The sequence below is a fragment of the Vigna umbellata genome, chromosome 8, assembly GCF_029865625.1.
Source record: "Vigna umbellata cultivar VRB3 chromosome 8, Vumbellata_1.0, whole genome shotgun sequence".
NCBI lineage: Eukaryota > Viridiplantae > Streptophyta > Magnoliopsida > Fabales > Fabaceae > Vigna > Vigna umbellata.
In genome coordinates this window covers 44,797,376-44,867,898 of record NC_142172.1, presented here as the reverse complement: position 1 = coordinate 44,867,898, position 70,523 = coordinate 44,797,376, and the positions used below count along the sequence as shown (strand labels likewise).

The window sequence follows — 70,523 nt, the reverse complement described above, 5'->3', positions numbered from 1 at the left end:
ACATCTATATAATGCACGATGATAATAGGGTTTTGGATTCGTAACCGGTTATTACTTTCTACAAAAGCCACCAAAGCTTTGCATATCACATGCATTAATTCTTGTGGTATGCATTTGCATTATTTACGCCTTCTTTTAGGTTCCTCTAGTTGCTTCCTAGTGTTTCAATAATGAGTATAGATCACCAACTCCTTTCACTGAAAAGATAATAAAAAATAAAAAACCTCATCAATACTAGGAAGCTTCGTTAATTCTAGTTTCCATGTTGGAACAGATAATTTCAGATCGATTGATTAATATTATTTTTAACCAAACATTGACCATTTGGCTATTGTATGAAAATTTAATATTAGTGACGGGTGGCTCAACTTTCATGGCTGCTAAGCCTGTCTCTATTACTCAATCCATTTTTGTTACATAAAAATAAAATAATCAAACTTAAAATCTAAGCATACGATGGACCGCACTGGTAGAGCACCAGATCAACATTCCATTTGATCTTATCCTAATTCATAGGAAACACAACTTAATATATATATTACTTTTTTACTTTCAATAATTAGTCTCTATAGAAGATTTTTAGTTAATTACCTTCAAAAAGATTGTTTTCATTGATAATTTATTTTATCTATAAACACTATAAAAGAAAATTACATAACACAATATATCAAGATAAAATGATCGTTGGTAAATTTTATAAACAAATTGTACAATTTGTCGATAAATGTCTGATATAAATATCATTAAGTAGTTACTGATAAATTTAGGTCATCAGAACATTTATTCATAAAACACGCTATTGAGTCTCATTCTTCTTATTCTTAAATTTCATTTCTTCCTTGTTGTCGTTACACCACCACTATCACCTCTTCCTTTTATTTGTCTTCGTTTCTTCTTTTTCTAAATGTGACAACCACAGTTACAGAAGTCCTTCACCTTCATATCACTAGCGCACCCCCTTTTCTGTATCACCATCAACCCCTCAGTGCATCACCTTATCCTCCTCTTCCTATTCTTCTCTTTTTTGCTATTTTTTTAACTCATATTTTCTTAACATACAAAAAACACTTGTATATTAAACGAAAATTTTGTTGTCCAAATATATAATGGATTTATTGAGGTAAAATGATTGTAAATAATTGTAATGATATGTTACAAACAAAAATATCGTCAACAATAAATAATGTAATTCATTGATGGATTATATTGATGACTTTAATCATCGATTATGGTAATGATAATTTATCGAAAAAAACGTCTATTAATAATATAAATTGTTATTTATCAATTAATAATGTTGATGACTTAAGTAATTAATAACTATAATCATAAGTTATTAACCAAAATATCCATTTGTAAATTAAATTGTAAAATTTATTCCTAAATTTGAGCTTACAAACGAATTGGCTGTTGTCGATAATAATTTGTCACTAATTAAAAATTTGTTTATAATAAACATTTTAAATTTGAGAACATATGCACGGATCTAGTGGAGTCCATGATATATATATATATATATATATATATATATATATATATATATATATATATATATATATATATATATATATATATATATATATATATATATATATATATTAACTTTATAGAAATTAATATTTTTAGTAATTTTTTTTGAGTCAACTTTTTATCTATCAATAAAAACAAAATTTTGATTGCATCTTACTTTCTAAAAGTTGAAAAAAAAAGTCTACTCAAGAGTCAAATTGTATAGTGTATGTTTTGAAGAATAGAATTGATTAATTTCTATTAGTTGAGCTATATAAAATGAAATATATTAAAACTTGTTTTTTTATTTTATTTTATACATTAATATTTTGTTATTTATTAGCAATAATATTTATGTATTTAAATAAAATTATGGTAATTATAAAATATAATCATCATAAGACCAATTATAATTTATTGATCATACAGTATCAGGAAATTGTATTTTGTTTTAAATGAGTTCTATGATAATTGTTATGTATATTTAGCAGTTCAATTTAAGAGCTGGCGTCGGTGACAAATATATATATATATATATATATATATATATATATATATATATATATATATATATATATATATATATATATATATATATATATATATATATATATATATATATATATATATCGAAATATCTTTAAAAACTAATTCAGGTAATTGTTTTTAAATGTGATGTCAAAACAATATATATTTTAAATTTATGTTCTTAAGTTATGATATGAGGTTTTACAAGATTTGTAATATTTCTAATTTTTCTTTACAATTTTAAGAAATAATTTCATTATTGTAAGATAATGCTTTCACTTTTAATGTTAAAATATTTATACAATATATTAAATTTTAAATATATTATCATTTCAATATGTTCTGAATTTTTTTTTTACTAAACTTATGTCTTTAATTAAAGATTCAGGTATATTGAATCATATTAACGCAACTATGTTCTTTAGGACTAAAACCAAAAGTAATAGTTAAATTATTATTTATATTTATTCTATCAATAATTAAATAATACAGATTAGGCTTCTTCTGTATCTTTTCTCTGGCTATTTAAATTGTCTCGCAGTCGTCTAATAGTACCTAGCTAGTACTTCTATTATTTGACCATCGTCACGTGCATAACACCTTTTAAATAGCTAAGATTAAGAATCATTATCCATATTTTGAATTTATATTCATTTGTTGCTCTCAATTTATAAATAAAGTGGACTGAATTGATATTTAAAATGAAAAATATTTTAACAATTCCAATATTATATATGTGTGTGTGTGTATATATATATATATATATATATATATATATATATATATATATATATTTGAATTTATTTATAAAATTGTGTTGTATTGGTGAAATTTATTTATGATTTTATGATTTATGAATTATTATACCACGTCTTACAATACACTTATCGAAGTAGAAAAAAAATGCAGGCGGGATTTAGATGGAAGTGCATGTACACGTGCAGACATGTGTTTAAATAGTACGTAACATTGGAAGTTTGGATAAACGCTGAGGGATTTGAATGTTTTAAATAAAAGAAAGATACGTTATATATAAAAAGTATGAAAGCAATTTTAAAAGGCAAAAGAAGATAAATTGAAGAACTTGATGATTTATGGAAACTATATATAAAGAATATTATAATGAATTTTTAAATAGTTACGCGTTGAAGCCTGTCCTTTTGAATGCAAAGATTGTAAGGCAAACTCAATGCACACGTGCCCACATGCTTATGTAAATCCTGGCAGTGGAAAGTTTTGGAAAGGAGAAAAGGATTGAGAATGTGATTGCATGTGGATACATAAAATCATAGTCAACTGCACTATGCCCCAAAACATTTTCGGTCTCTCCATTGATGCACTTGTATATAAAGCTTGTAAATTAATTAAATAGTACTAATTTCTTTTATGTGTTTTAATTTTTTGATATGTAAAAAATATAATGTTTAATTTGAATGAAAAAGGTGTGTACAGAGGAAATAGAGATGCAGAGTATTTTGATTGTGAAGAGGGTAATTTGGGTCTGGTAAGAGGGTACACTTACACAGTGCTTTGCTGTCTAGCATGTGAAAGAGGTGTGGCTCACCCAACTGGCACTTACTCATTTGCATACAAAGCCGAACGAGAGAGGAGAGTGAGGACAAAAGGAGTCTGCCATTTATTTCACTCTCATTCTCTATGCTCTTTTCAACCTCATATCCACTCTTGTTCTTTCAGTACAACTTGGTGTCTCTCCCTCTGTGGACATTGCTCCCCAAACCAAAACCACATTTCCATTCCCTTAATAGCCTCTGCAACACTTTGATAATTTCTTTCATTCTTTTCTTCCTTTTGGCACTACACCAACTCTTTCATCATAAATTGGAAAAACAAAATTAAAGATAGAAAGATGAACACGTTTGGTTCAGAACTTGGAAGTAGTGGGTGTGAGTCTGGTTGGACTCTATACCTGGAGCAATCTTTCCTTAACCAGAATGCTTCTTCACATCAGGGTGGAACTGAGGGGTTCTTTGAAGAGGAACACAAGGACAAAAGATTCAAAGGTGAAGATTCTGGGGAGGAGGATTTGTCCATGCTTTCTGATGCTTCTTCTGGACCTCCTCTTTTTCCACACTACGACTCTTACTTCAAAGAAGATGTCAATGGTTGCTTCTATTCAGCTTCCAAGGCAGTCAAGCTGGCCAAGAGTGGTAAAAAGAAGCAGAAAGTTAAGGAAAATCAACACCTTGAGGATCAACATCTCACTTTTCTTCATGACACTGCTAGCTCTCCTGTCTTTGACTTTTCCACTGTATGCTTCGTCTTTTGAGCTTGCATGTTATTTCTTCCTTTCAATGTGTTTTCTCACTCATGATTCTTGAAAAAATTTGCAGGACAATGTTACAAGGGGCAACCAACAAACGTCTGTAGGGAGTGTGGTTGATTATTCACAAGGTTTTTCTGCAACTTATTTTATGGTACTTGACTTTGCACCGTTTTTATTTCACCATTTTACACTTCTTCAAAAGACTACAACCATTTATATTCTTTCAGGGAAGATCGTCATTCCAAGAAGAACACTTCGGTTTCCTACAATCAGAAAATGAAGTTGAAGGCAGCAAGTAAGTTTCTTCTTTTGTGTACATGAAGAAAACAGATTTCTAATTTTTGGTTATGATTGAGATCTTTTTAATATGCATTCCTTGTTTGACAGATGGTATGGAGGGAAAAGAATGGGAATAAGGTGAATATATATATATATATATATATATATATATATATATATATATATATATATATGTCGGTTCTGCTAATGGCTGTCTCTGCAATGGATGGAGAATCGCGGTGTTGAAAGGGACCCTGTACCTTTCTCTTATTTTTTCCTTTTGTAGCCGTTAATGTAGTGGGAAACAACATGAAAAGACATGTTTGATTTATTTTTTGTTTGCTTTTTAGCTTTATAAATCTTATTTTGTTGTGAATGAATGATGATTACATTTGCAAGGCAGGCTGTTCATATTTTGTTTCCATGAAGCCCGACGCTCAATATAAATGCAGCACTAACAACATTCAATTGGTTCAAATATTCAATTATAAATGCAATATTTTGCTTTATTAAGAGGAACAGATATTATATCTAAATTCGCTTCAGGGTGAAGCCGGAGAGCAATAATCTTTAATTTAAAATACAAAATGTTAACACGAACTCAGTAATCTCATTTGCTTCAGAAACAAACAAAAAAGAAACTTTTCACTCGTGAAAGGAGTGAGGAAGAAACCAAAACGAGTTTAATTCAACCGGATAAAGCATTTTTTTAAGTAATGAAGCAAAAGGATCATTCAGATTTAGGTTACGTGATACTTTTGTGAGGTAGGTAGGATCAGGTTTCATTTACATTTGATTAAGCAGAATCTTTATATTGGTAATTATTGTAGCCATGATTAAAGAATGATGAAAAAGAGACAGGGACTTTAAGAGTGTTAGGAGGAGGGATGGGTTTTAAGGTTGATGTTGGAATATTTGGCATGTCTATCTCAAAATCTCTTTCAAGCTCTGGAGATCCTGCCTGTGATCTTCTTGACCCAAAGTAACATGCCCCCATTTTGTTTAATTTGTCAACTTTATTTTCCCTTGGAAGGATCATCTTTTACAATATGATATTTGATGTTGGTTTGTGTGGTCTTGTTCCCTCCAACTCTGTCTGCTTGGAAACTGTCATATATAGGACTTTATGTCATCCACAATTCTGCCTTTCACTTTTTATTCCTTTACTTATTCCTAATCAGTTCTTATTAAAATAAAGGGCCAAAATATCTTGCATGAATCCAAAAAGCTTCAACAAAGCTAAAGAAGATACCAACACAATCTAGGATCACAAAATTATAATATTTTCTTTTCTTTCTATGTAATTTTTTTTTTCAACTCATTTTTTTAAAGAGTAATTTGGCTCACACACTACTGATATGACCTATCCAGTTTTAAATAATAACTACTAAATAACAGAGTAATTTTTTGAAGTTAGACAATGGTAGTGTTGATAATGAAAAGTTAAACATGCAGGAGAAATGAAATTGTAGAGAGAGATAAAATAATTAAAAAAAAAGTGAAGATATTTTTTGGCTTGTTGCATTAGATATAAAGGGATAAGAACGAAAAAGGTTGTGGGGGGAAACATTTGTGTTCTTCCAACCACCGCCCAAACCAAACCCCGCTGTCATTGGAAGAGGGTAAGGAGGGTGCTTCGTTGCTTCCAACAAGTTTATTGTCTCATCCCATATTTATTTGATGATGGCCGATTTAGTTTGGATGTTTCCATTTCTCTGGACAATGTCAGTACTCTTGAAGATTGAAAGCTATGTGCCAAGGACATGATAATTTATTGTATAGTCTGAAACTATACCTGATTTCTCACAAATTTCTATGTAATATGCAATTAACTTTTTGATTTATAAAACACTAATAGCATTCAATTATGTATCCCATAAAACTAAGCTAAATCACAGATTTTTTTTTTGTCTTCTACCTGTATTAGTTTCTTTCTCCCATGACTTGAATTACATACAAACTGCGAATATTGCATCACTGCATAATTCTATTTCATGGTTTGAAGCAAAGCGTATACTGTTACTGGTATTCTATTTTATTATGCAGTAAAAGTGAAGTGTAATAGCTTTTTTTTGCCCATTTAGAGAACAACATTGAAAAAGTTTAGCAGGAAAAATTACCTTTTAGTCAAAACCCACACTTCAAATACCAAAGGAATTTTATTTTCTTCCTTGAAAGTAAAGGTGAAGTGTAGACTCTTATTTTGGTAACTGGTACTAAATTTTCACTGTTCAATCTGGCCTTCACAAATAGGACACAGGACTCTCATATTAACCTTGAGGACAAGATCATCTAACCAACTTGTTCCATTGGATAACTATTTGACTGATCATGAAATTTGAAATTTGATCCCTCACAGTGTTACTACAGACAAAACATTGAAGGAAGGTACCCCTTTGTACAGGTGAAGCCGGCTAGATATTTGACTTCAAATTATAACTTGGAAGCATTGGTAAAAGAAATTAATTCTTAGAAGCAAAGTTCATGATAAGAGTTTTAAAATTAAATCTGGCTTTAACTACAAACTGCAAGCATAGAATGCATGTGGAATTTGGATTGGTGAACCTAAAAGTAATGTTTGACCATACTACCAAATCATTCCGTAGTTTAGTCACAGACTTCTTTTTGAGGGAAGACTTTAAGGCCTTGGCCTGCCAATAACATTTCTTGTGCTTTGAACAAGTAATGGCAATGCAGTGAAATGCTTATCTTATTATTATGCTACAGTTAATTGGTTCTCCTGTTCAGTGACGCAACTTGCAAGAACAAAATTGCCAGCATATCCAAATACCCCACAAGATAAAACCAAATCAAAAGAAATCCCACAAAGCTAGAATTGTGGGAGACAATGAAGAATGTGATGCCAACCAATGTCAAAGTAAACTAATTAATTGAATCACCTGAAAAGGTTGTACTCAGAGGATTTCAAGGACACAGTAAATCACAGTGTACAGGGTTCCTAAATGGATCTCTAGTGTACAATTCCATAGGTAGAGCTACGGTCTACAAAAGCAAATTCTGTGTCATCTGAACAACCATTGAAAAGTAAAACAAGAAAACCTTTCACTTGTTTTTTTGAAGCCAATCAAGGATACCCTTTTCTGTATCTGAAACTTCCCCCCCATCCCTTCTCTTCAGTGTTCCTTCCATCAGTTCGAAGTAATCCTTGTAATTTCGCTTGTAATAACTATCCAGCCTCTGCACACAATGTCATACAAAATTAAACACACACCATATTCATGTATTGTACACTAAAAGACAAATGCATGAGTGGGGGAACTCAGCTAGTGATAAGTTTACCTCTTTGTCATTTTTCTCCTTGTTTTCCTCTGATTTCTTCTGATATTCTGGTGATAATTTCATAAAAAAATTATGATGTTAGCAAGACTGATACAAGTTGTGATAACAGAAGAAGAGTAAAGAGAAAAGAGAAAAGTGTACTTTGAAGAAGCTGAGTCCTAGAGTCAGGTATTTGGGTGGTGGCAATTAGAGTGGATAAGACAAGGCCTCTTCTTCCCAATTCCAATTTGGTGCTTAAGGTTGGATTGGATGTGTGTGCTGCTTTTGCTTGTGTTCTATGAACTGCTTGCAAATTAGATGAAGCATACTTGTTTAGTGTAACGGTTAGTGCCATCAATATGCTTTGCCCAATTGAACTCATTGGATATTTTTATTTGTCTTCAATGTCTCTTGTTAAGCAACCAAGAATCTAAGAGTTATCCAAATGGATAATGAGATGAGGCAGACCAAGACGTGTGGACTAGCTTTTGTAGGGACTAACTCATTAAAAAACCAAGAGAAAAATCTAATGTCGTCATGTTGTGAAAATCTTATACCTAATTCGACAAATCATAAATCATAGAATATTTTAAGTTACAATCATTTTTACTTCTATTATTTTTTAAACTAAGGAGTTGACGTATATGTTTGAAAATAAAATTAAGAAATACACAAGTAACATTGTTTTTTATTTTATGATTTTAAAATTTTTAATATTTAAATTAATAAAACTATGGTGGTTTTAATAAGTTTTATATGTTAATTAAATAAAATTTAATTAACATATAAATATATTTAGTTATGTGTTTGTATTTTTTTAAGGGAAGTCGAAATAAATATATTATAGTTTCTTAGTTTTTTTTTAGTGTAGACTTTTTTTTATAGTAAGTTTATTTGACTATTTATATTTTAGAGAACACTTTAAGGAGAGTTTTAAGAGGTTTTGGTGATTTTATTTTAGGTTGACGTGATTTTTTAAACAAAGAGTAATTCTTTAGAGTTTAGATGAAGATCATATCAGTGTTTGTATTTTCTTTGTAAAAGTTTTTCATGTTTAATCTATATCTAATTAAATTTACATTATATTTTACATTTTTTTTAAATTTTACTTAAGATTTTATTTTAAAATGTATAAATTACCTTCTTTTAAATATCTCGATATTATGAAAACAACTAAGTTTTTTTTAAACTAATGTTTGATGATAACATACCAAATAACAGATCAAATTTTTGGTTACAGATCAGGGTAGGATATACACTATCTATACATGACCCTGTTGCCATTAGACGTAAATGTAAATATCTCTATAAAAAAATAATTTTGTTGAAAGAGCAATTAAATATAACTTTTAATATTATCTTATAAAGATTGGAATGATCTTAAAAGACTGAATATGTTATTTTTCAATTAAAATTCTTTTCTTCTACACTGACATGTCTTCAGCTATTTAGAATACTTTATTCATAAGATATAATATTTAAAATCAAACATAAAAACCAAATTAAATGTCATAACTTTTATGTTCAACACACAAATCTATTAACAGCTAAACTTGCAAACTAAGTAAATTTATTGATATGACTATCCATTATAGAACTACTTAAGATAATTATCACTGTAATATTATTTACTGAAAAGTTAAAATAATTACTAAATATAGTTACGGAGAATTTAAAATGCTACAATTTCATTCTTATATTGATATTTTACTATTTTAATAGCTGTTTCTTTTTAACTTTATCTTTTATACTTGTTTTTAAATATTTATTTTCTCTTTCATATTTATCTTTAAAACCTTAAATGGGTAATTAATAATAAGAGACATGTTTTTTCAAGAGAAATGAACCTCTTAGATGAATCATGACGCTCCAGAGACTAGTCTTTTTCGGCTATAAAACATGCTAAGTTCAGACAAAAATAAGGATATCCACACAAAGAAAATTAATGAATTAAAATGAATTACTTTGTTATAATATTGTTGGCCACACATCACAAGTGATAGCTGAGCAATGAGGTTTGAAAGAACAGCAAAAGTCAATAATTACGTTGAATTACCTTATAAACATACAATATTATGCCCTATGATGCATAAATGAGGAGTGGTATTGATCCGGAATACCAAATAGGACATTTAACTTTAAATTTAAATAATATAGCAAACACAAACTTGATGAAATGAGAAATCGAGAGAGAATGGGATAAAAATCTTTAGATATAATTAAAACATGACATTTCAGAAGGTGGCAAGAGAAATGATCTAATTATACCCCAAGTCAAGTCACTAATAAATTCACGTGTTATCCATTATAGAAAATACATTTGTGCAGAATTACCCGATTTGTCTTCAAATTATTCCCTTGCCACAGTTGGATTAATGAATAGAGATGGCCACAGTGAATTCTATCAAATAGAGAAGGAAAAGTTCTACAAAATCTTTACAGCTTTATATCTGTTGCCATAAATTAATCTAAAAGACAAATAAAACAAAATATATATTCTGTTTCTAAAACATAATCATGCCTGACCAACCTACACTGAGGAATCAACTGACCGAAGTTTGCAGCGAGTCAGACCATAACATCACAGTTGCCAAAAGTGATATCGTGGCAGTTTCAACTCGAAGACGATGAGGTCCAAGACTAACAGCTGTAGCACCTGCTTCCATCATCATATTTGTTTCTTTCTCGGTGAAATCTGGAGAACCCCATGGCAACATAAACTAGCGTCAGTTCGATTGAGAAAAAAACAGGTATATATATTCATTTCCTCCAAAAAAACACAGCAATTAATAGGCAAGCACACATGGTTAACAGTGTCATTTTACCCTGATGATGAGAGGGAGAATTCACCTCAGGCTCACAGCCAACCTCAATTTATTATCTAATTATTTGAACTTCCCATCATTTCTAGACATTTGGTGAAACAAAAAGGTGAAATTGAACTGCAATAAACATATACTAACCGCCTTCTGGTCCAATAATTATTAAGCCACTGGTTTCCTTTTCCAATGACGTCAATGCACTAAGAACAGGAGTTGCTTTCGCCGTCGCAACAAGAGCTAGCTTTGATTGTGCAATCTAAGGGAGAGAAAATAGACCGAGCTAATTAATGACATCAGCATAATAAGTTCAGTAATTCTATTATGTAATCATGTATATCAATTAAATAGCCAACAAATAAGACATGGATCAAATCCCTTGTTTAACTCGGAATTTACAGGAAGGAAAAAGGAAAGCACGAAGAAAGAAGAGCATAGACATCCAGAATTACAAACAAATCACTGATTAAAGGAGGTTATCACAATGTACTGGTTAAAATTCTTCTCAAGGAATTGAAATTCATGCATAAATTTCAGTCTAGGTAGTACGAAATGGAGAGCTCACAAGGTGCAAAAGGTCATTAATCTCTATAGTATCTTTCAGAACCATTTCATGCAGTCGTTGACCTGCAAAAGAGGCAAAAATGCAAGGTTAACCAACAAAAGCAAAATACAGTGCCGTCTTAGACCCAAGTTTAAAATTCACTTCAGTCAGAATGAATCAAAGAAAATTCCGACGGGAGTATAATAATTGTATAATCTCAAATGAAAGTAAAAATATAGTTACATTGTTTGGATGCTGCTAAAATGACACGTTCCAATCTGTCCACCCGATTTTCTGATATCGATGGAGAACGTTCAGTCAATAGAGGAGTTACACTACTGGCTCCAAGTTCCTATCGCATTTAAACATGAATAAAAGAAAAGAACCACAACACATTGTAAGTCTAACCAGATAAAATCTCAAGATATCACTGAAACGTACTGTGCACTTTTCTACAAGCCAGTCTGCACGACCACCCTTTAGCGTACCTAGACAGATATCGTTCTCAATGAGTGAAAATTTGGTTGTAAGAACTAAATAGTACAAAACATGCAGCAATTATTCAGTAGTTGTAGTTTGGTAAAAGACTACAAGAACTTGCCAAAACCAGCAAACACGTGCAATTGTGTATTTTGTGGAGGTATTGATATCAAATCACTCGATGCAACAAAATCAAGCCCACTGCGATCAATGTCCTGTATGCATCCTTCTACAAGACCTCCTTTTCCATTGAACAGCTGTACCCTTGAACAGCATAATTAGGATCATCAACAAAAATCTTCTTCAGATCAGATTGTAACTGTAGTGCTAAAAAAATGAGCAAGAACTATCTCTTCCTTTGCATCCCTTGAATTAGTACCAAAGAAAATTGTGTCTAAATAAACGATGCAGGCTAGCAAAATATTTTCCATAAATCATTCAAAATAAACTATCAAAGCAACTCCGTTCTCATCCACCTTTTTCAGTACTAATAAATTATTAAGAGACACTACCCTACAAGATTTGTGCAGACAAGACGTTCGACATTCATCTACCGTGATTTACTAATGCCTTTATACCTCTTCCTAATTGACATCGGAAATTACAATTACTATCATATAAAAATTTAAGGAAAAAAAAAAGATAAAATGAATCGGGTTTCTCTCATAAGGAAAAAAAAACTAACGTAATTTGTATGAATAAATTAGATTTAATTCAAGAAAGAAAGCGAAATTAATATCAAACTTCAAGGAATGGCCTATCTAATTAACGAGCAATCATCAATCAGAATTACCTATCGTTGGTGCTTAACCTCAGTACTTTTGTCATATGCCAAAATTCATCACCTTGCACGCGTATAACACTACCCTGCATTTTCCCAGGTAAAACTAAATAAAACAATAAACATATCTTTAATTAAAAAGATGGTATGTAATTTGAAAAATAGCTTCCTTTGTATCCAAGCGATAATCTTTCACTGAAAAGAAAACAAGAAGTAAAGCAGAAAAGAGAGAAAATACCAGAAAGATGAACAGAAAAAAAAAACGAACACTTGAACACTGCATTCTTATTCTCTCACGGAAATAGAGAGCAAAAAAGGAGTATATAAACAATAAGAAAAGAAACAGAAACAAAACAGAAAAGAAAACAGAAAAAGGCGCTGAGCTGAAAAGAAGAAGGCTGAGCGAAAACGTAGTGATCAAAACTGTTTGAAAAGAACGGAAGATTTTATCATTAATCAAACTATATAAGGCACAGTGAATAGAACTACAGTTTAGAAGGGGAACATTGAAAAAAGAAATGTCAGCAAGCCGTTAAAATGGCCTTTTCCAAACACAAATAATGAACTTTGCCTAAGCCTTAGCTCCATGAAGCTAAGTGCTGCTTATAAATTACACCCGACAAAGATAGTGACAAACGAGGGGTTGCTAACTGGAACTGGTTACAAATTGAAATTACAAACAGTGGAATCGATAAGGACTCGCGCAGTAAACATGACTGTAGTAATATGAAAGAGTCATAAAAAAAGCCGAGAGAAAGAAGAAGAAAATGAATACCTTGAAAGGAGGAAGAATTTCGGAGTAGAAGCGAGGAAGGCCACCACGTGACTGGTCTCCATAATCGGAGGAGGAAGAGAATGTCATTGCACGCACCGTCAGGTTTCGGAGCCATGACCGATTCACGAAGCGAGGGGTTACGCCTCCTAGGGTTTGCAACATTTCTCTACGGCACCCACTTCAATTTCAATTGTGATTCTTCTTGTCTTCACCGGCGGTTGTTTTGCATTTGCAGGGTGAGAAAGAAAAGGTTTATGGCGGGAAAACCCACCACGGCCCATAGGTTAGGCCCATCTAAAATTCTAGTCTAGAAACAATTGCTTCCTGCACACCCATAATTTACTACGAATGAGATCGTCATTGAACATGTTAATAATGGCGTTTCTTAACAAACTAATTTCAGTCCAATTATTAATAATTATATTTCACCTTAAATTGTTTAGTTTAATAATTATACAGTACAAATGATATCAACTATTAAGTAATTCAAAAAAATTTCTAAAAACTAAAAAGGTAAATGAACAAATTGCTTCTTCAATGTGAGTACTAACAATTTAACGTTTGAAATAATGAAAAATTTAATAAACTAAATTCTTCTCTAACATTATAACCCAATAAAAACGAGACTACCTTGTTTGTATTATGTAAAAGCAGCAAAGTTATTTCATCATTTCATTAAGTACGGATATAACATGAAGAGTCACAATATTTGTTTTATCTGATTAATCAAATAGATTAATGCTGAATTATAATAATATATGCAGAAATCCAGTTTGAGGCTTGGTTTTCTTAACTGGTACAAAAAGTCCGTGCATGCTTTTGAATGGAAGACAATGTAAATTATGATCTTATTCATTGAAAGTAGTGATGAAAAATAAATTAGCATTGGGTAATAATCCGTTCTCACTGGATAGGTATTAATTAGGAATCGAAGGGTGAGGTTAGAAGAAAAACGAGTGAGTTAAGTAATACATAAAAAGAAATCCACAAAGTTTTAAGATTGAAAATAGTATTAAACATATTTATTATATTTGAGTTGGCTCATAATTTGAAATTCATTAGATCCACCTTTAAAACCTTTATTCTTATAGTTTAAATAACTTTTTTTGCTACGATGTCTCTACTGATGTGAATACAAAATTCAATTTCATAAAATTAAATTAGTTTTATATTTATATCTTTTTTACTTTCTGTCATATAAAAAATATTACTTTTATTTCTGAGAATTCAATAACGTAAATCCTTAATTTAGTAACAAAAATAAATATACCTATTTGTATACTTTCTTGTTTCTAGCATAAAATTTATATAAATTATAATAACATTAAAAAATATGTCATTTTGATATTATTTTTATTAGTTGTTATCGTTCGTATTTGTGATAAAAAAGTATTTCATCAAAATTTAGAAGAGTATAAAAATGAATATTAATATATCCATTATTGAGAGAAAAGGAATAAAACAGAGATATCATAAACAAAAATAAAAATAAAGATAAAGATACGTATGAACTTTTACGGGATTGGGTTACTATTTCATTAATCCTCAGCGTTGAACGTTATAATCTTGAAACATAATAAATTTGCAATCTAGTTATGGTTTGTAAGAAGTGACAATGATGTTGAAATTAAAGAAAGAGAAAAATGTTAATGTTTGATTTACGCTGGCTTTATGGATTATTGTAGAGTTTGACTTCCCTTTTAAGGTAAACATAAAAATGATGAGAATAATTAGCACTGGTAATCCTAGGTGTCGAAGTCAAAGATTGTAGTAATTGTAACTAACTTTTTTTTCGAAATAGAGTGTGGTAGACCAGATGGAAGTATAAATCAACGGAGAAGCTTCTATAGTTAGGTGATGGATCTACATTTCTAAGCCTATTAATCCACTCAGAATAAAATTTCTTTAAATTTGATGATAGTGGTTTGGAGTCAGCCGAAGGACACAGCATCAATAGCATGTCAAAATCATGCTTGTAGGCCAACTTATCTACATTGGTCAACAATGCACTAACTGGCCTATGATGATAAACTCCATGGTAAATATGTTAAACAATCACTCCATACTATATATTTACCATCCTACAGATAATATCTCTGTTTTTAAAACAAAAAATGAACGGACACGATGACAGATAAGATAAACATTTTTGCCTCTTGGATTTTTCTGTAATGATGTGCTCTGTGTGTGGGCATGTAGCTGCAAAGTCCACTGCTAGTTGTTGTTTGGAACATGATATGTTTTATATGATTAAAGGCCACTGGGAATCTCTTCCTAATCGAAACCTTGTCAACAATACCTATATTGTTTTAAAAATTTTAAGTTAAAGATAATATCAATTTTTTTTATGAAGATTGAATTCAGTAAATTTTATTTTAAGAACTAGTAACTGAGTGAAAGATTAATTTTAGTAATTCTTTTTTTTTTTTTGTGATAATATTAACAGTAGGTTAAGTCAGACTGGAAATGGATTCCGTACATTCAAACATTCCCGTAAGCACGAGTTTAAACTATTGGATATACATATATATGGTTTACATTTTTGGACATACATTTATAAAATAAACTATATAAGACATTTAATCTCAATGAATGGTTATGATTAATTGAATGTGTGTGAATGCATCAATACCCTGGCAATAGGAATATCTTGACAGAGGATAGCACTTGATGACCTAAAGGCTAAAGCATAGCTAGCGTGATCACGATGACTGATTATGAATGCCATTTTTGCCAATCTGCTAGTTATGAAGGCAGTGGTAGAAAAGATGGACCTTTTACATTGGGGAGATGGGGTTTGAATTTGGAGATTTTTTCTCAAGGAAAACTCGTGGAAACTTCTCTTTTCTTAGAAATGATATTAGTGGAAAAAAAAAAAATCTATCTTGAAGGTAAAATATTTTACTCTGGCTTAATTTACCCAACCCACCAAAGAGTTTCATTTGGTAGACTTTGAAGCAAAAGGAAAGTGTGTTCCTTTTCATATTTATGTGTTGTGTTTTTAACAGTTTTTCTACTTAAAAATTGAAATCAATTTATGGCTTAAATGTTTGTCTAAATCATTAAATTCATAATCCACAACAAATTATTGTTGCGGTGCCAGCCAACCAATACCGTGAGCCAATCAAACCAGACTTAAAGGGTTTAGCTTTACAAAATTTTATTTATTTATTTACCACACGAAACAGGGTATGCAAATAGCAATAAAAAATGAGCGTCGGGTAGAGACGAGTATGGCTGAGACAGCTTTTTCACAATGTTTAAGATAAATTAATTTTGAAGTATTTGATTTTTGTTCGATCCTTCGCGAGGAACTTCATGAATCTTATCAGAATAATAATCACGACGTAGTCATTTAGCCAACATGGTTCAACTAAAGCAAGAATATTTTGGGTGGCAGTGGCATCGTATCTTTTGTCCCAAACAAGTTTCATTATCCTTTAACAGTGTATATATATATATATATATATATATATATATATATATATATATATATATATATATATATTATAAACATTGATTATAAGCAAAGAAACGTCAAAGCTATAATCGTGAAGGATCTGTGATTTGAAGCTTTTCTCTTTTGTCCATCCCTAATGCACATGTTATTATTCACTTTGGGAACCAAAGTGCCTTTCGGTCCATTGTGTTGGTTATTTCCCAAACAAGTTGAACACTTTACAGCTGATGCAGAGCTTCATCATGCAAGCTTCCATTGTCTTTGATATGACCAATCAAATTGCGACCATGCCACTAGGCACCCACCACCACCTCCTCCAAAAAAAAAACATACTTTTCGGATGTCCGAACCCAGTTTCAAAAAAATTATGGATGAATAAAAATAAGGGTAATATCCAAATTTATATCAATCAAAATCGACATCCACATATATGCATCGGTTTACAATATGAAACAAAAAGGAATACTTCTTTTAATACAGATTATAAGAAACTCCTATCAGCAGCTGCAGGAAAAGAAAACTAAGTGTTTCAAAAGTGGATTATATATATGTATGTATGTGAAAAGTATTGCTTATGCATAATTACAATGATAAGCGAGGGAGTTATATATAGCTTGCATCTGATATGAGAAACAGGTATGAATCTCATGGTTTGTGGTTCTGTGTGTAGATATAATCCGTGTGAGCCACGAGTGTTCTTCTCATCAAGCAATCTTCTTCTGAAATACCATCACAACTTTCCTCCACGTCTAACTTCTCCTCTTCCAAAGCCTTAAAGCACATACGAGAAGAAGATTATTAACAACTGAATAACACGTATGATGTATGTAACTGTTCATATGATATGAACTAAGAAAATTAACTCACCACATGTTGAGTTTTGGTTGAAGTGAAAGAGGAAGAAGCAGGGCCAAGTCTTCCAGCATATGTGGAGGTTAAGAAGAGGAATAACACTGCAAGGCAAATGGTGGCACTAATGACCTTAGACGACATTTTCATTCTCTGCTTTCTAAGAAAACCTACCAACTAGCAATTACTGTGTGTATCTTATATATGTTGATCATGCTCCTAGAATATGACTCTATGATGAATTTATATAGATGGTAGGTGTAGGGGCAGTAATGGAACTTTACTCTTTGGATTGTTAACAGTAGAGTCCCGTGTTCGCGTGTGTACATATAACTAACTATGCAGAACTTTTATAAAGAGAATATGAAAGATGTATAAAATTCTTACTAAAATTTAATGCGTAAGAAACTGTTACAAAATCACTACCTTATTGTGGTGGGGACTGTTCTCACTATTTTTTGCATTTAAAATACTTTTAGAATGTTCTTTCACGAAAGAATCTCTTTTGACTTTTGAAAGATGAATAATGTTTATGCTACGACCATTCAAGATCAGTGTGGAAGGTGTGTCTGAGACGGATAGTTGATTAGAGTTGGACATCTAGTGATCATGGTATGTCATCAAAAACTAAGATTTTAAGTTTTCTTATAAATATATATAATGAGATTTGACAGAGGTTATGAACGTGTGGTTTTGACAAATTGCACGAAGCCTGACAAGGAATGGTGGCGGATTTTTTAAAAATAAATATTGACTGAAAATTAACATAAAATAAGGTGAAATTTATGGGAGAACACTACTATATATGTGATATTGAAGATAGTTTTTCGTAACAGATGTTACTTTCATCTTTAATAGTACCATATAACTTAAGATGTTAAATAAATGCATAAAATAATATATTGAACACATTGTTGTAGTGTTGTTTATGTATTATAACATATAATTGAATAATTATATCAGATTAACAAGACTTTGTACTTCAAAATATTTGAAAAAACATAATGCAAATAATCAGCGGCAACAATTGAACGTATGCCGGCCTTGGAGTATTTAAATTGGTAGAAAAAAGAATTTCCAACATCATGTATGGTTATTTTCACTCGAAAGTGCAAATGTATATTCAAGCATAAAATATGACGTTGCTATGCTATGATTCGTTTCAATATCAGCACTAGAGAATAAGCTTTTAAAGCAATTTTGTTTTATAAAGAAAGTCCTTATAGATTTATTTCAAATTTTATTTAAATTGTGGTATAATTATCTGTATAAAATTCATTTGATAGCAGGAAATATATTTTACTCACCATCTTAATGACAACCACTTTTAAGAAAGTTAAAAGATAATAACTAGTATTGGATTTTTCTTTGTTCAACCATTGTAATATTCAAGAAAAATGACTTTCAATGTGAACCAAAGCATTTGGTGGCCCTTGGAATTTAAGTTGTTAAGAATTTGTCAAAATGACATTTCAATATAGAGAAAAATACGTTCCTCTATAAATTAGATCGACATTATTTCTCTTCCAAATTTCCTTCCAGAAAAAGTTGATTAAAATATTAATAACTTTTTATAATTATTTGGCTTTTTAGTTAATGGGCGACGTTTATATTTAAAAAAATAAATTTTGAAACTTTACTCTTTCCAGACACAAGTAGGACCGACTGCAAAAATAAGGCATCTATAGTGATTGGTGAAATGGTCCCAGTAATTGAGATGATGGACTTTTTTCTCATGCGTGTTATGCATAGCTTCATGTTTTTACTTAATCCTTTTTTTTTCTTCCAATATAAAGCTTTAAAATATCAATGGCCGTGACATCAACATGATAAACCAATTCGTGACAAAACAATCATGATGTGCATCCACATGTAATGCAAAATTGATTACAGTGATTTTTAAAGTTGCACATGAAATAATATTTGGCATGTCTAATGGGGAACATTAGCAGCTACAAGCAATTAGAGTGCACCCAGTGGCACTACTGGATGACGTAAAAGTACCAAAAGAAAAGTTAGAATCAAAAGCATGAAATTTGAAAATGGAAGAAGCTTTTCATTTATTATTCAGCTTTTGCATTTCTAGAGATGATCTAGCTCAGCATCTACCTTTCCATATTCACGAGTTTCTTCTTAACAGGATTGTCATTTTTGTATTTATGAATGTTGTTGGCGTGTGTTTACCTTTGCAACAGATGCATGTATCGTAGTGACTTTTACAAACCTGAAATTTATGAATTCCAGATTGATAAATCTGTTATACAGAGTTTTATATAAGCTCTGTTTTTCCTCTTTCTGTAATAATAAGTTCCATCCCTTTGCCTTTCGATGCCGGTATAATGTCTATATTTAAACCAATTTTTATTAGAATTAAGAAAGAACTCGTTCTAACTTTATCTCAAACTCAAAAGTTAGGTTCATGTACTTTCCCATGTAGTTAAGGTTTGGACACTAGCGATTAGGCCATTCTTAGACCTTACTAGAATTGAGAATAAACCTAACTCATTGCACAAGAGGATTGGAAAAGTCATACGTAATAAATGGTATTTTGCTCATATACCAAGTTATGATAGTTCGGTGTAGGATGTTAACATTACCAGCTTTGAACTTGAACCAACCAAGCTTTTAAGTGAACCTGTACCAAATATAAATATAATTGGACATCTGAGACAGATTTTCACATAGATTAAGCAACTGAGGTGGTCTACAATGTCAGAACCCACAAGTCACAATCCAGTGGCGTCCAATGCTAAAACTCAGAAAATTCTGCAATAGCCCAAAACTTCTCCATTTCTCTTTTATTAAAGGCTTGATGGTACTAAAGAGCGGAGATGGGGGGACCGGATTATTAAGTGCATAAAGGGATAGATTCAGAATTGTGCTGCGCAAGTCTTCCACATTAATGAGCTGGTTTCGCTTGTCCACACATAAGAGGCAAGTAATGCATATATTCCACTTTTGACTTGGTGTATGTGACTAGTTAGTGATTAATGTTGTTGTGAACTTAAAATTTCAACATGCAAGAGAAAAAGATAGAAATGAACCAAGTTGTGACTGTTTCCGAACTCTTTCAATCTGGGTGAAGCACCTCAGTGCTTGTGCCTATGACACCAAATTGTTAAGTTCTGGTTTAGTTGTCATGATGAGATCGTATTCAAATCAGGGGGGGAAAGGGGAGAAATTGATTGGAATGACGTTTATTTAAAGAATTGAAGATAGGACCTTAATTGTAACTTCACACTCATTTTATTTCGAATATGTTTGTCATGATAGACGCCAAAAAATGACTTGAGGGAATAAGTTCTTACCAGCAAAGTTATTGAAAAAAGGGGGGAAAGATGAAAAAGAGAAACGGATGGAAGGGTGGGAAGAAAGGAATCAAAAAAAGGCGCAGAAAGGAATAGCGCAGCTGTTGTGTGGCCCTACCAAGAGCGAAAATACTTGGAAATCTTTATTATTCATTACCATTTTTTCTGTTTGAAATACTAACTTCATTCTTCATACTGTGCCTTGGTCATTAAAAAATGGTAGGCTAGAAGCTATTTGTGGAAGAATTCTTCGGTACTAACGGCGAAAAAGGCACTTTGAACCATAATCTGATACAATACGTTTATCGCACTCTCTATAATCTATATTTTCGTGCCAAAGAAGTTACAGTAAATTCCTTTACCAAATAAACTTTATCTCGAAAAGTTAATTCAGTAATAATTATAGTAGGGAAAAACAGCATAAATGAAAGGGTAGTGCCTAGTGTCAACTTCACTAATGATAGATAAAACAACGCAAGTCAAATAAGCGGTGCTTGGTTACCTGATTAAGAGAATGATTTCTCGATTATGGCAATTTCGGAATTTCCAATAGCTCGCGGTGCTAAGCATTTCCCTATGTGCCGACTTCTGATCACAGGCCAGAATGCAGATCAACTGTAAATGATAATGGTTTAAATGTAGAATCAGCTGCAAACCATTAGCACAAAACCTCGTAGAAATCTTAGGCCATGTCATAAATTTTTTGTGAATGTAGGTCCATAATGAGTTTTGGACACACCTATTTGTGGTTATGAATCAGGTTCAGCCTAGGAAAGAGAAACAATAATTGTTACAGGAAATCAGTGACATAACACCATCGCAACATAACCAAGCCCGATTCGTTCCAGTCTGCACTCAAAACATTTGTCTAAGATTCAGCGTTAAACTACAATGATATTATTACATATGGACCAAAATGAAATCACACAAGTGCCAATAACCCTCCTAATTGAAGCTAACTCAGATATGGACCAAAATGAAATCACACAAGTGCCAAAAAGATTATTCAATTAGTGATTTTTGTGATACACAAAATTTGAATATGATTTTGTGAAAACTGGACATGAGAATGTTTCATTTATCAATCAAAGCAAGTTGCAACAATTGGGATCCTCACGTGAGAACTTAACCTTTCATTCTTGTAGCAAAATCTACAGTGCAGAACATTAGAACACTAGTAAGTTCTCTTGAAAATTTGTTTTTGAACCTTTTTTTGGAAAAATAATACATATTGAGCTAAACAAGAGGTAATCACAGGAGATTGAACAGAATAATATGGCTACCATCTATCCACACCATCTCCAAATTCCCCATCTTCAAGATCTCCATGATCACCTTCTCTGCGGTGGTCTCTCTTGTGTTTTTTGTGGCGTCCTTCATCTGATTCATGGCCAGATGCACGCTGCTCCACCAAAGGAAAAAATGCAACCAAAAGGCAGAAGACAATCAGTTAACATTAAATTATAGAAATTATTAATATCTTTAAGACAGAGAAGTCGTAAATCTACATACGCGCTTTGACTTCTTTCGGTCACTACCATGACCGTGAGATTTCTTAGTCTTCTCTTTATCCATTTCGTGCTCGGGACTATGACGCTGCTTCCTTTGTTTTCTACTATCATCTTCAGACCTTTTGTTTTCTTTGGATGATTGGATTTCAGATAACTCCATACTGTCACTGTCTGCTTTATCCTTCTTGTGTGCCTCATCTTTCCCTCTTTCACGCCCTCCATCTTTCTCCCGTCTTTGCTTCCCTTTCCTTCTCTCTCTTTCCTCCCTGTCTTTTTCCTTCTTCATCTGCAGAAGAAATAGTATAAGCCACTCAGTGACTCCTCTATTGAAAGATTTTATGAATAAAGAAATTCATATCAGTTTAGGATATTGATATCCAGATTTTGATACTACTCCATGCCTGACTAAAAAATATATTCACAATCAATATAATGAAAAACTACAGAGGATTTGAAAATAATTTATAAACTCAAATTACTATGATATGCACTTTATATTCATTTGGAAAATTCACTCGTTTTCTTTCTTAATGGTAGAAAGTTATAGTAACAAGAGTGTATTAAAAGGAAGTCATCTACACCTTAAAAGAAAAAGACAGAACAGCAAAACTTAAACATAAGAACATACTTTCGTCTTTAATAATACTTCATTTAGCAAGATGTCCAGATAAAAGTAGAACAACACAGATAAATCGGAAAACTCTAGCATACATCACAATTCACGATAACAATTTATGATAACTGATATTCCTAGCTATTGAACTATGCAACAATCAATGAGCCGACTGGATTATCCACAACAAATTTGCACTCCTTTCTTTATTCTACCCTATAATTGTGAGGGATTTGCAACACATATAAACATGTTATTATTCACACGTAAAAGAAAATGAATGACCCATACAATTCTCAAACACATGCAATGAGCAAAAATTATACCCTTTCCTCCTTCCGTATCCGCTCACTTTCCTTTGCCTCTTCTTTAAGTTGTGCAATGTACTCCTCAAATACTTCCTTGCAAAGGCTTTCATCTCCAATAGACCTAATAACATGCAAAATAAAGTACAAATAAGAGCTTGAATGTTTTATAGGTTAATTCTAAGAAGAAAATCCCAAAGAACAATGCAAAGCAGAGAAGCTCAAACATGTTACTGCAAATCACATAATGCCTTCTACACTTTACCTAAGATATATACAGTTGTTCAAGACATTCATCATTATATAAGATAACCAAACCATATCCAGATCCAATAAAAGAACTCTATATAAAATGTATTTTAACTGGAATATTCTCTGTCCATATTCAAAATTTGGTTGGATATCCACATTTATCCAAGAAACATTTTAGCAATGATCCTCTGATTCTTTTTCTCAAGAAAAAAAATCCCCTGATCCTCAAGAAACAAAGATCTATTGCTAAGAGGTATTCCATCAAATATGTTGTAAATAGCACATCATTAAGATAAAAATATTCTCAATTTATGTAGGAAATTCCACACCAATTAGAAATATGATTAAATTATAATATATCAGTGGATGCAAACTCGATCTCAAGGTTTAGGCTTTAAGTCTACTTGTTAGGTTGGTATCACAACTTCTTTAGCAAGGTTTGTTAAATCTATTTCAGCACCTACAAATATTTAGTCACACATTCAAGATATTTAAGCCTTAGCATGATAAGGTGTGATAGAGATCTCACACTGATCAGTGAAATAGACAAATTATAGTAAGAAGTGAATGCAAATGACACCTTAAAAATCAGTTTTGTGAAGTCGAGTTTGAACTTTAAGTCCACTTTCTAAGAATCTCCTTAGTACTTAAAAATATATTCAGAATCTTCCTATTCATTCCAGCATATTTTTATTTCTTATTTTAAAGGATTTGATTACTACAAATAGAGATGATAAGAATGTAATTGGTGTGATTGTGATGGATACAATAATTATTTATTTCCTTACATAGTTCAAGTAAATGCTGCTTCACAGTTTCTCGTCATCGCTGGAGTTGGTTTTGGGCATTTGGCAATGGGAGGCACCAAACTGGGTGGAGTCAGTTCTCAGGATTGGAGGGTGGAGTGAATCCAATTCACCCCAAATGGATACAGGTTTGGGTTCAGGTTCTGAAGTGGTTAAGTTCAATAATCAAGTGGTGCTAAATGCTCCAGAAATATAGCCAGATATCCAAAGAGGTTTCAGATGCTTTGGATTAAACACAAAAATCCGCTTGTAACTGGATTTTAAAATCCAAAACCACTTCTGGAAATAAATTTAGGACGAATTTTAAAAACTTGTCCACACTGATGGATTCATTTTGAATTAATCAAACCATGCAGTTCCCTGATCATATTAATACTCAAAATAAATAATCCAAATAGTTTACTAAAAAGTTTCAATACTTTAATTAAAGAAAGCATAGTAGTCTATGTGTCTGAACCACTTAAATGACACATCACATGAATCAAAACAGCCTATTATTCAAAATAAAAAAAGTTATTCCAAAGTACAATAACAATGTGAATATCAAAAGAAAAGGACACTGGCCCGTCCTCAATCTGGATCATTTCTTAAATTCGAAAAAAAAGGACCAGATCTAGGCACTGGTTAGATATGCAAAAGAAAGAAGGCTTGAATTCTCCAGGAAAACAAAGCCAAATACCTACGGTGGAATTTGTCAACCGAACATGTCATATTTCCCCCTTGAGGGCAGCACCAGACACTATTTGACTGCAATCCCAGTCAGCACTGCCGCAAGAGAAAGATAGAATTGTATGGCAGGATAGTAGGGAATAGAGGTGGCGATACAATGCTGCAGCACAATGGTGCCACAATTTTCTCGCACTTGATTATTATAAATTTAATATGGAAAAATAGGATATCAATCAAAAGTAATAAAGCGCTAGAACAGCACCATACAAATATTTGGATGCTCTGATAGTGTCTTTGGATAGAGAATTTTAAGAGGGTAATTCATTTTTATAAAGAATCTGAAATGTCTTATGACAAAAAAACATGTTATTTGGGTAAGGAATTTCAAAAGAAAATAAAATTCTAGAATTTTATTACTAATTGGGTCACTTAAAATTAGAGAATTTCAAATTCCACCTAAAAGATAAGAATTTGGAATTCTTCATTGCTCTTTGTATTCTCTCCTTAGCCTCCCCTACATTGTTGGGATGACTATCTTTAAAATGATGTTGATGAGTTATTTTTTATTAAAATTGTTAGGATTATTTTTGTTGATGTAGACAATTGTTATTTCTCGCTCGATGATAACCCGTGTCATCTTGGCCATTGTAGGGGAGGCTATTCTTTTTTACAGATGAGAACTAGATTTTTTCAATTGACTTCAATTGTGATTATCTTTTTGTTAATGTCTATCATGATTATTTTTTTAAGGACACTAATGTTACTCGTTATCAATAGTCTGTTAGGACTTTTCTCTAATGTCGAATGGAAAACTTTGGGCCAACATTAACTAGGATTATTTTTGGTCATCTAAGGGAATTTTTCATCCAACATGGATTGAGAAGTCAATGAAAAAACCAACGTCACAAAAAATAACACCAGTCAATGCCAACATAAACAATTGTGATCGAAATTAATTATAAACAATTTCGGCCAACGTCAACAGTAAAAAAAAGGCTTTGTCAATATCAATTATATTGATGAATTTTGACCAAAAAATAACATGAACCAAGTTTGACTAAAAAAAGTCAATATTGATATTTTTTAATTAACAATGGTTTGATATTTAAATAATTTTTGCATTTGGTGGTAATTAAAATACTTTGTCCAAATTAGAAAATTAAAAATCATAAAATTTGAATTGCCTTATCTAAAGAAAACATTTAAAAAATGAAACAATTTAAAATGAGATCAGTTCAAATTCAATGTACTTGAATGTCTTGGAAAAGGTGAAATTTTCTATCCAAAAATACAATGCAAAGGTTAATTAAAAACTAACACTTGAGATTTAGCAAGTTTGTTATACATATGTGTATTTTACATCACAAAATCAACTGTTGAATTTTCCACGCAATTGTTATTGTTATAACTATACATTTCACACTTTACAAGAGCCAAATCCACCACGGCCAATTAATAAGGCTTATCAGTTTATACACCAGCTTGTATTTTTCCTAATACATTGAACATGTATTTTACTAGAATGGGCATCCACAGCAACCCTAACATCAAGAATATATAGCATCAGATGCCATATAAGAAATGGAGTGTGGTTAACTCAACAGAAAAATCTACCTGAATAGAAAGAGAATTGTCCAAGCTGACAAATATAAAAATGATCCTAATTGATCAGAGACTTAACACTGTTAAAAACATCACTGGCTTTGTTCAAGCCTACATTTCCCAGTAATGGCTCCATTCCTGCTTTATGAAGAATGGCATGGATTCTTCATTTTGTTCTTCTTTCCTCATATTGGCTTTACTCTAGCATGCCTTGCCACAAGTTTGATTTACTTCATCCTACTTTTTCACGCTCACTTCCCTCTACTTTTCACTCTTGATCATCAACTTATCTTTGTGATCTGCTCATTATCCCCTAACCTATTCCCAACCTGGCATACGATCCTATCAATGACTGCAGCTATTATCTCCCACCCCGAATGTCAGTTAAATGGATGCCAGAGTTTTGATCGCTTCATTTGACCATGTTTTCATACCCTAGTAACTAAATGTCAGTATTTGGGTTTAACACAGACAATCCCGTAATTGGACAATGAAATGTTGGGGAAATGAACATCCTCATTTATAATTTATTGTTTTTCCTATGCCTATATCATTGGTTGTAATTTCGAATTACATGTATTTACCATTGTACAACCTTATGACTATAAATAAGGATAGCTTTTTTTTCTAATAAGTTCGAAATAATACTCAAATATTCATATGCAAATTAAATCCTTGCAATTAAAACACCATGGAATAGACTCCACTAAATGAGATTTAATTTCTTTTTTCCAAATATATACTCATTTATTTTAAACAATTAAAACCATCCTTAATTAAATAAAGCCTTATTGCTCCACTTTCACCCATAAAACAATTTATTCATGATGTTTAAATTTATCATTGATCCAGACCTGAACTCCTGGCTATCTTCAACAAGTGGTATTGAGTCCTCCCAATTTGAAGACACAGTAATGTCCTGTAGTGAAGTAAGCAAAAGAAATGCATATATAATATTCATTATTTCTCAACCATTACAATATAACAACTTAGACATTGATGTTCATGATACTGCACCTTGATAGAATATAGCAGATGAAAGAAATCATCGGCAAGACGTTTGCGCTTCTTAGCTTCCTTCTCCTCCTTCTCTTTCACCCGTTCTAGTAGCTCTTCAAACACAAGCTGCAGGATACAAATCGGTCAAACATGCATATATAGATTATATTCTGAACTGAAAATAATTAGAATCAATCTCTAAGAAGCTTGACCACTTCAATACATATGACACCCTTTATGGTCACTTGTAAATGAAAGAAATATTAAGGACTCTGGTAAACAATTCACAAAAGACAATCATGGATATATCAAAAACAAAGTAACTTTAGATTTCTCCAATTATCATAATAACCAGTTTTCCAAAAAAAATTCAGTTATATAGACGAGTTTTATGATGACAATCTAAGGCATTACAGGAAATCACCTCACCTTAAAAGGCAGTCTCAATGCATCATGAGAGTATACAGGGGTTTTCAAGCCTTATACAGTTGCACTTACATCTACCATGAATCAGATAACCACCAACACTGTAGTGGTCACCATAGTAAAAAAAAATGAAGACACGGGGGTATACAGAAAATGGTACTACGGTTCATTTTATGTTAAGGAGCTAGTCTCCCTATCTGCCATTTGGGTATCGAGGTAAGATTGAATGTTCAATATTAGTGTCTCTCTCCTAGTATACTCCAACACGTGTACACATACACAAAATGTCAAAATAAAACCTGGCAAAGAAAAAACCATCAACTAAAGAATGGCTGAGGAAAACTAGTCACATGCAAAGTTTAATTCCCCCATTCATTCTAATAAACAGACTTGTAATTAGTGTTGAGACAAGTAAAGAAATTTAGCATATTTGAAACGCATAAAACAGAAGACAGAAACATATTCCACCCATTTACCTACCTTTAAATTGAAGTCAGATATTGGAGAAGTACCAATGTCTTTTGATAAAGCTGATTTGAAGTCTTCAAACGTCCAGGTTGAGAATAAGGTGATCTGAGATACATAATAAATCATATCCATCAGAAAAGATTTGATAAGCAAATGAGAATAAGGTGATGTGAGATACATGATAAATCATATCCATCAGAAAAGATTTGATAAGCAAAAACCACTGAAGACTGATTCATCATACCTTTGCCAATTTCATTGCATCTTTTATTCGACTTTTTTCTTCATGATACTGTAATATACAAAACAAAAGAAGATTTCCGTTTTATGAGAACCACTTGTTAGCAATTGTAATTTTTTTCAGGATCCATGAAAGTAGAAGTCCACCAGCTCTATTTAGTCATGGCAGAACTCGTTTCAATATAACAATATATGTGTATTGTAATTGATAGGGAATGGAGAGTTTTTATGTAAGGAAGAGAAAAGGGAATAAAGAGGGGGAGAGGCGTTAGGCAGTTATAACCGTATTGTTAGTTTGGGCAGGAAATAAAGCTCCTATATAAGAGCTGTTGTATCTGAGTGATACTTACCTTTTGAATTGTATACGTGCATAGACAGGATTATTCCTATCGTGTGGAGAGAGAACTTGGCTCTCTTGGTGGTTGTGGCTGTGCAGTTATACAAAAATATACAGTTTATACTTTCTTTTCTGGTTGTTTAGTGTGAGTAAGTGCACATTAGATAGGTTTCCAATCCAGAAACCTATCAGTAATGGAGTCTCATTAGAACCCAATTTGATCTTTTATAGATGCGGGATATCTTTAACTCACCTAGGATAGTGTAAATCCTTATGGATGTACATGATTCCAACTAAAGATGTTCAGCCTCATGATTTAACGGGAGAGAATTTAAGAGATTCAACAAATAATAATACCTTTCTATGTTTTAAAAATAAATTAATGTATAATTGCATGAGATTACAGATCCTAAAAGGAAAAATCATAAATTTTACCCATGAAATTAGTAGAAAAATTTCAAAGCCAACCATAAAGAGAGATTAGCATGCTCACTTGTTTATCTAGCTCTTCAGCAACATCTTCATACAAGTCTTTAGGAGTTGAACCCGATGTGTTTGATGCCACTGCTATGTAGGCATGTAAATCTTTCACCTACAAGACCACTCAAAAAATATCATCTCCATGGTCATTAATAAAAAAGTTGATCCTAGACAACAAATAAGAAAATGGAGAAAACTCAACAAGGTAATATTACGTAAGCTACCACAATTTAAAATTTGCATTTTAAAGTATAACAAAAGGTACAAATAAATAAAACCACAAAATGTATAATTAACCTTTGTATAATAATCACGCCAGTGAGTTTTTGCTGTAAGGATGCCTGAGGCGATATGCTCTTCCATCAATTTGCGGAATTCATCACGGTTTTTACGTTCTGTCTTTCTCAATTCTTCCTATTACGTTTGAAAACAGATATTACATATTAAGCAATAAACAAAGGAAGTAGGGGATAGAGTTCTATAGAGCCCTACAGAGGATGAACATAATAGTACCTTTTGAATCTTCTTCTGCTCTTCCTCTTCCTTTTCTAAATCACGTAAATAATCCTGAAAGGAATAATATAAATTAGATAGACACAAATTTTCAATAGTAAAGATGTTCATATAGAATGACAACTTCAATTGTGAAAATAAATAAAAAAGGTACTACCTGGAATATCTCCAAGCGATCAATTTTTTCAAGACAAGAACATCTTTCATCAGCCTCTAGGCGATCTTGAACTTTTCTCCACTGTGTACTAGCCTGTGAAGCAAAAGGTTGGATGAGAGAATAACAACATAAAAATCTTACAATTTTTTAGGGCATAATAAACCAATTTACCTTTATAAAGTCACAAGATTCCAAAAACTTTTTGTATTCCATTATATTTCGCTTTCGTTCCTCCTGTACCCTTGCTCGTTCCTGAAAAAATGATTACATATTTATTTAAAGCACTTCAAAGGATTTTTACGATTTAATGCATTGATTACAGTGACAAAACTCCACTGATGGTTCCATACCCAGTAAGAACTGAAACTTTGATCTTTTCTTAATTTTTAATTCCTTTGTTGTTTGACTCATAACAGACTTAATTTTTCCATAATATAACTTAGCTACCAACAATGTTGTCAAAATTGCCAAAATGCACAATCCTGTGAGTATGGGAGAACCAAGAATACAAGGCCGATGATAGTGCATAGCATAGATCCTGAAGGTATTTGTGGTTTTGGGCAGGCTTACTCAATTCAAGATACCCAACCCATGTTTTTGGGCTTTCCAGGTATGGTTTACAATAACCCAGTTTTAAAAATTAAAGAAAGGCGACCCATTTCCCCTATAGGGTTACCAAGAGCAAATCAGTACCAAACAACGTCCTGTGTGACTCTGCTCTGCTCAACTGTGCTCATCACCACTGTCGACCATTATACCGCTCCTGTCACTGGCAATCGCAGAGTACCTATTGTGGTCACCATCATTGCAACACTTTATTTGTAGTCCCGGCCATCAAAACAGATGTGTTGCTGTTCCTGACAACAAGGCTCACAAAACCATTGCCAATAACATCATTGACATCAACCTTGGCGGACAGTGACACCCAATGTTAGGGGTCCATCAGTCTTCTCTGCTGCTTAGGTGGAGGTTGCTAGCTATTCAGACTTTTTCTTTTCAGTGAAGCTTCTTCTCAGTAAAATATAAAAATTTAATAAGATATTTCTTCTCAGTGTTATGTCCTTTAAATTTTTTAATATTTCTTCTATTCTAGTTGCCATTTAAAGTTGGAGTGTTCAGTTACACTTATAATTTTAGTAAGCAATTGTGAATTTATCAATTATAATGAATTAGTTTTTTTATGACTTATGGACCTATGTTGAGTTCTGTATGCATTGGATCTTAATATGCAATAAGGTTTATCATGAGTTATTTTTCTTGTCTATATTACTTTAAATCTATTCCCAGTTGAGTTATGATCCTCGTGTTTGACAACACTAGCTACCACTGACTCAAATCAACTAATCCTTCAAAAAAAGTTTTGCACTTCACATTAGCAAAATTTTGATCATCCCAGAAACATTCAGAATAGATTTTAGTTAATAGTGAAAAACAAAATTTATCTGTGCAAACATAGGCACTAGAGACTAACAACACCATATATCATACAAGGACATAGCACACATGTCTAATCCAAAGTGTTTACCCAGAAGCAAGGTCGGCATACTTAACATTAACAAATATGAGCATATATAGTAAACATTCACTCAAAAGTAAATGCCCAAAGGTTCTATAAATGGTTGAAGGATGAGGTAGCAGAACCCACCTTGTTTACAAGTTCCTCCAAGAAGCTTTCAAACATATCCCTACGATCTCTGTCACGTTCAACAGCCTTGAAACGTTCATCGTTTTCAAATATAGACACGGCTTTGCTGAGTGATGTCCAAAAGAATTAATAGCAAAATTAATAATTATCATAAAGTATATCAACTGGATGCAATGTCTCAAAAAAACAACTTAAATATCATTAAAAAAACAAACCTCCATCTAGTGGATGAAGTCAAGTCCGTGGATTCCTGGAACATAATTTAATATATTAGAAAAAGAAAGGTGAAAAGGAAGCCACACATAACACAGCTTTAAAGAATCACTGAAGCGCATAAACATACTTCTAACATTTTTTTAAAATCCTCCCGTGCTTTTTTTTGTTTCATTCGCTTTTCCTCAGCTTCATGTTTTTTCCTATGATTTAAGTACTGAAAAATGAAAAAGAGAAATAGTGTTATCAATTTACCAACATTTAATGTACATCCAGAACATATTATAGAATCTCCCCAACCCGTGCATTTAAAAGAGATGTGAATATAAATCTTGTAGGGATGTATAAACATGGAGAACATAGTCTCAAGTAACCTATTCTCTCATAATAACAATCATCCATAAATATATTCTTCTTATTCAGATTTGTTAAAATAGTATTTCGGTATAAAATTTTCCTTTCTAAGAAATACTGAGACTATGAGAAGTGTTAGTTAGATTGATCAAACGAAATAATGAGAATTGTGGGCTTAAAGATCATAATAGTTTATCCAGTACATGAAATTTGACCCCATCCCCACCTGTCTGTATAATTTCCTTGTGTTGAGGAGGACTTAAGCTTCTTTTATTTTCAAAAGTGCATAACAAGTCAAACATAATCTGCAAACATTTAAAAAAAAAACAGTTCCATAGGTTGTATTTCTATAGCATACATCACATGTGATGCACACCTACAATACCACTTGACAGACATGTGAGCCTCTAAAGACAGTTGTTGATCATAGACACGACTTCAGTTGTCAATAGTTAGATTGAGTGGCCAACCCCAAAAGTGCTATAGCATGTTCAGAGATGAAAAATGTATAAGAACAGATACAACATGAATATTTTATAGGACACAAATGCTCACAAATAAAAATATGTTCATAATTAATGATTAAAAGTCACATCACAATATGCCAAACTCACATTCAAGGACCATAATGGCATTAAATGGTAAAAAAAGCTCGAAGGTCGCAAGAGTCACTACACAACCACGAATTGAGCATAGGGCCTATAGAACAAAAATCTAACAGGCTTGGGCATGAGTAGTGGCAAGGAAAGAGAGGGTGTCTGAGCAGTAAAGAATATGAACAGAAACCCATAGGAGGATATTAGCTGACAATGTGACTGAAGAGTAGGACATTTATGCAGTGGGTCATGAATTGGCTCAAAATAAAGGAAGGTTTTAAAAATTATTGTGTGAATGATGAGGGATGAAGAATTTCAAACCCTATGTAGTTTCTGGTGCCAAAAATGGAGGGGAAATGACGAAAATGATAGAAAAAATATCTAATAACTCAAATATGTAAGCGAAAATGGGTTTTAAACAGTTTTGGTATAGTGCAACAACAGTCACAACCACAGGTGTGACAAACACAACTACTAAAACACAATTATCTTAACACTAATTTCCTTCTCTATTATTTACACATTTCAAATTGGGCTTGTTCAAATACTTTACAAATAGAACAAAACAATTGATACTTGCCCCTTACAGAATAAAATATGCCAGCTAAAGCAACAGTAACATAATAGGAAAAAGAATAAGGGAATAAAGGAAATTCTTAGAAGCAATAAGAGTTCTCTCCAAATTATATAAGAATTACCTCATTGAAAGCTTGCTTCCTTTCGCCGAGTGTTTTTAACGCACCATACCTTTTATCATTAATTATTAAACGCATAGCCTAAAGCATAGAAATGTCCACGTCAAGCAAGCAAATCACATAACAGGAGACAGAAACATTTAAAAATTTGAAAAATGTATACAGGTGTGTGGCACTAAAATATATTAATGAAATCACTCTACCCGATCCCAAGTCCAGTCAGATCCAACATTTGCAGAATCCAAGAGTGCTTTGAAAGCATCTTTGGCCTCCTAATAAGGTAATATGATGAATGATTAGTGCCCAGGAACATAATACTGATAAAAATATCTTGAATATTTCATTCTCATACCATCTTATTTGCAAAAACAAGGGTTTCTGGCTCAACTGCCTTTGTTTCTGCAGCCACGTGATTACTTCTCTCCCCTATTGAATCCGTTTTACCATCCTGCAAAATTTGAGAAAAATCAGTATGATAAGCACCAGATAATAAAAGCATCATCCAAGACATAACAAAACAACAATGAAAAACGTACTTCTTTCTCTTCAGCAGGAACTCCATCGGCAGAACCTAGAGCATCTTGATTTGAATCATTGTTAGTGTCGTTCCTACAATATTTATGGTACAATGAAATTAGCATTCATCTACAGAAAAAATAATAAATAAACACTGAACAGGAGATTAGTCAAAAAGACACTACGTTGGAGTTATAGCAGTGCTAACATCCGTATCAACAGCTTTATCACCTCCCATACTGGTATCTGACGGTGTGACAGTATTTACAGGTGCCTCGAGTTCATCCACTTTTGTTCCAGTTATAGGGGTTGAAGAAGGAGACGTAGATGGTCCAGAAGGCATCTCAGGTTGTACAGTACTTGTGGACGTAGTAACAACTGGAGCAACTGAAACAGGACTTGAAGGTTCCCCTTGACTGCTTACAGATATATTATCTGCATTTAGTGTTGCTTCTGCCACAGAAGGTGCCGGAGAGGGTTGAGTATGAGAATTCAGTAATGCTTCAGAATGTGGTCCACTGGCAATTGCTTTTTCAACTTGCTCACGGGCCAACTTGGAGGAAATAATTTGCAGGAATAAAATTAGCTCAAAATTTAAAGGCACAAAATAACAGGAAGAATATTTGAAAGAGCATTGTTTTCTATGGTGGAAACCTTCAGTTCCTCGGGAATTAACCACTTAGATTCCTTTGTGACCTTGTTGTAGAAATACCTACAGAATATTCATTAAATAAAATAACATAAATGAATATCAAATATAGAAGGGAGAAAGACATTAATGGAACTAACACCCACTTTCGTCCATCGGGACTAATATACTCCTTCCAGTTCGTTGATTCATCCACTCTCTAACAAAATAAAAGAAAGCAATTAGTGGGTCATTATAAAGATATTTATTTCTTTTCAAAAGAAAGATTAGTATCTTCATTTTGTAATAGAAATTAGAAATTCAGGTCTCAGAAAGCAAGAATTTGAAAGAAAGAAAAAAAGAATATCAAATCCAGAAAACAAATGGGCAAGGTAAAGGATAAAGACTAAATAACCAACTCACAACAAGCACTATGACAACAAGCCTATTCAACTCCTTATATTTTTCTAATTTCTAAGCAGCTAAAAGTGAAGTTATGTTTTATGGAATTTGTTGTTTCTATTGGTCCAGTCCCATATTCTTGTGTTATGGACTTCAGAAAATAAAAAAAGGATTTAGTATTTCCAAAACTGATCAAAACTGAATATACATAAATTTCAGAAGCCATACATTGCTTAGATAGTATCCTATAATAATGTACCTCTGAGAAATGTCTATTTAGAAGAAAATTCTAAATATTTAGTAGTAATGCTGATTGGAAATCAGCTTCCACATTGTTTATTCTTAATTCTCTTGTTTTCACCATATTCACATAAAATTCAGTGAAACAAATCATTCACTGGCAACTTAGTCAAGTCTGTCTTGCTAATTACAGTCCTCCCGACAGAGCATATTTTGTATAAATAGGACTATCTGAACCTTCGCTATGCAACTGCAACTCACATTATACCAAAAGTCCATTAAAAAAATGCACCTGTAAATTTCTTTTACAAATATCATTCACAGTAATCTTTCGAAGATCCTAGAATCAGACACTTTTTTACATGTTTCCTACTTGCATAATATTAATAGAAAAATCCAAGTGAACCAAACCATTTCACCAGCAATGTTGTCAATGTCCATCTTGATAATCACAATCCTCCCAACAGAGCATATTGTGTATAGACAGGAGTACTAAAGGAGTCATAGGGAGTGCACATGATGATCTGAATCTTCATTATGTAACTACACCTTACATTCATACCAAAAGTCCATAAATAAATGCACCTGTAAATTTCTTTTACAAATATTATTTACAGTAATCTTTCTAAGATCCTAAAATCATACACCAGCAAACAGTGCATAGAGGAAACAGAAGGCAACCTAATAGATTGCTGCCATAGCACAAAACCAGAGCTCCAAAGTGTGAGCCATGGTAATACAACAAAAAAGGGAAAAAAAGATTAACACCCATGTTCTAACAATACACTTGTTCCACACAAATGAAGATTAGCAACATTCTTTTGGAATTTGGACAAAAAAATTGCCACAAAGACATTCACTTCATCTATTTACAAATCATGATATTTGAAACTTATATTATGATGCAAGTACGAAAAGCTGTGATAACATTCAAGCAATATAGTAGATAGAGCAATCAGCAAAGACACACAGCACGACCTACCTCTCAATAGAGTAGCACAGCATGCACCTGTAAGCACCTTACAGCTATGGGAGTAACACACGTAGATTTTAATAAGGTAAAATTGAAATATATGAAGTCCTAAAAGCATTAAAAAAATTGAATTGTCTGCAGTAATACTAAAAGACAAACACCATATGTTCAATATTAACAAAAAAGAATTCGTCTTTTATACTTGAAATTGTTAAGTTGTGACCTCCGAGTTTGAGTCTATTGACCTTATGAATTTTCAGTTCAAGTTTACTTAAATTAAATTTTAAAACATAATTTATATTTTAGGTAGAATCTTTTTTATCCATGCTATGATTGCATTATTTATACCCCCTCCTAATCTTAGGTAGGATCTTGATTTTGACAACCTTGATCCGATTGACACTTTATCAAAAGGTTTAATACATCATTTGGTCCCTACTTTTAGGAGTTTGGTTCAAAGTGATCCTACCTTTTAAAAAAGTTCAGTAAGGCCTCATATTTCGTTAAAAATGTTCAATCTGGTCTTTTCCGCTCACGCCATTAAAAACATAACGATGCAAATGCCAACGTGGCCAAACCTGAGTGAGTTGTGCAGTTTGATGAATACGTGGATGAAAGAATTAAATGCAGAGAGAGACAATTAAATGACTGTTTGAAGAATTAAATGCAGAGAGAGAGAAACGTAAATGGCTTTTAATGGTTGAAGAGAGAGATATTGATGTATTGATTAGAGAGAGAATATTTCTCTGGACACTACCCAACAATGCACCAGTTTTATACACCCACCTCCAAATTCCACCCTATATCACCCTATATACTATTCCACTCAATAATAACTTAAAAATGATATAATTTTCGAAACCCATAAAACTAGATATTTCACTGTTAGGACAACATCAATATAACTAAAAGAAATAATCCTTGCTTATTAACAACAAAATCGTGACCATTAGATAACCTCTGCACCTCTCTCATCAATCTTTATATCTTCAAAGAAAACTCCTTTAGCTTCCCTAGACCTATTTTATAGACCCAAAATTTAAAATCTGCACAACGAAAACCTTAGCATGTAACCCTTCACCATTCTTATAATTCACCCATGCAACCCCAGAATATCATTTGCGTACTTTACCTATCCACAAGGGACATAGCAGCACATGCACAACAACAATTTCATGCACTTGGTATTAACCATATTATGATTTCCCTCCCAAGGTAGGTACCACGAAAACCATTAAATGCCAATATCAAGAACCCCTTCTAACTCTCTGGATTCCAACTTCTACAGGAAGAAAATATAATATTTCTCTTCATCTTACCATGGCCCCCACATGCATTGAAACTCTTCACTTGCAAAAACAAAATATGCACTCATACCATTATGTGATGACAGTACATTACTCAACATTTATACCACTTCCATACATTTAATACCCATCAAACATTCCATGCAATTACAAAATAATTTATTATACCCATAAACCCATGTTGGTACCTCTATTGAGAACACAACCCATCACCAATGCACTCTATTGTCATATTTCACTCATACAACACGTTAACACTTCCTACTCTTATTTACATTCTTAACCTAGCCAACCCACGGCTACCCTCTAAAGATTCACGATATGCATTTATCCCTTACTACAAAACCACATGCAGTGTAATCTTTCAACTCGCATTCATATTCTGGGAATAACATCCCAAACCATTTTTTTTCCTTAGCAACCCACAACCTTCCAATTGGGTATACTATCTATCCACACTGTTTCTCAAGATTAACAAGTTTCAAAGGAAACACATCATACTCAATCAATACATCAAAAAGTTAACTCCCCTTACCTGGGTTTTCCAGTGAATTCTTTAAAGGCCCCTTGGTTCCTAGAAAATCTCATGACTGCAACAAGGGCCCCTACACAACTCCTTGGTACTCACAGTCTTCTTGCGCACTCTCTCGAGTTGTTCTGAAATGTAGCTTAGGGTTGCTTCTTATTTCGCACACAAGCCGCCGGAGGCCGCGCGTTCTTCCTCCCCCGTTGTCGTCGTCATTGAGGATACACAACTAGTAGCTCCCCCGTGCCCCCAAGTCTCGCTGGATTCCCTCCAGTACCCATCGAGATACGTCGGTGCGATTCCCCACCGGTCTCAGTCCGACAGTGGTGGCGACGGCATGATGAATGCATTGAGTTATTTGACGAATATTCTCATTTCGAAGGTCTACGACGTAGCAATTGAGTCCTCTCTACAATTGGCGCCAAAGCTTTCTAGGAAACTGGGGTTAAGGTTTGGCTCAAGAAAGAGGATTTGCAACCCATTTTCTCATTTAAGATTCGTGGAGCTTATAATATGATGGCAAAGCTTCCCAGGGAGTTGTTGGAAAAGGGAGTTATCTGCTCTGCGGTGATTGTTATGTGAAGAGGGTTAATCCAAAGGTGAGGATTATTGGGGTGGAGCCCTCTTATGCAAATGCAATGGCGTTGTCATTCCATCATCATCAGAGAGTGATTTTGGACCAGGTTGGAGGATTTGCAGATGGTGTGGCTGTTGGGATTTGCACCTAACTTACGTCATTTTAATTTTTTTTAAATATTTACACAGTGCAACCTCTTCAAACGTGTCACGTATTCATCAAACTGCACAATTCACTCAGGTTTGGCCACGGTGGCATTTGCACCGTTATGTTTTTAACGGCGTAAGCGAAAAGGACCGGATTGAACATTTTTTAACGAAATATGGGGTCTTACTGAACTTTTTTAAAATGTAGGATCACTTTGAACCAAACCCCTAAAAGTAGGGACCAAATGATGTATTAAACCTTATAAAAAATAGAAAAGCGTACAATATGAAGTCAAGCCAATATTAAGATTCTCCTTATTTAATGTAACAATATAATATATGTATTGTCCACCAATGAATATGAAGCACACATTAAAGAAAATAATCATAATCAGAAGAAATCCCTTTAAAATTAAAAAAAAATAAACACACATACAAGAAGGGAAAGAAACGGCACTTTCTTCTCCAAAGTAAGGCCAAACAAATAACATAATATCTCAAAGAAACAAACATAAGAAATCATGAGTACGAAGTCAACAAACATTACTAAATGCCCTACCCATAAAGAACTAATCCCCGATGATTGTTTTAAGGTCGAATAGTAAAAATAAACATAGGACAAGATCAAGAGTCTTTAGTCATTCTTGCTGATTTATAGAACGGAATTTCTATTCTAGACTAAAAATTGGAAAAGAAATTTCTTCTAGAGCATCACCCAAGGAAAACAAAACAAGTTGATATCAGACAGCCCAACCGGCATTTATCACAACACTGACCTTACAACAAGACGTAAAAGTCAAGATTGATGGTTGCCTGCCTGAGAGAAAATCAGTTCAGTAATGAATGAGCTAATGGCAGATTATTTTCACCGGACTTGGACAAATAGAAAGCACATAACAATTCTTGAATAATTTGACTCAGCTGATACAGTAAATTGACCATGAGAGATATATACACTGCAACCTTGACAGAACCAAATAAATAAAAGATCCAAGGGTACAAATAACAAGTTGTTTAACAAAATGGTAACAAAATCAATCGCATAACTAACCTCAATAGGCGTCATCAATTCAAAAGGCTTCTCCCAACTAGATACTTTAGTTTTCTTATTGTAATAAAATCTGAAAAATTAATTGAAAAGTTATACAATTAAACTTGTGAACAATTATATCTAGAAGCCTATAAATGTTTCTTGTGCCAAGAAAATATGCATTACCCTAAAAAAATAGATATTCAACCCAAATTACCAAACAAATGTCCTGAACATTAAATAATTGACGGCTTCATCAAACAAGGGAGTCAATATATATAATTATAAGTATATGCAGGTAGTTTTGTGTGGGTGGATCTGGGTGAGAGCCCCCCAGCCTTGATTTCCCTCCAACCACTGTAAAAAATATTTCAAGCTCAATTATATGTGCCCAAAATGAATAGCGATATCAACCTAGTTTGACTAAATAAAAACCTAATCACACTTTATCAACCCCTGGTTTACATTTAACCATGATACCACATTATGCTACATTTTGATGAGGTACTCAACAATGACTGACTGTTGTGTGGCTTCCGTTGACCGAGATTCAACTTGAACAGAAAGTTGTCTTCCTTTCCACTAAGCCTAAGATGCGACAGAGGTAGGTTACAAAGACACTATAACATTCAAGTTAGCAGAAATTTTGCAATTTAGTGATTAGTAAATGTGCCAATTAGTGAGGCAAATGCCGTTTCTTGATTGGATGTCAGTCCTCAACCCTAGCAGCAATTGTGACAGCAATTGTGGGATTTCACATTGCAATCATGTAAATTGAAATCTATTGTCAGTGTATCATTTTCACCCTATGTTCCAATATATACATAGACATTCTTAGAGGCGAAAAACAACTTTTCCACCTTGGAACCAAAGATGAAAATGGAACCTCAGCCAAAAATCTAAATTGTCATTATTGCAACACAAAACCCCACAATTGTTGTCATATTTGTGGCAAGGCTCAAAGACTGACATCGTCAAGTAATGACACATGTTCCACTAACTAATGCAACTATTGCTTAACATTAATTTACCAATATATTTGCTTACTCAAACATCAAAGTGTCTTTACTGTACCGACCCATATTCAATGAAGTAGAAAGGAACCGTCCATACAACTCGATTCTCAGTCAACAAGAGCCATAGGTAAAATTAAAACAGTATACAGTTAATATCTGGAGTAATTCAAATAAAACAATTCTTAATGCCAGTATACATTATTTTTTTTCATTCACCCCGGTAATAGAAAACAAGACCCCAAAACCGTTTCCCACTTTATAGGATTGGCTACATGGATCCAACAACAAGACATAATGTTCATAAATTATTTGAAGAATATGCAATATCAACAGCATTGTACCCTAGGAATGCAAGCAAACATTCAAATCCCTTACGTTCTTCCAGTAGCAGTGGTATGCTCAATCCAATCTGTGGAGCCATTCTTAGCTAGCTGTGGCGGGACAATGGTAGCCTGAAAGACAGAAATTAAATTTGCATGAAATTCTGCTTATATATGAGCCATAAGACTCAATCCATGTTATGACAAAAATAAGTAGGATACATACCGAAGGCATGACAGTTGGAACTAAAGGCTGTCCTCCACCGTTGCTCTGAAGAGTTGTCCCTGTGGTAATGCTCTGGGATGAAGAGCCCGTGAGAGCATGGACTTGAGGAACAGGTTGAAATTGCCCGGTAGAATTAAAATTTGTCTGCACTTGACCATAAGTAGGTGCTGCAAACTGTGTAATGGCGATCTTCAAATCAGCATTCACATTTAGAAAATTTGGCTTATCCACTACAAGTGCAACATACAGGCCAAGACTTTACCGTATATGATGAAGAGAGTGTCATTCCCGGACCAACTACACCTGGTGTGTAACCATTTGGAGCTTGAGAATCAGGTTGAGGCATCATTGATTCAGATGGGATGTGCAGATTTGGGCGAGCAACCGGCATTGGAATTGCCTGCGATGGGGGTGGCAACTGCGGACTAGGTCTTGGGGGTAACTGTTGAATTGGTTGAGAAAATTGGGGCTGTTGATTTTGAGGAGGCATGCCAACACCAATCATGGGAACACCACCAGGACCAACAGGTTGATGTTGGTGATGCTGGTAATGTTGAGAAGGTATGGAAATGAACTGTTGTGGCTGCTGAGCAGGAACAACGGGTCGGAACTGCACAAACAGATATGTTCCTTGAAATAAATAATAATTTGACACAGAGCCAATACAATCACAGAAAACAAAAAAAAAATACATTACCTGAACAGGCATAGGTGGAGCATAATTGCGGGGAGGATCCACTGAACCGGAAATAGGAGGCCGAAGAGGCTTTCATGACAAAAACAAAACACATGTAAAAATAAAAGAGACAGAGGAAAACCAAAATTTCCTAGTTCAATATATACTCTACCTGTAAACCTGGAAATTGCGGATTATTTGACATCTGAGCAGAGAACCCTCACACACTATCAAAAGAGTGTATAGTTATCAGTATCTTAAGAACCCCAAATATATCATTTTGTAAATAAATTTGACAAGTTTTGGGTGCCCATAAATTGGAATCTAAAAAATTACACAGAAACGGATACCCAAAACAATGTGCCTAAAAAATCACCGACAGAGAAGCTGTATGGAAGAGAAAGTCCCCGATACTGAATCTTCTTGCACCGGGGGTAAAGGAAATTAGGTTGCAAGAAGAAACGAGGGTGGAATAAAGTGAGTGTACGGATAATAATTGAGGAGAAGATGAGACATACGTACCAATTTATTAGGTTGATGCCTGCGATTGAGTGCTGGATGAAACGGTAATGGGGATTTTACAGTGAACGAGATGAGGAGACAAGACAAGAACACTAGTTATCTTGGTAATGGTAAGTGTCCCTCTTTATATCTTCTTGATTAATTGATTTTCCAAACCAAAACCTTTTCTCTCTCCTTTTTATTTTCTGCTTTTTCTTAGGGCAGATTTCCCAGCAAATAAATAATAGGAGAGAAACGGGTCGTGGACTCGTGGCCCATTAATTATTTTTTAAAATTAAATTATGTAATGTTTTTACACCAAAAAAACGTTTTAGAGTTAGATCATTTGAGTTCTTTTTATCTGTTTTTGACAATATTTTTTAAAAATATTTTAACATAATTTATGTATCATTATATGTTTATGTTTATAATTATTATTACTGTGAAATAATTTTGGACTAATCACAAAATTATACGTAGATAATATTAAAAATTTTATAAAAATATTGTAAATTTTTTTATGACCTTTAAATACACAAATTTTATTTCAAATATATAAAATGAAATATATTAACTGTGTCCCGCTAAAACTCATTGATCAATATATTAAAATTTACTTAAAAAATCTTAAAGATCCCCTTCTCTAAATCCCAACTATGTGTCCAATATAATCTTAGAACTTTTATCAATATTCAATCTCGTGTATTATTTATAAACTTTTTTTTTCATGTTCCAAATCTATTACAAATTCTCAGACTTTTAGATAAAAATAATAATAATCTAAGACTTTAAAGTGAAATATAAATGACAAAAGGGTACGAAAATGTATAAGATTATATTAACTAAAACATAGAAAAAAAATATTAATACTTGTTCATTACTCATTTATCATCTCTAGTAACTATGTGTAATTTTCTTTATAATTTCAGTATTATTCTTTAAAATAACTCATCAATCATATACAATCAGCTTGGAATCTTAAAAAATTGTAAAATGACAAGACTTCAAAGTAAATGAGCATCTAGCTTACAACTATTGTGATGTTATTATGTATAACTAGTAAAATTTGATTTCAAAGTAAACAAGTATACTTTCACTGGTAGATATTATTAGACTAAAAGAATTGCGTGCCCCTTGTCTTTAATTTTTATGATACTAAATAATTAAAACATATTTAAGATAATAAGAGAAGGCTTTATATAAACAAAACGTATTATCGTGTTTATAAAGGAATATTTAACATAATGCTGTTGAAACATAAAAATACATTATTCTCCTTTGTGAGCATTTCTGAATAATTATTGATTTATTATACATTATTATATATCATTGCATCTTTTTTGTATGATGTTATTCAACCATTCATAACACATGATGGGATGTGCTCTCCAAAACAAAGACATAACAGTGGCCAAAGTAATATCAGAAAGGCATTATTGCATAATAATGAGATAAAAAAAATAGAGAAATTAACTAACAAATTGTATAAGCTCAAGCAACTAATTAGCAATGTAAATATGCTATGTTACTAACAAAAAAATGAGCTGATAAAATATGTTAATGGTAATTTAGTGCATCATAGGAAAGTCTTATGAGACATTTAATGTCTCTCTAAAGATAATATTATGAGGTTTTTATATATATTTAAATATAATTTTCTAATATATATATATATATATATATATATATATATATATATATATATATATATATATATATATATAACATTTTCAATAAGTTACCAGGGATAAAACTTATAAAACTATTAAATAAAATATTATAAAGTTGATAAAACAAAACATACAACTAAAATATATGTGTACGTGATATTAATACAATTATTCATTATATGACATAATATATACAAAATAACGGAAAGCTACATGAATTTTTTAACAAAAAAAAAACTTATATACAAAACAACTAAATAAATATATAAAACTATCTACCGCATTTTTGTCTTTCATCGACGTATCATCATGTCTCAATATTTGTTTACATCGTAAAGTGATCGTCACAAAATCACAACAAAACATAAAATAATTAAAAGATAAGCTAATGTACAAAATATGTGGCCTAATTTAATCAAAATACACCAATTTATAAACTAAATGTGTATAACATATAACAAGTCTTATTTTCACACAATCAGTTGATATTAGACTAAATAATCGAAATATATGCCTCTGACACAAGGATTCAACATATGTGTGTACTTCTAGTCAATGTCTGGCCTAATTTAATCAAAATACACCAATTTATAAACTAAATGTGTATAACATGCAACAAGTCTTGTTTTCACACAAACAGTTGATATTAGACTAAATAATCAAAATACATGTCTTTGACACAAGGATTCAACATATGTGTGTACTTCTAATGGTGTTTATGCTCTACAAAGTCATAAATAAGGAAGTTATCATTTTACCACTTACAAGGTTAGTCCCCTTCGCACCTAGGACCAATAGTTTAGTGGCTATGATCTCTTGCGACTATCACCATGTAACTCATTATACTCTATTTGAGCATGAATAGTTATCATAGTATCATGATACATTTTTTCGGACCCACCCACATCTCAATACACACACTAAAAAAGTATAACAAATTCTCATTTGATTGGTACTCATCATGCTTAGATAAACATCATAAATCAACCATCATATTAATATTTATAAAAAAAAATCACTTAAAACATAACAGGAGAGAACATATGAAGACTTGTCTTGTCTACCTATTGTAAAGTTAATGAGCATTTTGACTAACTTTGATACCTCTCAACAAGAATATTATCATTAAAGGTTTAATACCCTATTTGGTCCCCACTTTTGCTGGACAATGTCAATTTAATCACTATTTTTAAAAGTGTTTAGAAAATGTCCATAGTTAGTAAAATTTGCATCTAATTTATCCCTTCCGTTAAGTATAACCAAACGGAGTTAATGAGTTGATGATCTGGCACCAGTTCTTGGCAACATGTCAATATATTATTTTTTGCCTACTGACTTATAGAAGATACGGTGTTTTATTAGGATAGGGTTTTTTAATTTGGGAAAAATGTGATTTAGGGCTGATTAGGGGTTCTCTTCCTTCACGGCCAAACCCAGTTTTGGGTTCTTCTCCTTTCTTTGTTCATTCTTTCTCTCGGACAAAAGTCAATCCTGAGACTCTTCTTCTCTCACTAGAAGCGGATTAGGGGAGCACGAGCACCCACCTTCATCTTCTCTTCACTCAATTTCTACATCTTCTTTTGTTATCGGTTCGTGCCGCAAGGGGAGAAGGCTTCATTTATCTTCTCTTTCTTTGTTCTGGGTGGGGGGTTTTTGTACGTTGGGGATGTGAGTTCGGGTGGCTAGGATGCGAACTCCTTTCTCGTGACGTAGTGAGTCTTGCAGCAACAACGCCTCTGCGATGGCTCGATTCTTGACGTATTTGTGGTGCTAGAGTCATTGTTTAATGGCGTCGTCGTGAAGAGCGGACGAGCGTTCGCGATGTGGTGGTCTCCGTTCTCTGGTGTTTCTGCGGCAATAGGGCTTGCGTGGGGATGCATCGCGGTTTTGAGGATTCATACGGTCATTTCTAGTTTGCGATTTGGGGTTGTTCCTATGGTTCTATTATTCTTTGCAGGATGGCGGCCCAAGGTTGAGGGTTTTGATCTTGTAATCTGGGGGTTTGATTTTAAAGTTTATGTATTTGGGGAATGGAATGTGTTGGTGTTTTTCGTTTTGGGTTGCTGGGAATTTTCAGTAGATGATGAGAAGCAGTAACCAAGGGAAAAAATGTATTTTTTTTCATTTTTGGTAACTTTACCACCAGAACAAGTTTTTTATGTGAAAAATCAAGTTTTTTTACCATTCCCTGATGAGATAAGCGTGTAATTTATGGGTGTAACCGTTTTTAATTTGTTTTGGTTTTATCAAAATGATATTACATTGGATCTATTAGCTCCGCGATAATGTATGAAAATTCCCTATTTTGTCCATATTTTTTTTGTGTGAATTTTGACTTAAAATTTGGTTGCAGGAATTCCGATGGGGCGATTCTCCGGTGTTGGTCGGCGAGACCAGGAAATCAGCGTCGCCAGAGAAGGAGGACCGATACCTTGTGCCCTAACTCAATTTTTTCCCAAATTCTAAAACTCAATATGTAAAATCCACCTCAACCTCTCATTGCTTACCACGTCGCCACGCAGATAACTTAAACTTGACACGTTACCAATTCATATTGTCATATCATCAATCCATTAACACCGTTAGTGTTTTTTAACGAAAGGGACAACATTGACAAAAAATTTACTAAGTAAGGACCAACTAAACACTTTTTTAAAATCAATGACCAAATTGACACAACCGAGCACAACTAGGGACAAAATAGGTTATTAAGCCATCATTAAACGACTACCAAGTCAGTAGCTCTTTGATTTTAACTTGATTGATCGAGCATATCTTTTAAAAAAGTGTAAACAATAATATGTGATTATATTATTTCTGTATACATATATAAAGAATATTTATTTATTTGATGTCTATATTTATTTATTAAATTTATTTTTTAGATAATTTTTTAAAATTAAAATAATTATTTTACCAAATTTAACTTTTAAGTGAATGTGTTATTTAAATTTAACTGTACCTGTAGTTTGTTTGTTTTTTATTTTTTAATTATAAAACCTACAAATAAATAAAATATTTTCAATAAAGTTATGTAAACTATTTATATTTAATCTTATAATAGTACTAATAATAATAAAAATAATAAATAAGTTTATTTTTTTATAAGAGATATATATAAATTATAAGGTTTAATTTAAGTTGCCGTTAATTGCTAAGTTATATTTAGCTTAATTTTTAAGCAAATAATACTGCAAGATATTCTAAAAATAATAACAATTCATTTTACATAATAATATATATCAAATATAATAATAAATAATACTTAAGATATATAGTCAGATAAATAAGTAAAAAAGAATGTGAAATAATATTTTTAATCTTATGTACGAATTAGCGATATTTAATGTGTTAGTAAGAAATTGATGTAGTCTCAACCTAAAAGAAATAGGATTAAATCATCCGTATATATTATTTGCATTGATAAATTTTATGCGTTTTGTTGTCATTCCATGTAAGTCACTTCTCCTCGTCCTCTTTGAAATTCTTAGCGAAGAAGATCTCAAAAGATTGAAAAAACAAAAAAACTCATTAAAGAAACACATCCTTGTTTTCTTCTTGTTGGAATTTAGATTTTATGTTGGAAACTTTGTGGACACTAATTTTAATGCGCTATAATTAAAACTAAATTAATATTATTAATACTAATAAATTCACTAAAAGATTTGGACTGACCGTTGTTTATTGCGTTTGTCTTGTTAAATAATTATGTTTTGGTTGAAATATATTAATTTCTTTGAATTTGAATTTTTTATGGCTTAAATCATTCGTTTGTAAAAAATAATTTTAAAATATATTATTGTTTGGATTAAGATTGACAAATCAAATCATTTTACCTCATTTACCTCCAAATACACTCAAATAAATAATAAAAAATTTACCTTCAAATTATCTCAAATTCATTCAATCACTCTTTCACAAATTCATTCAAGTGAATAAAATGTAAATAATTAGGTAATTTAAAATATTTATATTAATTTTCTTTTGTCTTCAATTTTATAACTTATTTCTAAGACAAGTATGTGATGACTTATATTGTTTTTTATCATTATATTTATGTAATTGTTATTTGATTCTATTGTTTAATATTTATACATTTACAATTTATTTTTTAATATTTAGTATTGTAGCATATGATTTGACATAAAATACTTTATAATACATGATCTTTTTTTGTTTAAATACTTATTTCGTTCCCATATTAATAGATGAATTTTTGTTTTGTACCCGGTTTTAAAAATAAAGACAATAAGTCCTTATGTTATAAAAATTGTATGATTAAGTTTTTGTCCGTTAAGTTGTTAAGTTCAAAGTAACAACGTTAATTCTATGGTGATGTGGCATAATTTGTATTTTCTCTCTCCTTTGCTCCAGCTTTTTCTCTCTCTCCTGGCGAGCTTTTTATCTTCTCTCACCTCTGTGTATTCATTTGCATATTATCGTCTTCTTTTTCTAATTTCCTTTTCTTCTAAATTTCAAATTCACCAAACAAAACTATTTTATTTTATATTCATTAAGACTATTATTAAATTCATTTATTGCTTTTTTTATTGCACCCATCAAAATTATATATCCTTTCCTGGATCCTATAGTTTTATTGAAGCTTCTGTTCAAACTTCCGTTTATAAATATTTTTTGAAATAATAATGTTAAATTGATTGAAATTCATTAAACATTAACATATTTTATTACATTTGACAACAAAGGAACATTTAATAGTAGTAGAAAGACTTTTATGGTAAATTATACATTTATATTAAATTATGTTTAATGTTATATCTACGTTAAAACAAATTTTCAGAGTTAATTTGTCTGGTTATAGCACAATTTATTGCAGGAATTGTGAAACTGTTTTTTTTTATCATATATAAACTATATTTGATATGTTGAAATTGAATTTACTTAATTTCAAAACAAATTTGTGAGCATTAACGGCCCTTGTATTTTACTTCAATTTAATAAAATTTAAATAAAAGCATTCTTGTCGCTCTGTGTCTGATTTTGGTAAAGAAAATATTTATGATGCATCGATTAGTAGTTGTCTTTTTACTTTTATATGTTTAATTTAATTTATAAATTTTAAATAAGTTATATTTTTCATTGTTGATAATTTTTTCTGAAGATAATGAAAAAGTTTCAAACTGACCAAAGACTTAGAATATATCAAACCCTCTTATGTTACAAATTTTATTTTAATGATTGATTCAGAGATAGGAAAAATAAATACATTACAGTCAACTTAGAAGAAGATGTTATGTTTTATTCCACTGCAATCATTCAAACAAGTAGTTCAAATGCTCACAAGCTCCTTGGAGACAGTGAAACAAGCTTCCTCGAAAGAAAAAATGGTCAGGAGAGAGAAAAAGCTGCAGCAAAGGAGAGAAGATAAAAATTATGTCACATCACCATGAAATTAACGCTCTTACTCTGAACTTAACATATAGGACTTAGTCATACAATTTTCATAACATAAGGACTTAATGTCTTCATTTTTAAAACCGGGTACAAAACAAAAATTCACCTCTTAACATGAACACGAAATAAGTATTTAAACCATGTTTTTTATATATAAAAAAATAATAATTAATACTTCAAACAGTAAATAGACAATTATAAGTATACTTTTTATTTAATGAGGATTGTTATTATTTGGTTATTGAACAAAAATTTATGGATAAGTGATAAAATTTTAACCATGATTTGATGGTTAATTTTGTATTATGATCTATAAATGAAAGTAAGTATTATGAAACAAACATTCCATAAAAAATACCAATGATATTATAAATAAAAACAGAATATAAATAATAATCAACATACAAAACTATTGAGATTTAATTATAATATGTGAATATGATCCAAATAGGTGTAGGTTGGACGATTCCATAATAAAAAGAATTTAAAGAGTTTTATTGTGTTGTACTTTTTAATATGCTTATTAAGTTAGATATGAACATAAACTTTGGATCTTGGGAGTTTGAATGAGTGTATAAGTCACATTAGACATCGAATTTATGTGTATAATTTGTAAATATATTGACCATGTTCGTGGGTGAATTGACTTTGAAATTGTGTTTATATGTTATAAAATAACCATTTTCGTGAACCGTTTATTTTTGTGTTTTTTTTTGGTAAAATGTTTGACTTTGATATATTTATTTAATGTAAATGTTAATACTGTATTTACTTTAACTTATTTCAATCTGATTGATAATGAGAAACTCACACATAGAGAAAGTGAAATATTAAAATTAATTGATGCACTATTTGTATGTATTTTTTTTAAAGTTTTTCTTATGTGGACCTACATGATGGTGGACTAAAAGAGAATGGACTATTTGGCATTATCAATCATATATTGAAAATCTATAATTTAACTCTCGTATTAACAAATTGATGTGATTGTTATATTATTCCATTATTTTATTTTCTTATTTTTGTATATTAGGAAATATTAAATTATATGATTAGTATAAAATGGTATTGTGAACAATGTGAAACTATGAAGGCCCGTTTATAGTTATAGACGATTATGTGAAAATATATATATAAAAAAATATAACAATCTTATTATATAACTAATTTTTAATGAAAACAATAAAAGTCATTTACTATTTGAAAATAACAATAATATCAATTTTACATTAACCATAAAATTTACATATTTTCTGTTGTTTTAATCACAAATAAATAAATGACAAGATACAATGACATAGACCCTTTTTTTTAATAGAAGTTCACGTTTAACTTACGAGAGCTTAAACTTAATTAAATATTTGAAAATAATAGTCTATTTTTTTATTTCTAAAAATTCATCATGTTTTTTTTTAAGTTAGAAAAAACCTACATGAACGGGTTTATTTTAAATTTAAAGATTAAATTCATCAATATAATTTATAAATATTTTGATATTGAAAACGTATGACTAAAAGCACATTTTTTTTTTCTAATTTTAATTTCAAACGAGTAAAAGATACATCCTCTCCTTATGTTGTAAGTATTAAATATATAACATATAGTATATAATTTTTTCCAATCATCGTCATTTTATACATAGAAGAACATCACATGATAAATATGGTCAAATTAATGAAGACGATCATGCGAGGGTTGATGAAACTGACTTGTCTTTACGGATATGTTATAAAGATCTTACTGTCACTGGAACACACAAGCTTAGTTGAAGAAATTGATTCAAAAGGCAAAATTGGTGGTTGATTAATGTTCAACTTCCTCATGAATTTTAATTAAAATTTACTTTGTATTTAAATGCCTCATTTTCAGGAAGAAAAAAAATATAATCATATGAAATAAGACACTTTAATTAAAAAAAATCAACCGATTAAAAATCAAACGAACTAACATTATTAAGGATGAAATGCGGGTTTTGTTAGTATAAGAATTTAAATATATTAAATATATATCTTTAAAAGTTACATTATTTTTGTTCCTTTAAAATTTAAATATGTTTTTTAAAACTATATGTTTAAATTTTTGAAAAAACTAATATTCTAAAATTTATTGCGAAGGGAAACATATTTGACCAATTGTAATTTAATAATTTACTTAAAAACAAATATTATTATATAATAAAATTGTTTTATTTCGTGTTTGTTAAGTTTCCAGGCTCACACATGCAAAGCAAGGGGATAGCTATAATCGATCCGTCAACGAATTGAAGTACTGCGAGACACAAAACGTTTATCAGTCTTCCCATCAAACAAGAACTGAGGCAGAAAGGAGAAGCCGACACAGAATCAAATACGATGAAACTGAGACTCAGATCCTTGGAATCTAAAGAAACCCTAAAAATCGAAGTCCCTAATTCATGTTCTCTGCAGCAACTCATTGATACCGTTTCTCACACCATCTCTTCTTCTTCCTCTTCTCTGCACCTTTCCCTCAACAGAAAGGACGAAATTCGCGCCTCTTCGCCGAACGACTCTCTTCACTCCCTTGGCGTCGCCGCCGGGGACCTCGTCTTCTACTCTCTCAACCCCACCGCCTTCTCCCACGAAACCCTCCCCCACAAGCCAGAGACTGCTTCCCGCGACCGACCCACCATCCAAAACTCCCCAGAAACCCTCGCCTGCGACGCCCCCTCGAACCCCACCGTGGAAAAGCATCCGACTTTGGATTCAGCGGAGGTGGAAACCGTCGAAATGATTGATGGATCTGACGAGGCGGTGGTGGTGGGCACCAATTCAGAACCTTTCTTTGTGAGAAGGGTTCTAAAAGAAGCCCTGGGAAACAACGTTAGTGATTTCAAGTTGTTGGTGTTTACGGTCCACGGTGTGATTCTTGAGTCTGGGTTTGTTCGAATCGACAAGGACTCCGGTATGGCGGTTAGTTGTTTTCACCTTCTTGATGATTCTCCTTCGGCGTTTTCTTCTGTGATATCGTTGAGGTATGCCCTGCCTGAAATTCTGGTTAATGGTGCTTCGTATAGTGTGAATTTGAAATTTCAGACATTGGGGCATTTTGTGAATGTTTGTGGTTCGTTGTCTGATGATACTGGGTCGAGGTTGCACTATGTTTGTCTGGATAGACGTAAATATGTTAGGCCATTAGAGTTGATGCTGGCAAATTCTGAATCTAAGGGCAGTGTTAATGACGGGGAAGAGATTATCTTTGGGAACGAAGTTTTCGAAATGTGGAAGATGGTGAAAGATAGGCTTGCATTGCCACTGTTGATTGATCTTTGTGAAACGGCTGGATTGGATCTTCCACCTTGTTTCATGCGATTACCGATGGAGCTTAAGCTCTTGATTTTGGAGCGTCTTCCCGGTGTTGATTTGGCCAAAGTAGCTTGCACCTGTTCAGAGTTGCGATACTTGTCCACCAGCAATGAGTTGTGGAAGAAGAAGTATTTGGAGGAGTTTGGGCAAGGAGAGACTAGAGGGTGGCTTTTCAAAGATTTGTTTGCAGTGTCCTGGGAAACAAAAAAGAGGTCGCAAGGGGTTCCTTTTCGACGACATGGGATTTCAAGACACTTTTTTTTCCCACCCAACCCTTTTAGAATGCCTCCTGCTCCAATTTGGGGTGGAGAATATGGTGTGCAGCCAGTCTTTGGTGTTGCATTCCCTAGATACCAGCCAGGCCGGATTATCATTCCCCCGTGTACTCTGAGAGATTTCAACCTATAAGCTGCTGAGTTAAATTCTCCTCATCAACGATGTGTAGTGCTGGGACTCAAACCTTGGTATGGCTCAACTATTTTCTCCTTAGTTGTTTGGAAAATAAGTTGCTAAGTTAGTGCATCATGAGTGTCTGGTTTTTGAATAAATAATGTTTGTAACTATTGATTTGTCGGTCTTTTTTCCTGGTTAGAAATCATAGTTCTTTGTCGATTTGATTTGTGTAGTTATTTGTTTTGAATAAACGATAGTATTCCAAATGTGGTCTGACATAGTTGTTCTTTTCAATTTTTGTGCTTTAGTTTTGGTTCATGTTTTCCCCTTTATGCCAAGGCAAAGCCTAACGCTGTTTCAACATATGTATAAAGCTGTCTCGGATCATTTTCTCCAAAAATGTATGGACCTCATGCTTTTTTGCTGTGTACATATTACTGTAGTACAACAGTCAAGTGTATAACATTATTAATATAAAAGGATTTGAATCTTCTGATGTTTCTTACTAAAATAGCCAATTAACCATATGGCGATGGTATGTTGGGAAATTAGAAAAAGTTCTGATTGCTCAAGATTCCTCCGGGCAGACAACATTGGTGTGATGCCAGGGGTAGTTATTTACGGTAACGATACACCTTTGTGGTTCTATCCTGTATTTCATATATGAAGAACATTGTTTTGAACTTAAACATGTTTTGATAAATGGTGAACCCAAACTTATTAGAAGTGAGTCAAATTTAGTTTTAGTTCGTAGTATGCATGCTTGCAGTGTAATGTGTGTACCGTTTAACTTGATAGACAGATGTAATAAATAGATAGTAGGATGACGGACCATGAACTACGTGATGACATTGTATCTTGATTCTTGCAAATGGGAATATCACGGGCCAAAATAGAGCACTGTGTATTGTGTTACCTCTTTTTTTGTGGGTGGGGATTTACTTTGTATTGGTAACTGCTAAACTACTCATTGCATACTCAAATAAGGGACGTCTGACATTCTGAGTTGACAACTGATTTATGTTTTTCTTTTTGTTGGCTATTCTGCTACTATTTTTGTCATGCATTAGGCTATCAGTTGAATCATGAAGTAGTTGTTTACCATTAGTGTCAAGAAGTAATGGGATCTCCATTGTTTGTTATTTTATATTCATAGCTGGCTCGGTTTGAGCATGACGACTTATAGTTCGGTACTTTTGCTGAACCAAGTGTCAAAATTAGATCCATACATATTTTGCAGTTACGCAAGCAATGAAGATACTGAAACAGGGAGCTGCTGTATTTGCCATGGACACTGGAGACTGAAGTGAAATGCAACCTCCATAAAGGAAGTGAAATAAACTGTTTTTGTATATAGTTTTTTGTTGAACTGCTTATTGATGTTATGACAATGGATCTTTCCAGTATCATTGAACGAAATGTGATGTTCAAAGTTTGAGTGTTACGTTATAAATGGCCTCCACAAAACGACTTAGTGTAGGAAAATACAAAGAACAAAGAATAGGAATATGGCTAAAGGGGAGTGATTTCAGGGACGGAATTTTTTGCAGAATGATGGGAATGGAAATTTTGTTTTTAAGTTGTAGTGTTATTATTGCATATCAGGAATAACTTGGACACTATAGTTTCTGGTTTTACTATATTGGGCCGCTTTGTTTGATAAGAAGGTGGGAAGGGAGAAGAAATGATAGGGAAATTAAACACATAGAGGTTGGGGTGCAGATTCTACAGGCCGAACCCACTTGTATTTACGTGGGTTTAGTTTTTTAACCCATTCAATTAGAAGTATTTTTTCTTCCTGCACCCCATATTATGACGAACTGAACCCCTGTTATGATTAACTACATTACCATTATGACTAATTGCAGCCATACAAAAAAGACTAAAATACCCTTTATTGTTGCACCACACTGTGACATTGCTGCTGAGGAAGAATAGAGAGGAAACGCATCGTAGAAAAAAAAAATTGCTGTTCTAGAAAGCTTATTTCATAATGTATTTAAAAAAGATTCTTAGAAAGCTTTGGAACTTAATCTCAAAATTCTGTTCATGTATTTTGAAAATTTTGTTCCAAACGTTCCAAAACTTTTGTTTTAAGAAGGGTAAATGGTAATTTTAAAAATAATGGGATGTCACTATAAATTATTGGGGTGAAGGAAGAAAAAACTCAATTAGAATTGGGTTCAACAAGTTTAATAAATTCAATTCAATTCTGTAATAAGGAAATAAATATGTTTTGTTATATTAATATTATATATATATATATATTATAAATATAATTTTTTATAGTATATTATTTCATCTACACCATTATATAAAGATATATCCTGAAAATAGTTAATATAAGAGAAAGAAGATTTTTATTTAATATTCACTCTTGTATATAAAGAACTCCAGTCCTAAAGTAGTAATTACAATAGATCTTCAGAATATTTTAACAACAACTTTTTAATATTGTATTTAAAATCTAATTAATAATCTTCCCTTCAAGGGTCAATGAATATTTATCATTCTCACCTTGTATGTGAGACTATGAAATCATTCAAATGAAAGATCTTTTGTAAATGAATTTGTTAACTGAAGTTCAAATAGAATGTAGGGGTTAATTAAATAAAAGAAAGCACGTGCACAAACATAAAATGTAATGTATAACTTTAGTTTCTCATAATTTTTCTTTAACTAAATAAGTTATAACTTTAGTCCATTGAAAAATGGAATAGCAGGGACATGCCCCAATCTTACCGTTGTTCTCTATTAAACTCATTCAAGTAAAAACGGCAATTTTGGACTGGCCTCGGGCGGCAAAAAAGAATTTAAATTTCAAAAAATGAAAAGGATTGGAACTAACTACTGTGGTTACGAAGTTGGGTTACATGGGATGCAGACAGCTCAACTCTTGCTAGCGCACCGTGAACCAACCATGGTTAGAGACAATGACAGCTTAGCAGCCCCACCTATCTCCCTATAAATGGAATATGAATCCCCAAACTTCCCTTGCATCTAGATTCAAAGAAGGCGTCTTCATAAACGCCTTTCTTCTCCGTTTCTTCTTCCTCTCTACGTTCCTATTTTCCCGTTTCAAATTCGCTTTTTTTAATCTGCGAAAATGAGAGAGTGCATCTCAATTCACATTGGTCAGGCCGGTATCCAGGTCGGAAATGCTTGCTGGGAGCTCTACTGTCTCGAGCACGGCATCGGGGTAAGTCATCCATCTCAACATGCTTACGCTCTTGATACGAATATCCGTTTCTCAGATCTAAGGAAATTCTAGCATTTTCTTTTTTTCTTCCATATTTCCGTTATTTATTTCTCTTTGATCCGTACTTTATTTAAACTTCGTTTTTATTATTTTGCCAGATCTCTTTTGTTTTTGTGTTACAATAGTTTATTTTGCCAGATCCGTTTTGCAATTGCATTCTCTAATTAGGCCGCAGATCTATATTACTAGTAATATGACCTTTTAAAGCATGTTATTTCAAATCATAATGGGATCTCACTCTCGATTGTCAGATCTACACTTGAAGCTTGCAAGCCATTCTGATTAGATAGTTCTTTTAGCCGTTAGATGTAGTGTTCGTGTTTCTGGTTTCAACCGTTAGCTCCTGTTATTGACAGTTTTTAACTATTGTATGAAATCTCCTTAATTGTGGAATTATGAAGAGTAAATATTGTTAAAGGTAATACAGAGAGCTGATATTCATGATTTTTATGCAGCCCGATGGTCAAATGCCAAGTGACAAAACAGTTGGTGGTGGTGACGATGCTTTCAACACTTTCTTCAGCGAAACAGGTGCTGGAAAGCATGTTCCACGTGCCGTCTTTGTGGATCTTGAGCCCACTGTGATTGATGAGGTTAGGACTGGAGCTTACCGCCAGCTTTTCCACCCAGAGCAGCTCATTAGCGGCAAAGAAGATGCCGCCAACAACTTTGCCCGTGGCCATTATACCAGTGAGTCCCAACTATGTTAACTTTTGTAATATTGTTTAAGGGTATTATAATTTTTTACACTTATTGTTATATTTGTTGTTTGTACTCTATTTTAGTTGGGAAAGAGATCGTTGATCTGTGCTTGGACCGCATCCGAAAGCTTGCTGACAACTGCACTGGTCTCCAGGGTTTCCTGGTTTTCAATGCTGTTGGTGGAGGAACTGGTTCTGGTCTTGGTTCTCTTCTGTTGGAGCGTCTCTCTGTCGATTATGGCAAGAAATCCAAACTTGGATTCACTGTCTACCCCTCTCCTCAGGTCTCCACCTCTGTTGTTGAGCCATACAACAGTGTCCTCTCCACTCACTCTCTCTTGGAGCACACTGATGTAGCAGTGCTTTTGGACAATGAGGCCATTTATGACATCTGCAGGCGCTCCCTTGACATCGAGCGGCCCACATACACTAATCTCAACCGTCTTGTTTCTCAGGTAATAATTTGCATATTAATGAGATTAATTGTGATTATTACTAAATCTGTGGATTGATTGAATTTTTTTTTTCTCTGTTGGATTAGGTGATTTCTTCTCTGACTGCTTCCCTGAGATTTGATGGTGCCCTGAATGTGGATGTGACTGAATTCCAGACCAACTTGGTCCCATATCCCAGAATCCACTTCATGCTTTCCTCCTATGCCCCAGTTATCTCTGCCGAGAAGGCTTACCATGAACAGCTTTCAGTGGCTGAAATTACCAACAGTGCTTTTGAGCCATCTTCCATGATGGCTAAGTGTGATCCTCGCCATGGAAAATACATGGCCTGTTGCCTGATGTACCGTGGTGATGTTGTGCCTAAAGATGTGAACGCCGCTGTTGCGACCATCAAGACGAAGAGGACCATTCAGTTTGTGGATTGGTGTCCTACTGGTTTCAAGTGTGGTATCAATTACCAGCCACCTACCGTTGTCCCTGGAGGTGACCTTGCTAAGGTGCAGAGAGCAGTATGCATGATTTCGAACTCCACCAGTGTGGCGGAGGTATTTGGTCGCATTGACCACAAGTTTGATCTCATGTATGCCAAACGTGCCTTTGTTCACTGGTACGTGGGTGAGGGTATGGAAGAAGGTGAGTTTTCAGAAGCTCGTGAGGACCTCGCTGCTCTCGAGAAGGATTACGAGGAAGTGGGTGCTGAGTCCGGTGAGGGCGTCGAGGAGGAAGAGGAGTACTAGAATCTACTTCAGATTCTTTTACGTATTTTCTCGTGTTGGTTTTCAGTTGTTTTATTTGGATGCATTCCTTTTATGCTTCGACTGTTCATGTTCCCTACTTAATGGCCATATATATTTTGTCCACTTTCTGAACCTTTTCTTGTGAATGCTAATTCCCACGAATTCAACTTTAAATATAGCTTTTCATTTTATTTACAATTGTAACATTTAAATGCGTATATCTAAAATTCTTAATTACAAAATTTATCATCACAGCATATTTTCGTCTATCCCAATTTGTGTAATAAAGGGAATGAAAAAGTAACATTGACCCTAACGAAACCAAATGCAGAACACAGCCACCACAATATTTACGTTTTACTTGTTTGTGTTTTAGTAAGTTGAAATAACTACAAAACAATAAAATTTTATGACCAAAATAAGTACATTTGTTTCTGGGGTAATTCGTCATGCTTTTAAATTATATTCTAAATCTATAAATATTGTATTTATATTTATAAATGACTCAAAAAAACATTGTATGATGATAGATAAGTGTTTAAATGGATCATAACTAATCAAATCAGCCTCTTATACAACCTACTTAATACAGATTCATTCCCTAACGAATATTCTTTGTAATATAGATCATAGAATAATGTGGGTTAAAAAGTATCATTGAAATGATGTATTTGCTTATAATATGAATGTTATTAGTAGAAATATATTTGCTCTAGTATACATATATTAATTGTATATATACATAATTAATTTATCTTTTATAGTTTACTATTGTGCTCGTTATTGTGTTGAAAATCTAACTATTATGATTGTTTGCATGATCGTATGTTTATACAAGACTAGAAGTTGAGTTAAAAAATAACTAGTCTTTTGATTTTAAAAATTTGGTTAAATAGGTCATTTTGTCTTAATATTTGGTTAATTTTTTTAATGTAATTTAATTATTATTTTTGGGTTTAATACATAATTTGGTTCCTATTTTTGGGTAGAGCGGTCAAAACAGATAACCCGACTCGACCTAGTCTGGCCCACCACAGGTTAGTCACTTAGTGAATCAACCTAACCCGACTCACTTATTAGCGAGCTGAAAAAAATTCGAACCCACCTCAATCCTCCACAGATTGGTGGGTTAAACGGGTTGGCTCACTGACTCATCTAATTATAAGTTTTTTTAAAATAAAAAATATATAATTTTTTTAATTCAAATCTAAATAATTTTTCCTCTAAAATGATGTTAAACTTCAAAGACAATTAAAAAAATATATACAATTCAAGCGTAATCCAAAAACAAGCACAAAAGACGAACAAATAAGTTTTTAATATTGATAAATTTTGTATCACTTGTCCATCTATAATATTAGAGTTTTGAATAGATAAATCTATAATATTTTTCTCTCTTGAAACATCTTTTTTTTTATCTCATCTACAATATAATAAAAAAATGTCAACTAATAATATTGAAACACAAAAATAATAAATAATTAAATTAAATTAGGTGGGTTGGTGAGTTCAACCCGGGTGAGCCGGGTTGAAAACTAACCCGCATAAAATAATTACATTTTTTTTGAACCCAACCCGGCTCAAATCCGTTGTGAGCCGGATTGACTTGCAGATTACAACCTATTTTGACATCACTACTTTTGGGCTTTTTTGTTCAAAGTTGTTCTACCTTTTAAAAAAGACCAGTAAGGCCCCATATTTCATTAAAAACTATTCAAAATGGTCCTTTTTGCTTACAGTGTTAAAAACTTAACGATACAATTGTCTTCGTGGCCAAAAATAAATGATGTGTACAATTTTGCAATACCCGACATGTTTTATATATTTTAAGGTGAACATTTCAAAAATAAAATTGAATGATGTGGAAAAAGTTTAACTGAGGGTTAAATAAAATTATATTTTTGGTTAGAATTCATTCACGATTTGGGGTTCAAGAATCTGGTGAAAGTGATCTTCAATTTGGGGTCATGATTCGTTGAAGGTGCAATTGGAAGAATCCCGCCTACCAACAACCCGTTTTAGCATTCATAATCTCTCTTTCTTGGTTCGTTTTTTCAATTCAGCCACTACAAAAGAAAGAAGGAAACCTACCACACCCACCTCCATCTTCTTTGCATGAGGCCAGTACAACACCACCTTCACCCACGACTGCACTTTTCTCACCTTGTCGTTAGCGTTGGAACCAGACGTGATCGTCGGCGTTGCTGCATCTTTTCCAAGGCACGTCGTTGGCCAGGAGCTCCACCAACATTATCACTGACCCTTTTTCTCAATTATTGTTCAACCTTCTTCCTTCTCTTTGAATGAGTTTTTCCTGATTGTGGGTGTTTGAGGCGAAGAAGACAACAATGAGGTGATGGTTGCCGAAATGTTGGGAGAGATGGGGTTTCTGATTTTTTGTGAATTGCAAATTGGCAATAAGGGTTTATGATTTTGCACATGATTTTGTGAACTGTGAATTGAGATTCTGATTTTGAAAATTGTAATTGGGGCTTCTGATTTTACACGTGATTTTGCACAAACTCTAACCCTTTTATTTTACCTATAACATTTCCACATACCTTGCCAACTTAATTCACCTCACCTTGCCACACAATCAAAAATTGTACTCATCATTCAATTTTCGTTACAGAGGCAATTGCACCATTATGTTTTTAACGCCGTAAACCAAAATGACAATTTTGAACCGTTTTCAATGAAATATGGGGTCTTACTGAACTTTTTTAAAAGGTATGATGACTTTGAACAAAAAGCCCAAAACTAAAGACCAAATAATGTATTAAACCTTTTTTTTTTCATTTCAATCTGTCATTTAGTTAAATTGAGTTAATGTGATCTCTTACATAAGATTTATATTGATTTTGTTTAAAATACGAAATCACGTCACTATAAATTCAACATGTTACCTTAAATTTACGACTTAGGATCTACTCCACCATATCTCTAACTTCACCTCAACCTAAAACATGACACATTCACTCTATACTTCTTCTCTCCACATTTGATCATGACTCTTTCTTCTCTTTCATGTCCGTCACAAACACTTCCAACCTTAACAAATTCAAATAGAACTACGTGTCATCCCTTCCTATGGTAAATCTAATAAAACAACCTTTTGGAGCTTTGTTTTGTTGCTTTGGTTCTACTAAAATTAATTTTCATTATTTCTATAGTTAATAATTAAAATTTTGTATAATTATGTTTGAAAGTATAGATGTAAATTTGACTATTATTGGTTGATATATGATTGCTTGGAAAGTTTAGTTGATATGATTTAATCACTCATGCAAATGCTAAGAAGTAAAGTGAACATTTTCCTTCACCATTTAAAGATGGACAAACTTATTTCTTTCTTTGGGATCTTGAAATTATATTGATATTGTTTATTCTAATGTCTTTATAATTTTGTTTACTTCAAAAGATGGATTTGAAAAAGAGTAAGTAAATCAATTTGATTTAAGAGAAAGTGAACGAATCAAGTTGATATAAGAGAATATATTATAATATTACTTGTTTTAAGAGATAGATAAGTGAAAATGAAGAGACTTAAAAGAAAAAGTTTATAAAAGTAAACGAATGATGTAATGGATATGATAAATATATTTTATAATGAATTAAAATGTAAAATTACAATTATAATTTAAATTAATATAAAATAAAATGTTATTATTTAAAAATAATTTAAAATTTTGGATGATTACTTTTTTTAATAAAAAATTAATAGGTTTAATTAATTTAAAATGCAATGTCATTGGTTGAAAATAAATTTAATTAAATATTATATTATAATAAAATAAATATTGCGATTAATTAAATACTATTGTGATTAATTAAATAGTGTTATTATTCCATGCACATTCCTGTTCGATAATGAATTCTATCAACCTACAAAATCAACACTTGTCAAATAAATATAACACACGCGCGCGCACATATATATATATATATATATATATATATATATATATATATATATATATATATATTTATTTATTGTATTTAGTTAATAAATAACATATATAATAATTATAAATTTAATTAAAAAGTAAAAATATATTGTATTAATGATAATATTAAACATTGTATCTATTCATTGTTTTAATTTAGACTTTAAAATTTGTCCATGATTGTACTAAAATATTCAGAAAATAATTAATTTACTCAATCAAATATTCAGAAAACTTAATTTTACTTTCATTAGTTATAGAACAAGACTAAACAATCAAATATTTTATTAAGATTTAAATAATTAATTCAGTTAAAATATATTTTTTAGCTAATTTAGTAGTTATTTTCTGTTACTTTTTTAAATAAAACTGTAATGGTGTTTAGATAAAACAGTATTATTTTGAATTTCTAAAAATGTAATAAAGTATTATTAAACTTTCCCTCTTTTTATTTTATAGAATAAACAATCAATCAAATACTTTGTAATAAAAAATAAAATAAAAAACAATTCAAAAGATATTTTCAACTCATGAGTTGAAAATAAATTAGAAATACATACATTTCCCAGTCACCACTACCACCACTATCACAACTTTTAATTTGTCACATGAGAAACCAAAAAAGAAAATAAATTTTGGAAATCAAAAGAATATTCCGCTTAGAGCATTACAATTAAGAGATTAAACACAAATATTTCATTTAATATACATATTGTATTTATAGTTCTCTAGTGTTTTTCAAAGTATCATTAAGACTATTTTGCAAAATAAAAATATTTACATTAAGATAAGTACATCAAAATATAAATATATACGAAAGGTGAAACAAAACTTCAAAGTGATAAGTGATACTCTTACGGTTGACCACCACTTACATCTACATCGTCCTCTGTTTATATACAACATATGATTATGGCAGGTAAATAAACTACAAACTAAGCAAAAAAATAAGATAAGTTATTATAATTATAATAATTTATATTAATTAAAATCTATCCTGGGTTCAATTTCCATATATATATATATATATATATATATATATATATATTTTAAATATTTAATAAAGTTATATATTTAAAAAGTGCACAATTTTTTATTGTATGACTGGGTAATCATATTATTATAGAAGGACGAACGATTTCAAATACGAAAATACTGAATTCAGACAAGATGTGACGAACAAACAATTCTAATTAATACTCGAACATGTATGCAGAATAAGACAGACAGTCACAGTTCTAGCAACAAAAAACTCATTGAGAGACATTGCAAATCAAGATTGTAAGTACCGATTAATGTATAATGAGCCGAGATTGGACTGATTATGGTTTCACTAATCTTATGTTCATCTCAAACACTATAAACAGAGATCAAAGGTAAGAGGTAGGTATAGCATTTATTGTAAATTAAAGAGAGTTCCTCCCTCCACCACCCCCACGTGCTTCCTACACCTCCCACTATTTTTTTATTCCAAAATACCCTACTTTAATTTAATTTTTACCTAAAATCCTAAATATCTTCCCTACGCCCCTCCACTTTTTTCTTCTCTGACTACACACAAATGGCTGCATAGATTTTACTTTCCCAGTAAAACTTGTACCAAGAATCAAGTTCTCATTCTTTAGATGAGGCATCTCACTTTTCCTTGCACGGAAGCTTGGCTTTAGCTCTATCAGGGTTGACATCAAACTTAGAAGATGAATATTCACTTATTCCAATTTCATTTGAAGAAATTTCACCAGAATCTTCATCTACAACAGGTGGACCTGGTTTCTCATACTCATTATTGAAGGACAAAATAGGAATGGAGAGGTACACGGAGTCATGTGTGACGGTGGAGGGAGTAACTCTCCTAACTTAAACATCGGAGTACCTGTCCTGATCGATTTGAAGAACTAGCAAAGAAAAACTTGGACTTCGAACGAACATAGAGACCCATTCAACTAAGAAGTAAAAATATGAAGGTGTGTTTTTGAGAATTGTTCGATCCTACACACCTGAAACAATTTTTTTTAAATACATAATAAAGTTTAAAAATGCATTATTGATTAATCAAAATAGTTTAGGTGGTTACTCTGTACTTTTACTATATGATAACTATTCTTACTCATAGGATAACTATTATTAAAACAATGTAAACATACTAAACTTATTCGTAATTTTCATGTAATTTTTTATTATTATAAAATTTAACAACTTGTCTTAGTTTTTTAAAATTAAACGTTTTTTTATTCATTATTGATATATTATTTAAGTTTTGATAGAAAATTTTAATACAATAAATAAAACAATAAACGTTTTAATTTGTTTTTCGATTTTATTATTACTATTTTTTATGAATGAGTAACTAACATCATTATCACTAACTTGTACTGGGTGTTTTGTGTTGATATAATAACACTGGACAAACGTTTATAAAATATAGTGATTTAAAATTGAATTTAAATCCAAGAATTATCCTGATGAAGGAAAAGAAGTAAACGAACAAATCATATTGGATAAACTTAAAATAAAATAAAAAAGACAACTCAGAATTGATTGTTTTTAAGACAAAATTATAATTAATTAATATAAGTGTTAACTTTTATCTTAAGATTTACATTTTAAATAGATAAAAAAATAGAACGTTTATGAATACGAATTTTTAGTTTTTTATTGTATTTAAAATGCTATTTCACTAAACTTAAGTTATTTGAATTTTTTTGACGTTTAGATAGTATTTTTTTATTCTTATAGTATTATCATATTGTATTTTTGAAAGTTTTTCTTACTACAATCAAACTCAAATTTTAATTAAGTAAAATAATCCCGATTAAGAGTAGTTTTTTGTTTCTCTATTTTAAGCGGTTTGAGGGTTAACACACTAGTGCAAAATTGATTTTTAACGTCACCTCATAGACGTCCGTCCACCAAAACTCCAACGTAAATAATTGATCGGTGGCATAAATGTAAATAATTGAGTGTGGAGACGTCCGTCCTAGACGGGACCTGACACAACGGACGTCTACATAGACGTCACCCACATAGACGTCCGTTGGAGGTCGGACGTCAAAAGACCCACAGAACGGACGTCTATAGCCCGTTCTGCACTAGTGACATTATATTTTATCAATGAATGATTTAAGATTGTTAAATATATGTGTAAAGTCTGATATTTTAATTTACGTATATAAAAGTGAAAATATATATAATAACACTATGCCAAAAAACGTTTTTTATACCTGTTAAAAATGACTTTTTATACCTGTTTTTGAGCGGGTATAAAAGTAGGGGGTATAGAAGTATTTGTTTTTCTATACCGATCCGAGAGTAGGTATAAAAGAATGGTTTTACACCTAATGTTCGTAGAATAGGTATGGAAAATCTCTCATAAAAAGACTTACTTTTATACCTGTCAAAATTAAAATAGGTATAAAAACTGAAACTTTTTTAATACCTGTTAGAGTCATAACTGGTGTAAAAAGTGAGTTCTTTTAAAATGTAGATTTGCATGTGCTACTATCCATATCAATCCCAAAATATAGTCTAAATAATCTATAACGAGCAAAATAATCAATATATTTTCTATTATTAACACATCTAAATTGTTTATAAACTCAATATTATATTTACCTAACAAAGTTTCTAAATAATTTTACCTAACATAATTGCACAAAAAATAGTTCCTAAACTCAAAATGTAATATTAAATAGTTCCTAAACTCAAAATATAATCAATATATTTTCTATTATTAACACATCAAAATAGTTCCTAAACTCAATGTTATATTTACCTAACAAAGTTCCTAAATATTTTTACCTAACCTAGTTACACAAAAAAATAGTTCCTAAACTCAAAATATAATATTAAATACATCTAACCATCTACAAAATGTTAAAAAAAATATCGCCTACTCCTCGTGAACATCCTGTTACATGTAGATTGAAACTTGTAAAGAACTATTAAATAAGATTGATACTATGTACTTCCAAGACAAATAATATACGTTTTCTACAAATATTATCAAAATAATATAAAATTATAAAGTAACAGTGACCATGATCAATTAAATAACTAAGAAAACATATCATAAACTACTAAATAATAAAATAACACACGTCCAGTACTAGAGAACTAAAAAACTACACAGGAATTTCCTCCTGTTATGTGAAAAATGCTACAACATAGAACCTATATACAAAAATCAATTTTCTTAAACACCATAGGACCGTAAGAACTTGCAATAAAGAATAACATACACAATAAGCTTCTCAAGACTTGACAAAAAAGTCTTTCTTTTGTGTCTTGTACTTGTACTGTTAGTATGAACAGACTATTTTCCAAGATAGTTTGTCTGTCCAGAATCTACGATTGTCTTCAAGCAAGCGACATCTTCGTTTTTCATTATTTGGGTACCTTTGTCCAAACATTACATTGCAACATACCTCCAAGATCATCCATATGTGAAAAATTATGGCAAAATTTCCAAGATTTGGACAACATTATTGAAGACTGGCAGGCATATACATTACTTCAACAACCAATTATATTACTCTATTGAAAGAAACGATGGATGTTAGATCAATACCATACTAAACTTTTTTGGATAATAATGTTCGAATTATATATAACTAATAATTAGCACAAAATATAGCAAAATGAAAAGTTGAAAGGTCAGTTATGTATTCGTTTAAAGAATATTGGACTATACAATTTTTTGAGACCACAGGTTTGACAGTGGTTTGCAAGAAGTTTTAACTGAAGACAAATTTAAAAAAGAATGGTCACCATTAATTTACCTGCACCTAGTGCTCTATTATTTCCAATGCATGTGTCTAAGATAATTCTTGTGGTTCGAAAAATACTGAGCCACATGAATAGGACTGATCCTAAAACATATCACCTAATATATAGCAAAGCCTAACTCTTTCCTTCTATAATCATACAAAAATTCAGCACGTATATCATTCTCTGCATAACCTACATGAAAGCCAAGAAATTCATGAGCACGTCAAGGGGAACAAAATAACAGTTAGAATATATGATCTATTATTATTACATGAATAAATTTTCCCTGTAGAGATTTTCTCTAAAACTTTAATAAAATCCATGAGTTTTATTAAAGCTTAATGCAGTAATTAATGCAGTAATTAATTTTCCTTTTTCAATATCCCTCTGGACCAAATAAAATTTCCTATCAAAATTTCAAAACTTTTAACTAAATAATTAGAACAAACTTTTTACTTTGGAATCTTTAACTATGGTACTTGGAATCTATAACTAGCTATACCAAATATAACAAAATTGACGCTTTGAATACGTCCATCAAAAAGAAGAAATTACCTTATGAGGAAGTAAGTTGAATTCCAATCTTATTAATTAAAGTTTTTAGTAAATGTAATTAGCAGATAATTCAGTAACAATATTCTTACGGAAGGTGGTGTAGCCAGTGTGCTTCCATTAGCTTGTTCTCTCACTTTTAGTTCCTTCTCAACTTCTTTTCTCTTCATCTCACTTTGGCGTAAGAGACCAACAAGTTCTTTTATTTGATCTTTCATTTCCCTTAACTCCATGTCCTTCTCCCAGAGTTGGCACCTATTGTCAACACACAAATTCATAACAGTATACAATATCACAATTGTGCTTTGTTCAATTAGAAAATTGTTTAGTTATCTTATTTATAGAGAATTGAAGAAAAAAATATAATTAATTATAGAGAGAAAAGGTATAGGTCAAAGGACCTAGCATGTGCAGCAGAATTAAACATATATTGAAGCAAATTCTTCGCTTCTCCCAATGAACGCAATTGATTCCAGCGTCCACGATTAGAGATGGCTCTTTCTCGTTCTTCTGCCTCAGAAAGTTTAGAAGGTATTGCAACAAGTGAATTAGATTATATACTCAGCATGTTCTCAAGTGAAGCTATTCTGGTCATTCTTGCATTTGGTGACATGGAGGATGCCCCGGGAAATACAATTTTAAAAGCAGCCAGGAAAACATATGTTATCCATCATATCTTCTATGCATCAGTACCTCAAAGATCAAATATTTTTGAGAACTTAAGAGGAAGACTTGACAAATTAAATTAACTTGTTTTCAAAAGAAATAGTACCTGGCAAATGCATTCTTTCTTGGAGGACTGAGACCCTTTGCAGCAAACTCATTTACTTGCTTCAGCATGGCTAATTCATCTGCAAGGGCATCATGTCTGAAGATTGAGCCATAGTATTATAGACTATCCAATATAGATCAATCAGAAGCAAGAAGCAAAAATAAGTACTGAACGTGTGTTACATACACTTGGCTCTGTTTCTCATACTCAAAAAGTTACCCTAGATTCAAATATCATTATTTACAAGAGATATTCATAATTCTTACCATATCAGCTAATTCTCTGATAGATGAGATCTCCATAAGAAAGTCAATTCAGCAATCAAAAGAGCTAGAAGTAATATCCTAGAAGAAAAGTCAATAGTCAGCTTAAAATTGATAAGCTTTGGTACTTTAAAATTGATGCAGATTTGTGTTATAAGTGATCCCTAACCCAATACATGTAAGAAAAAAGAATCCCCATATCATCATACCACAAAAACTCCATGATTCTTTGGTACATGTATATGTACATTGTCGACTATAATTCTAACAAGCAGTGTGAATTTCATGATTGGAAAGAAAACATTTACCATATTGGAAATATTGATGTAAAATACATGCTTTCTTTCTCAACAAAAAAACTTTTAGAGGCTTAAAATCAACCTCAAAGACTGGAGTCAACAAAATCATTAAAAATAATATAGCACATGAAAAGTTAAACACCTGTAATAGACTCAAAATCCAACATATAAATCCCTAAAATAATCCTCTATAATCTCAAACACCTGTAATAGACTCAAAATTTTCGTGACTTTATCTCTTTCAATTCTCCACGAGAATTTTAATTTCTATGTTCAGCTTCTTGGTTTAGCACACAAACAAAGACAACTTACCCATATAACTAACACAATTGCAGTCCAAATTAGAGTCTAAGAGCAAAATAGGAACATTTTTTGTACCTCCAGAGAGAACATCTGTTGTCGTGGCTGTTAGTTGTTCGTCTTTGCTCCACTGGTCTTTGTACCTCAACCACGGAAATCGTTATGCCCCACGGCCTACCGTCTTCCACTTCCATTCCCTCCTTCCTCTTATTATTCTTGTTTGGCCGCGAAATCTTAGCGAGGTTGTGGAACTTCACAAATCCGCGCAACTTTGCGGTACAGAACGAGACTCAGAACGTCGCCATCTCCGTCAGCCTTGCCATGGATTCGGCGCTGCGCACCGAGACAAGAGTTCTTTCTTCTTCGTTTTCGAATTCACCGCCACCGTTAGTTGGCTGAGGTAAGAGAGGAGCTAGGCTAGGGTTGAGGTCACCGTCGTGGACGCAGGAGATGTTGCGGATCTAGGCTAGGTGGCTACAATGGACACTGAAACGAAGGATAAGAGAGGAGAACGAAGGACTAAGAATGAGAAGGAGAAAGAAATTGCATAATTCAAAAGAGAAAATATTAATCTACACCGGCTATTAGGTTAAGAGGGATAAAATAAAAAAAAATTATACCTATTTGAATCATAATCGGTATAAAATATTTGTATTTTTTTTACTATAATGCCATCATACTACTTTTTATACCTATTTTTATTATTTCCGGTGTAAAGAAGTTTCTTATATTTACAAAACTGCTACCATACCACTTTTTATAGCTGATAAATTTTAAAAGGTATAAAAAATAGCTATAAAAAATATATTT

At 32.2% G+C, this 70,523-nt stretch overlaps 8 protein-coding genes across 28 annotated transcripts; 3 read left to right on the top strand and 5 right to left on the bottom strand.

The window, feature by feature from the left end:
* Positions 1-3,587: 3,587 nt before the first annotated feature.
* LOC124842221 (protein SOB FIVE-LIKE 5-like) lies at positions 3,588-6,517 on the top strand. 2 transcript variants are annotated; one of them, XM_088097573.1, is made up of 4 exons: positions 3,588-4,306; positions 4,389-4,472; positions 4,549-4,616; positions 4,709-6,517. In XM_088097573.1, the coding sequence occupies exons 1-4, from the start codon at positions 3,905-3,907 to the stop codon at positions 4,740-4,742; spliced, it is 588 nt and encodes a 195-aa protein (XP_087953699.1). In that variant the 5' UTR covers positions 3,588-3,904; the 3' UTR covers positions 4,743-6,517. The 2 variants fall into 2 exon arrangements, with proteins under 2 accessions (XP_087953699.1, XP_087953698.1); XM_088097572.1 differs by having other exon boundaries at positions 3,744-4,306; positions 4,389-4,449.
* Positions 6,518-7,473: 956 nt separating this feature from the next.
* LOC124831419 (photosystem I reaction center subunit N) lies at positions 7,474-8,292 on the bottom strand. Its single transcript, XM_047305423.2, has 3 exons — positions 8,042-8,292; positions 7,901-7,947; positions 7,474-7,798 (listed from the first exon to the last, which is right to left on the bottom strand). The coding sequence occupies exons 1-3, from the start codon at positions 8,259-8,261 to the stop codon at positions 7,664-7,666; spliced, it is 402 nt and encodes a 133-aa protein (XP_047161379.1). The 5' UTR covers positions 8,262-8,292; the 3' UTR covers positions 7,474-7,663.
* A 1,959-nt stretch (positions 8,293-10,251) lies between these two features.
* LOC124831399 (methyltransferase) lies at positions 10,252-13,489 on the bottom strand. Its single transcript, XM_047305380.2, has 8 exons — positions 13,279-13,489; positions 12,516-12,589; positions 11,844-11,986; positions 11,684-11,730; positions 11,486-11,594; positions 11,264-11,325; positions 10,843-10,957; positions 10,252-10,574 (listed from the first exon to the last, which is right to left on the bottom strand). The coding sequence occupies exons 1-8, from the start codon at positions 13,438-13,440 to the stop codon at positions 10,423-10,425; spliced, it is 864 nt and encodes a 287-aa protein (XP_047161336.1). The 5' UTR covers positions 13,441-13,489; the 3' UTR covers positions 10,252-10,422.
* Positions 13,490-17,120: 3,631 nt separating this feature from the next.
* LOC124831398 (phytosulfokines 3-like) lies at positions 17,121-17,828 on the bottom strand. Its single transcript, XM_047305379.2, has 2 exons — positions 17,606-17,828; positions 17,121-17,509 (listed from the first exon to the last, which is right to left on the bottom strand). Exons 1-2 carry the CDS (start codon positions 17,735-17,737, stop codon positions 17,384-17,386), a joined length of 258 nt encoding a protein of 85 aa, XP_047161335.1. The 5' UTR covers positions 17,738-17,828; the 3' UTR covers positions 17,121-17,383.
* Positions 17,829-21,184: 3,356 nt separating this feature from the next.
* LOC124831396 (pre-mRNA-processing protein 40A-like) lies at positions 21,185-43,045 on the bottom strand. Of its 4 annotated transcripts, XR_007028264.2 has the most exons (31): positions 42,882-43,045; positions 42,532-42,586; positions 42,381-42,449; positions 41,946-42,293; positions 41,684-41,857; positions 41,513-41,589; positions 40,143-40,212; positions 35,088-35,140; positions 34,947-35,004; positions 34,478-34,845; positions 34,313-34,385; positions 34,129-34,224; positions 33,980-34,048; positions 33,780-33,857; positions 32,262-32,348; positions 32,134-32,168; positions 31,919-32,024; positions 30,445-30,525; positions 30,274-30,366; positions 30,117-30,170; positions 29,901-30,017; positions 29,617-29,715; positions 28,791-28,838; positions 28,559-28,651; positions 27,671-27,778; positions 27,508-27,572; positions 23,346-23,448; positions 22,408-22,692; positions 22,179-22,297; positions 21,635-21,744; positions 21,185-21,510 (listed from the first exon to the last, which is right to left on the bottom strand). XR_007028264.2 is itself a non-coding variant. In XM_047305377.2 (30 exons), coding segments are annotated over exons 2-30 (3,060 nt in total). In that variant the 5' UTR covers positions 42,565-42,586; positions 42,882-43,045; the 3' UTR covers positions 22,014-22,045. The 4 variants fall into 4 exon arrangements, 3 of the variants coding, with proteins under 3 accessions (XP_047161333.1, XP_047161327.1, XP_047161328.1); XM_047305377.2 differs by lacking the exons at positions 21,185-21,510; positions 21,635-21,744 and adding an exon at positions 22,014-22,046; XM_047305371.2 differs by lacking the exons at positions 21,185-21,510; positions 21,635-21,744 and having other exon boundaries at positions 22,014-22,297.
* A 9,123-nt stretch (positions 43,046-52,168) lies between these two features.
* On the top strand, positions 52,169-55,105 carry LOC124831395 (F-box protein SKIP22-like). 4 transcript variants are annotated; one of them, XM_088097694.1, is made up of 2 exons: positions 52,169-53,732; positions 54,883-55,105. In XM_088097694.1, exon 1 carries the CDS (start codon positions 52,297-52,299, stop codon positions 53,674-53,676), a length of 1,380 nt encoding a protein of 459 aa, XP_087953820.1. In that variant the 5' UTR covers positions 52,169-52,296; the 3' UTR covers positions 53,677-53,732; positions 54,883-55,105. The 4 variants fall into 4 exon arrangements, with proteins under 4 accessions (XP_087953820.1, XP_087953819.1, XP_087953821.1 ...); XM_088097693.1 differs by having other exon boundaries at positions 54,818-55,105; XM_088097695.1 differs by lacking the exon at positions 54,883-55,105 and adding an exon at positions 53,970-54,152.
* A 1,546-nt stretch (positions 55,106-56,651) lies between these two features.
* TUA2 (tubulin alpha-2 chain) lies at positions 56,652-58,936 on the top strand. The gene is made up of 4 exons (XM_047305369.2): positions 56,652-56,860; positions 57,376-57,610; positions 57,706-58,076; positions 58,163-58,936. Exons 1-4 carry the CDS (start codon positions 56,768-56,770, stop codon positions 58,811-58,813), a joined length of 1,350 nt encoding a protein of 449 aa, XP_047161325.1. The 5' UTR covers positions 56,652-56,767; the 3' UTR covers positions 58,814-58,936.
* A 7,869-nt stretch (positions 58,937-66,805) lies between these two features.
* LOC124831411 (kinesin-like protein KIN-4A) lies at positions 66,806-70,293 on the bottom strand. 14 transcript variants are annotated; one of them, XR_015781761.1, is made up of 7 exons: positions 69,792-70,291; positions 69,118-69,195; positions 68,852-68,930; positions 68,481-68,589; positions 68,172-68,334; positions 67,539-67,719; positions 66,806-67,293 (listed from the first exon to the last, which is right to left on the bottom strand). XR_015781761.1 is itself a non-coding variant. In XM_047305406.2 (6 exons), exons 3-6 carry the CDS (start codon positions 68,901-68,903, stop codon positions 67,273-67,275), a joined length of 345 nt encoding a protein of 114 aa, XP_047161362.1. In that variant the 5' UTR covers positions 68,904-68,930; positions 69,118-69,195; positions 69,792-70,293; the 3' UTR covers positions 66,806-67,272. The 14 variants fall into 14 exon arrangements, 7 of the variants coding, with proteins under 7 accessions (XP_047161362.1, XP_047161357.1, XP_047161355.1 ...); XR_015781763.1 differs by having other exon boundaries at positions 66,806-67,719; positions 68,481-68,675; positions 68,852-68,947; positions 69,792-70,293; XR_015781766.1 differs by having other exon boundaries at positions 66,806-67,719; positions 68,481-68,593; positions 68,852-68,947; positions 69,792-70,293.
* Between the last annotated feature and the right edge of the window lie 230 nt (positions 70,294-70,523).

Bases quoted from the DNA above. Each gene is read 5' to 3' on its own strand.
- TUA2 (XM_047305369.2), top strand. From the start codon at position 56,768: ATGAGAGAGTGCATCTCAATTCACATTGGTCAGGCCGGTATCCAGGTC. The intron at 56,861-57,375 runs GTAAGTCATCCA...ATTTTTATGCAG, and splicing joins GTCTCGAGCACGGCATCGGG to CCCGATGGTCAAATGCCAAG. The intron at 58,077-58,162 runs GTAATAATTTGC...CTGTTGGATTAG, and splicing joins TCAACCGTCTTGTTTCTCAG to GTGATTTCTTCTCTGACTGC.
- LOC124831399 (XM_047305380.2), bottom strand. From the start codon at position 13,440: ATGTTGCAAACCCTAGGAGGCGTAACCCCTCGCTTCGTGAATCGGTCA. The intron at 12,590-13,278 runs GTATTCATTTTC...GGGAAAATGCAG, and splicing joins AAATTCTTCCTCCTTTCAAG to GGTAGTGTTATACGCGTGCA. The intron at 11,987-12,515 runs GTAATTCTGATT...ATGCTGTTCAAG, and splicing joins AGGTTAAGCACCAACGATAG to GGTACAGCTGTTCAATGGAA.
- LOC124831395 (XM_088097694.1), top strand. From the start codon at position 52,297: ATGAAACTGAGACTCAGATCCTTGGAATCTAAAGAAACCCTAAAAATC.
- LOC124831396 (XM_047305371.2), bottom strand. From the start codon at position 42,564: ATGTCAAATAATCCGCAATTTCCAGGTTTACAG. The intron at 40,213-41,512 runs GTAAGGGATTTG...TTAATTTTTCAG, and splicing joins ACCACTGCTACTGGAAGAAC to ATTTTATTACAATAAGAAAA. The intron at 35,141-40,142 runs GTTAGTTATGCG...TTATTTTGTTAG, and splicing joins AATTGATGACGCCTATTGAG to AGAGTGGATGAATCAACGAA.
- LOC124831411 (XM_047305401.2), bottom strand. From the start codon at position 68,903: ATGAGTTTGCTGCAAAGGGTCTCAGTCCTCCAAGAAAGAATGCATTTG. The intron at 68,590-68,851 runs GTACTATTTCTT...TTTCTGAGGCAG, and splicing joins AGAAAGAATGCATTTGCCAG to AAGAACGAGAAAGAGCCATC. The intron at 67,720-68,171 runs GTAAGAATATTG...GCTTTCATGTAG, and splicing joins CACTGGCTACACCACCTTCC to GTTATGCAGAGAATGATATA.
- LOC124831419 (XM_047305423.2), bottom strand. From the start codon at position 8,261: ATGAGTTCAATTGGGCAAAGCATATTGATGGCACTAACCGTTACACTA. The intron at 7,948-8,041 runs GTACACTTTTCT...AATTATCACCAG, and splicing joins TAGGACTCAGCTTCTTCAAA to AATATCAGAAGAAATCAGAG. The intron at 7,799-7,900 runs GTAAACTTATCA...CATTGTGTGCAG, and splicing joins AGGAGAAAAATGACAAAGAG to AGGCTGGATAGTTATTACAA.
- LOC124842221 (XM_088097573.1), top strand. From the start codon at position 3,905: ATGAACACGTTTGGTTCAGAACTTGGAAGTAGTGGGTGTGAGTCTGGT. The intron at 4,473-4,548 runs GTACTTGACTTT...ATATTCTTTCAG, and splicing joins TTTCTGCAACTTATTTTATG to GGAAGATCGTCATTCCAAGA. The intron at 4,617-4,708 runs GTAAGTTTCTTC...CTTGTTTGACAG, and splicing joins AATGAAGTTGAAGGCAGCAA to ATGGTATGGAGGGAAAAGAA.
- LOC124831398 (XM_047305379.2), bottom strand. From the start codon at position 17,737: ATGAAAATGTCGTCTAAGGTCATTAGTGCCACCATTTGCCTTGCAGTG. The intron at 17,510-17,605 runs GTGAGTTAATTT...ATGTGCTTTAAG, and splicing joins CAACCAAAACTCAACATGTG to GCTTTGGAAGAGGAGAAGTT.